The sequence below is a fragment of the Octopus bimaculoides genome, chromosome 2 (genome assembly GCF_046866305.1).
Source record: "Octopus bimaculoides isolate indiv1 chromosome 2, ASM4686630v1, whole genome shotgun sequence".
Classification (NCBI taxonomy): Eukaryota; Metazoa; Mollusca; class Cephalopoda; order Octopoda; family Octopodidae; genus Octopus; species Octopus bimaculoides.
This window is the reverse complement of record NC_142929.1, coordinates 65,713,986-65,783,985: the sequence shown is the minus strand read 5'-3', so window position 1 is coordinate 65,783,985 and position 70,000 is coordinate 65,713,986. Positions and strand designations below refer to the sequence as shown.

The 70,000-nt window shown below is 38.4% G+C and overlaps 1 protein-coding gene across 2 annotated transcripts; it reads right to left on the bottom strand.

Annotated features, from left to right (window-relative positions):
• Nucleotides 1–17,312: 17,312 nt before the first annotated feature.
• LOC149137097 (uncharacterized) lies at nucleotides 17,313–63,440 on the bottom strand. Of its 2 annotated transcripts, XM_089346583.1 has the most exons (3): nucleotides 61,306–63,440; nucleotides 58,271–58,331; nucleotides 54,199–57,477 (listed from the first exon to the last, which is right to left on the bottom strand). In XM_089346583.1, exons 1-3 carry the CDS (start codon nucleotides 61,434–61,436, stop codon nucleotides 57,217–57,219), a joined length of 453 nt encoding a protein of 150 aa, XP_089202709.1. In that variant the 5' UTR covers nucleotides 61,437–63,440; the 3' UTR covers nucleotides 54,199–57,216. The 2 variants fall into 2 exon arrangements, 1 of the variants encoding a protein (XP_089202709.1); XR_016239824.1 differs by lacking the exons at nucleotides 54,199–57,477; nucleotides 58,271–58,331 and adding an exon at nucleotides 17,313–17,425.
• Nucleotides 63,441–70,000: the final 6,560 nt, after the last annotated feature.

Sequence of the window (70,000 nt, the reverse complement as noted above, 5' to 3'; positions counted from 1 at the left end):
TGGAAATTGTAGTTGTGGCCAATGCCAGTGTCGCCTGACTGGCTCCCATGCTGGTGGCATGTAAAAAGCACCATCCGAACGTGGTTGATGTCAATCCCTCGCCAACTGGCTCTTGTGCCAGTGGCACGTAAAAAGCACCCACTACATACTCGGAGTGGTTGGCATTAGGAAAAAACAGTTTGATTGCAAGGCAACAAGACAGTAACATTGATGTGTTTCTGTCTCAATAAGCATCATCAGCACAGTAGTTGTCCAATTTATCTCCAGCTGACGGGACACATATATAAAAACAAAAAGAATTCATCATCATCATCATCATCGTTTAACGTCCGCTTTCCATGCTAGCATGGGTTGGACGATTTGACTGAGGACTGGTGAAACCGGATGGCAACACCAGGCTCCAGTCTGATTTGGCAGAGTTTCTACAGCTGGATGCCCTTCCTAACGCCAACCACTCAGAGAGTGTAGTGGGTGCTTTTACGTGTCACCCGCACGAAAACGGCCACGCTCGAAATGGTGTCTTTTATGTGCCACCCGCACAAGCCAGTCCAGGGGCACTGGCAACGATCTCGCTCGAAAATCCTACAGGAGCCAGTCAGGCGGTACTGGCAACGGCCACGCTCAAAATGGTGCATCTCATGTGCCACCCGCACAAGAACCAGTCCAGGGGCACTGGCAACGATCTTACTTGGCTTGCCGGGTCTTCTCACGCACAGCCCATTTCCAAAGGTCTCGGTCCGTAGTCATCGCCTCGGTGAGGCCCAATGTACGAAGGTCTTGCCTCACCACCTCAGCCCAGGTCTTCCTGGGCCTACCTCTTCCACGGGTTCCCTCAACTGTTAGGGTGTGGCACTTTTTCACGCAGCTATCCTCCTCCATTCTCACCACATGTCCATACCAGCGCAATCGTCTCTCTTGCACGCCACAACTGATGCTTCTAATGTTCAGCTTTTCTCTCAAGATACTTACACTCTGACGGGTATTCACATTGACATTACACATCCAACGGAGCATACTGGCTTCATTCCTTGCGAGCTTACGTATGTCCTCAGCAGTTACAGCCCATGTTTCACTGCCATGTAGCATGGTTGTTCGTACGCATGCGTCATACAGTCTGCCTTTTACTCTGAGTGAGAGTCCCTTTGTCGCCAGCAGGGGTAAGAGCTCTCTAAACTTTGCCCAGGCTATTCTTATTCTAGCAGCTACACTTTCAGCGCACCCACCCCCACTACTAACTTGGTCGCCCAGATAGCGGAAGCTATCGACTACCTCTAGTTTTTCACCCTGGAATGAGATAGAAGTTGTTTCCTGTTTGTTTGCAGTCTTTATTGCACCTGAACATCTGCCACAAACAAAAACTAACTTGCTAGTTAACCTGCCTTTGATGTTGCTGCACCTCTTATGTGTCCATAGCTTGCACCGGGTACATCTTATAGAGTTACTACCTACTCCTTTTCTACATACTGAGCAGGGCCATCTACCTGAAGGGGTTTGTGTTTTATCTACCTTCCTACTTATTAGGATTTTGGTTTTAGCTAGGTTGACTCTAAGGCCCTTCAATTCTAGACCTTGCTTCCACACCTGAAACTTCTCCTCTAGTTCTGATAGTGACTCCGCAATTAGGGCAAGGTCATCAGCATAGAGGAGCTCCCAGGGGCAACCTGTCTTGAACTCCTCTGTGATTGCCTGGAGGACTATGGTAAATAATAGGGGGCTGAGGACGGAACCTTGGTGGACCCCTACCTCTACCCGGAATTCATTGCTGTACTCATTTCCAACCCTCACCTTACTGGCCGCATCTCTGTACATGGCTCGCACAGCTCTCACTAGCCATTCTTCTATCCCAAGTTTCCTCATTGACCACCAGATAAGGGATCGGGGGACCCTGTCAAAGGCTTTCTCCATGTCAACGAAAGCCAGGTACAGAGGTTTATCCTTGGCTAGGTATTTCTCTTGCAACTGTCTCACTAGAAATAAGGCATCAGTAGTGCTTTTACCTGGCACGAACCCAAACTGCATCTCATCTAAATTGATTCGCTCCCTAATTAGTTGGGCTATGACCCTCTCTGTAACTTTCATAACCTGATCTAACAGCTTACATATATGGCCTCTGTAATTTTTTATAAATGAAATGAAATGAAAATGAGTTATATTGCATGTGTGTGTGCATGTGTGTGAGTGAGTGAAAGAGAGATAGATTGTGTATTGTTTGCTTATTGATAGGATCAGTCTAAATGTACTTGATCCAATGAAAGGTAAATATCATGTAATGAATGCAGGATCCATCTGTGAGCTACTTTGAGTTTCATGCTGAAATAGTGCAGTAATCAGAGCTTGCATAGTGTATTACTCTTTTACTTGTTTCAGTCAACTGACTGCAGCCATGCTGGAGCAGTGCCTTAAAGGGGGTTTTGGTTGAAGAAATCAACCCCAGGACTTATTCTTCGTAAGCTTAGTACTTATTCTATTGGTCTCTTTTGTTGAACTGCTATGTTATGAGGACGTAAACACACCAACATCAGTTGTCAAGTGATGGTGGGGTTGGGGGGGATAAACACGAACATGAAGACACATACATGAACATATACATGTATATATACGATGGGCTTCTTTCAGTTTCCGTCTACCAAATCCTCTCACAAGGCTTTGGTTATCCTGAGGCTATAGTAGAAGACACTTGCCCAAATTACCACACAGTGGGACTGAACCCAGAACCATATGGTTGGGAAGCAAGCTTCTTACCACTCAGTCACACTTGTGCCTGTGTACAATCAGCTGTCATTCAGGTACCTGAACAATTGTTAGATTGTGCATGATATGCTATACAAGCCTGTCTGATCACTGCACTATGTGAGCATGAAACTTGAAGCAGCTTATGTATAACTCCTGTATTCATTTACTGAATACACTTATAACAAATTTAAGATTAGATTATTATTCAGTCTGTATTTCACTTCTTTAAGACAGTAGAATATGATTCTTTTAAGATTTAACTATTTCTAGCAGGATGAGTGACCACAAAGAAGCTCTCTCCTAATTTAGTGATGCTGTATCTCATCATTGACCCATCATCAATGTCCCATCACTACATCAACTATTTAATATGTCATCAATGACTCTTTGTATCAATGATAAATTATATCAACTATGTAATATATCATCACTGATCCATCATTTAACACAGGGGTTCTCAACTGCTTTTTACTTATGAACCCATTTGATTTCTATACAGCCATTCATGTTTAAAAACTAGTTTTATAGAAACTTCTTTCAAAATACCTGCTTTGTGTAGGTTGGACTATGTAAAACATTAGAGAAAGAAACCTAGCTGTTTCTTGCAATACATAACCAATACATACAGCTAAAGCAAAATTTTTTCAGGGCCCCGTAAAATACTATTGTGGATCCCCAAAGATCTTATATGGACCTTCGGGGGCCAAATGGATCCTATTTGAGAAGCACTGATTTAACATCTGGTTTCCATGCTAGCATGGGTTGGATGATTTGACAAGATCTGATAATCAAAGGACTGCGAAATACACCAATGTCTACTTTGGCATGACTTATACAACCAGATGCCCTTCCTAATGCCAACCACTTTACAGAGTGTATTGGCTGCTTTTCTCATGGTACCAGCACTAATGATGATTTCCTCATAACTTGCAAGGAAAGGGACTAAAGTGGGCTCTATGCATCATAAATGACTCCCTATATCAGCTATACAGTATACCATCGACGACCCACTATATCAAATACATATAAAGTGAGAATCATTTAAAGTTTACTCAACCTACAAGAAATAGCAGTTAAATCTCCCTCAAATCATGCTCTACCAGCTAAAATGATACTACATAAGACAATGTAGTTGTACATACAGCATGAATAAAAAGAGATGTATTCGTCTATGACAAAACACCTTTGATCAAAACTCCACATGAGTATAGTAGACTTGGAGCTAAGCAATAACCACTACGTTGTCAGTTGCATATGACTCATCACATCGATCCAATATATTCTAATGCAATCATACACGCTAGACTTAGTTTGCTGCAATACCAATTGTTATTGTCCAAAGATCAATAATATATTGGTATCTTGATCCCGAGAAGAAAATAAGCAATTACTACGCACAAGCTGGATTTGAACTCCTGCCTCCAATTCTGGCACCAAGACAAAATTAAACTGTATAAAGTGGTATTATGTAACGGGAACATATAAAGAGTGAGTATTAATCTCAAAGAAGACACGTACATGTACATAAAATACATCCTGCACATACATACATACAAACACAGTTATACATTCAGATACACACACATGTGCACGTGCGTTTACTCTTGTTCATAAACATATCCATGCATACACATTAACACATACATACACACTTAATCACATACACACTTAATCACATACATACACTCCAAGGGCAATCTTGAATCATTGAACTTTTTCCACAATGTTCAACTCCCCTTCCCTCTTTAATAGTCTTTGATCCTTAGAACTCAGAACAGCTTCCAACCAAATCTCCCTTTAAATATCCTGTTGCATTCTCAAACTTCTGATATGTCTTGTGATTGATGATGATGATGATGATGATGATGAAGGTAGTGATGAGATGGGGACAGTGGAGGTTGTGGCTATGCTGGATGAGGATGTGATGCTGATAAAGAAGATGACTGACAAAAATGATGATGGTCCTTTTGATGACAAAGATGATCATGATGGCAATAAAATGGACAAATTTGATAATGATGAAGGTGGTGCTGGTGGTAGTGGTGTCACAAAGATTGAGATGATGGGGATGCTGGTTGTAGAGGCATTATGAAGATGATAGTGATCATGATGCTTATCATGATGGTGACATTAATAGTGACAATACCATTGCTACCATTATTGAAGATGATGGTTGTGTTGGTGGTGATGATGATAAAACACTTATATTGCTACATTTTCCTACCATAAACACTTTTCCATCATAAAATGCAGCAACAGTTTTTATAGTTTTTAATTCTCTCTTCATTGAAGAAGTTTTTTTTTTATCATTTTTTTTTTTTCACAACAAACTAAATATTTTAATTCTTCAAATTATTTTTTTCCTGTGATTTCCTTCCTACAAATATCTTTCTTAACTTCCAACAAAAATCCAATGCTTCAACAAACCCCCCCCCTCCCCTCAAAAACATAAAAAATGCCACCATTAACCACTCACCACCATATACACTATTAACACTTAAGGCATCACCCAAACACATCACCACCCACTCATCATCACATTCACCTTTCAGAGTGGCACACACCACCATCAACACATACATCACTATCACCAGTAGCTTCACTATCAGCATCTCCACTTCACACCACTTTCTAACTCTACATCTACACACCACCATCCCCCCTCCCCGCCGCCACCGCCACCACCACCAGTCTCGTTATCACCACCTGTATCTTTCACCACACACCATTTGGTACACCCCACCATCACAACCATCATTTTCTCTTGTATTCGTTCATCCTTACACTTTCCAGGAGAGCCACAACACTTCGTGGCTACAAAAACAATAAAATATGGAACATGAAATATAAGACCTTTCTACCCCCCTCTCTTTCTCTCATGCCGTATCTATCACTGCATGTCTTAATTAATCCGCACTTAGTTTATATTAGAGAAGCTTACCCAGTTAAAGGACCATGCTGAAGATTGGGTTATTCAACCAGAACAGGGAGAGAGTTGAAATAGAGATATGAGAAAGGGAGAGAGAGAGAGAGAGAGAGAGAGAGAGAGAGAGAGAGAGAGAGAGAGAGAGAGAGAGAGAGGCAAGAGAGAGAGAGGCAATAGAGAGTGAGGAGGGAGTAGAGAGGAGAGGTTGAAAGATAAAGAGAGGGGGAGATGAGAGTAGAGAAAGGGATAAAAAGGATAAAGAGAGTGACACAAACACACACAGAAACAGTGTGTGTATGTGTGTGTGTATGAAACAGGGTGACTCATGATTTTCAAATAACCTGGTTCTACATCATAAATAACAATGCACTAAACTTCAAAGTGCATGTGTGAATGTGTGTGTATGAATAATATATATATATATATACATGCATATATATATATGTATATAAATTTATGTATGTGTAAATGTATTGCATGCAATGAAAATAATCATGAACATTATATTAATATAAACATACATATACCAGCTCTTTAGATATATATATGTTGACACATGCATGTATGTATAAGCATTATATAGAGTAAATTATATAGTAAAAATATAAAAAAACATAATTTTATATATGGCAAAAACATAATGTAATATACCTTTGTGTGTGTGTGTGTGTGTGTGTGTGTATGTGTGTAATGAAAACATAAGTTAATGTTTCTTCCATTAGTTTCACTCATACATATTCCAGTTGTTCAATCAACTAAACTCTACTAGCTCATTCTATGAGGATGTTAAGTGACAAGTAATACAAATATTTATATTTTTAATGAAATCCTTAGGTAGAGTCAACAGTAGACATGTGTGAAAAGGCTGAACCCTTATGAACTACAGTTACAGTCTAGCTGACAGATTTCCTGAGTTTCCATCTACCAAATTTCACTCATGAAGTTAGGTTGACAATTGATGGAAGGAAGATATCTGTCCAAGATATCATGCAGTAGGATCAAATTTGGGACCCCCAGCAAATTCTTAGCCACTCTAACACACACGTGTCCAGATTGAAAGAGAATACAGATGGATAGATAAATGGACATAGCATACATACTATGATGCATTTCAAAATAAACTCAAATTTTAACCAAAATTGCATAAATTTAACTTCACTTCTGGCTTTCATTGCTGTCCTTTACTAGACTCATATGTCTGCTTTCTGTCTCCTCTTTTAACCTTTTTCTGACAAGTTGCAAAGCAGCTGAGTTGTTGACACTCCATCGCTTACGACGTCGAGGGTTCCAGTTGATCCGATCAACGGAACAGCCTGCTTGTGAAATTAACGTGCAAGTAGCTGAGCACTCCACAGACACGTGTACCCTTAACGTAGTTCTCGGGGATATTCAGCGTGACACATTGTGACAAGGCTGACTCTTTGAATTACAGGCACAACAAAAACAGGAAGTAAGAGTGAGAGACAGTTGTGGTGAAAGAGTACAGCAGGGTTCACCACCATCCCCTGCCGGAGCCTTTTGGAGCTTTAGGTGTTTTCACTCAATAAACACTCACAACGCCCAGTCTGGGAATCGAAACTGCGATCCTATGACTGCGAGTCCGCTGCCCTAACCACTGAGCCATTGCGCCTCCCAAAGCAGCTGAGTACTGCATACAATAAGCTCATAGTTATTAAGGTAGTGAGCTGGTAGAATTGTTAGCCTAAAACAAGATGCTTTGTGGCATTTCCTATGACTTTACATTCCAAGTTCAAATTCCGCCAAAGTCAACTATGCCTTTCATCTTTTCAGGATTGATAAAGTAAATACTGGTTGAGCAGCATGGAGTCAGTGTAATCAACTAGACCCTTTCTCCAAAATTTCAAGTCATGTGCCAGAGCTAGCAGAATCATTAGTACACCAGGCAAAATGCCTAGCAGTATTTTGTCTGTCTTCGCATTCAGAGTTCAAATTCCACTTTGCCTTTCATCCTTTCAGGGTCGGTAAAATAAGTGCCAGATGAAGACTGGGGTTGATACAATCGACTTAACCCCTCCCCCAAATTGCTGGCCTTGTGCCAAAATTTGAAACCATTATTATTAAATATACTGAATAGTCATACATAACTGCTGTTTTAATAAATTTCATTGTAGACAGAAAAAGAGAGTTCAGCTGAACCAGTTCTAATCAGGCAAAATAACATTTTCTGTATAGCTTCTGCCTACCAATTTTATTCAGGCAAGAGTTGGTGACAGGAAAGGCATCCAGCCATAGAATATCTGTCTTAATGACTTGGAAGCATGTACTAATTCTTTTAGGTGCCTACATAGTCATGAGGAGACATAGACACTCTCACAACCTGCCCACTATTGACCCAGTAAAACACTGAAGATGTGACACGCGGAGGGAGAGGGGGGCTTGGCTGGTACTCATTTTCAGCTGAGTTGATTGGAGCAGTATGTCATATGAAATACTTTACTCAAAGGCATAACCTGCCTCCCTTTCCAGGAATTGAACCCACAACCTCTATAATTGTGAGCTCATCACCTTAACCCTAGACTCTCTCTCTCTCTCTCTTTACTCTTTTACTTGTTTCAGTCATTTGACTGTGGCCATGCTGGAGCACTGCCTTTAGTCGAGAAAATCGACCCCAGGACTTATTCTTTGTAAGCCTAGTACTTATTCTATCGGTCTCTTTTTGCCAAACCACTAAGTTACGGGGACGTAAGCACACCAGCATCGGTTGTCAAGCGATGGTGGGGGGACAAACACAAAGACACAAATACACATACATATATATATATGGGAGAATATACAAATAATATATATATATATAATATATATATATATATATATATATATATATATATATATATATATATACGACGGGCTTCTTTCAGTTCCCGTCTACCAAATCCACTCACAAGGCTTTGGTTGGCCCGAGGCTATAGTAGAAGACACTTGCCCAAGGTGCCACACAGTGGGACTGAACCCGGAACCATGTGGTTGGTAAGCAAGCTACTTACCACACAGCCACTCCTGTGCCTATGCACTTTTATCTATATATTTTTTATTACTAGTTAGATGGTGGCCATGCTGGAGGCTGCCTTGAAGGGTTTAGCTCAGTGGTTTTCAAATAGGGTCCATGTAAGTATTTTGGGGTCCATACAACATAATTGTAAACTTGGAATCCACAATAGTATTTTAAGGGCTCCTGAAAAATTTTTGCTACCTAGACAAGTTAATGTGTAAAAAGCAAAATAGGAATTTTGTATGAAGTTTCTATAAAACTAGTTTATAAACATTGAATTGGTCCACCAGAATAAAACTGTAATCAAAGGGGTTTAGCTGAACAATTCGACCGCAGTACTTATTTTTAAGTTTGGTACTTAGTTTATCAGTCTCTTTCATTGAACAGCTAGGTTATGGGGATGTATACAAACCAACACTGGTTGTCAAGCGGTGTGGGAAACAAATACACACACACACACACATATGATGGGCTTCCATACAGTTATCAAATTCACTCACAAGGCATTGATTGCCCCAGCGCTATAGTAGGAGATACCCAAGGTGCCATGCAGTAGGACTGAACCCAAAACTATATGGTTACAAAGTAAACTTCATAACCACACACTCATGTTACATATTTGAAGTAATCATAGAAAAATTATTAATATTTTGAGTTCTTCATTACAATTGTTTCAATGGATATTGAGTCCTAGTTTGCATGGTAACATGTCGTGTGTATATGCTTAATGATGTGAAGCATATCGTAAAGTATTTGTTGTTGGCACTCCGTCGCTTACAACGTCGAGGGTTCCAGTTGATCCGATCAATGGAACAGCCTGCTCATGAAATTAACATGCAAGTGGCTGAGCACTCCAAAGACACGTGTACCCTTAACATAGTTCTCGGGGATATTCAGCATGACACAGTGTGACAAGGCTGACCCTTTGAATTACAGGCACAACAGAAACAGGAAGTAAGAGTGAGAGAAAGTTGTGGTGAAAGAGTACAGCAGGGTTCGCCACCATCCCCTGCCGGAGCCTCGTGGAGCTTTAGGTGTTTTCGCTCAATAAACACTCACAATACCCGGTCTGAGAATCGAAACCGCGATCCTATGACTGCGAGTCCGCTGCCCTAACCACTGGGCCATTGCGCCTCCATCGTAAAGTACACATACACACAAACATGCACAAACACACTGATACACATGCACACATCATACTCACATGCATGTCTGTCTCATATATAATTCAACTAAAAGATTATCTAGCTATTGAAATTTATAAATATACATGTGTATGTGTGTGTGTGTAAGTGTGAATAAAAGAGAAAGAGAGAAGAGTGAGTGAAAAAGAGAGAGCAAGATACTTTAGTTGTATAAGTAAGCATGCAGACATATTTAACCCTTTTATATATGCATGTAAAATATATATAATCAATATTAACCATAGTTTTAGGTTAGCAGTGGTGACTAAGGGGATCAGAAATGGAATTGAATGCATTATAGTATTTACAGTTTTAAATTCAAACCCCCATCAGTATTAGCTTTGCTGGTTAGTTATAACTGTTGACACCTCTTAATTGCAATACCTTCCTTCATTCATATTTTTTGGTGGTAAGGGAGAGGGGCAAAAACAAAAACAGCAAAAACTTATTTTTAATGCATTGGTGCCTAACCCAAATTATAGAAAGGACCAGATATTATTGTCAAGATTGAGATATGACTGAATCCAAAGGCACAATTTCCAGTAATCTGTGTTGACTAGAATATTAAAAAAATGTCTAGAGAGAGATAAAAAAAATTGTTATTGTCAAGACTGAGGAACAATTGAATCCTTAGACTCAATCTTAAATAATGTGACTACACTAAAAAATTTCTTTTTAATGTATACAGTGATGCTGAGGCCCAAAATTGGAGTATATATAACATAATGGACTTTCTGAACAGTAGGTTAGTTCTGCTACACGTATTTTCTAAGTGTTTCCACTGGCCTTACAATTTTTTATACCACTACAGCAGTTTCTAACCCTCAGAACTAACTAGCTGCATACCGCATGTATTTCCGCATTCATCTCTCCTCTAATCAGCTACAGCATCTTTTCCCTGCCACCCCCTCAAAAATCTTCACTATAAATATTTTACCCAATCAATTCTAGTATTCTTTTTCCATTATATGTGTGTATATAGATAACCAGTGGAGGCTCAATGGCCCAGTGGTTAGGGAAGCGGACTCGCGGTCATAGGATCACAGTTTTGATTCCCAGACCAGGTGTTGTGAGTGTTTATTGAACGAAAACACCTAAAGCTCTACGAGGCTCCAGCAGGGGATGGTGGCAAACCCTGCTGTACTCTTCCACCACAACTTTCTCTCACTCTTGCTTCCTGTTCCTGTTTCTGTTGTGCCTGTAATTCAAAGGGTCAGCCTTGTCACACTGAATATCCCCGAGAACTACGTTAAGGGTACACGTGTCTGTGGAGTGCTCAGCCACTTGCACGTTAATTTCACGAGCAGGCTGTTCCGTTGATTGGATCAACTGGAACCCTTGACGTCGTGAGCGACGGAGTGCCAACACAAAAAATACATAACCAAAGGTGCAGAAAGGACATACTTCAAAGGAATTTAAAGGAACATAATCCAAAGATAGAGTAGAAAATCCATGAATCATCTACTCAAAAACAATCAGGACATATATATATAAAATAGGTGCAGGTGTGGAACAAAAATTTGCTCCTAAACACATTTGTGTGACATGTGGCACCTTTGACATTGCCTTACTATAGTTATGGACTGACCAAAGCATTGTGAATGGATTTGTGGGTGGAAACTGAAAGAAGCCTAGCATATAGGTATGTATGATGTGAGAGAGAGAGAGAGAGAGAGAGAGAGAGGAGAGAGAGAGAGAGAGAGAGAGAGAGAGAGAGAGAGAGAGAGAGAGAGAGAGAGAGAGAGACGAGAGAGAGAGAGAGAGGAGAGAGAGAGAGAGAGAGAAGAGAGAGAGGAGAGAAGAGAAAGAGAGAGAGATAGAGAGAGAGATAGAGAGAAAAAGAGAGAGAAAGAAAGAGAGAGAGGAGAGAAAGAGAATAGAGTGTGTGCTTGCTATTGTCTCCTAGTGTAAAAGAGTGTCATTGTTATGCGAGTAGTGACATTCATTTCTAATATTCGGCTGTTGCCAGTACCGCCTGACTGGCTTTCATGCCGGTGGCACATAAATAGCACCCCACCTACACTCTCTGAGTGGTTGGCATTAGCAAAGGCATCCAGGTGTAGAAACTCTGCCAAATCAGATTGGAGCCTGGTGTAGCCATCTGGTTTCACCAGTCCTCAGTCAAATCGTCCAATCCATGCTAGCATGGAAAGCGGACGTTAAAACGACGATGTGAAACATCTGGTCATAGAGATAATATTACCCTAACATGGCCACAGAAAAGCATTCAGTCAGAAAATCTGTCTCAACAAATTCTGTCCCAACTTGCTGATCACAATGGGCTTCCTCATATTCTTGTAACTCTTCAAATGATGCAACCATGCTGGAATTGCTATCTTTCATTTACTAGATATATAATTAAAATAAAATCAAGTTCTGGCTCTATCAATCTCTGAAATCATGAAAAGATTACATGAATATTAGGGGCTATTCACATCTATATATGTTGTCTCCTACAATCATTGGCCTTGTGTCTAATAAAAGGCATCAATACTAAGGGTAGAATAAAGGTGGTGAGGTGGCAGAATAGTTAGCATGCCAGGTGAAATGCTTAGCAGCATTTCATCCATCTTCACATCTGGCAGTCAAATTCTGCTGAGCTTGACTTTGTCTTTCGTCCTTTTGGAATCAATAAAATCCATACCAGTTGAGCACTGGAGTTGATCTAATCAACTTATCCCCTCCCACCAAATTACTGGCCTTGTGCCAAAATTTGAAATCAATACCAAGGATAGAATGTTAGATTGGTAGACTTGTTAAACGCCTTGTAATATGTAATTAAGTATATGTCCTGAGTTCAAATCCCACTGGGGTAAATATAACAAAGGACCAGTCAAAATTCAGGAGTTGACTATTTTTCTCTCACAAGTTTAAGTCTTTGTGTCGGCACTCCGTCGCTTACGACGTCGAGGGTTCCAGTTGATCCGATCAACGGAACAGCCTGCTCGTGAAATTAACATGCAAGTGGCTGAGCACTCCACAGACACGTGTACCCTTAACGTAGTTCTCAGAGATATTCAGCGTGACAGTGTGACAAGGCTGACCCTTTGAATTACAGGCACAACAGAAACAGGAAGTAAGAGTGAGAGTGAGAGAAAGTTGTGGTGAAAGAGTACAGCAGGGTTCGCCACCATCCCCTGCTGAGCCTCGTGGAGATTTAGGTGTTTTCGCTCAATAAACACTCACAACGCCCAGTCTAAGAATTGAAACCGCGGTCCTATGACTGCGAATCCGCTGCCCTAACCACTGGGCTATTGCGCCTCCACTTAAGTCTTTGTACCTATGTTAGAAATCAATAAATGATGTTAAGAATGCTAGGGTTGCAGAAACAGTCAAGTGCAAGACAAAATACTTTGTTGTATTTAGGTGTGACCCTTTATACTTTGAGTGCAAATCATTGCAAAGGTCATTTAGAATTTTCAGCTTGCATGGTCAACAAGATATATATCAATCTAGTACTGGGGTCAATTAACCCTTTGCTTGTCTTCTTTTTATCACATGTAATACACAAAGTATATTTCTCTGGCATCATGGTCATCATCATCAGTTAGCATCTGCTTTCCATGCTGGCATGGGTTAGATGGCTTGACTGAAACTGGCAAGCTGGAGCACCGCACCAGGTTCCAATCTGATATGGCATGGTTTCTATGGTTGGATGCCCTTCCTAATGCTAATCTCTCCAAGAGATTACCATATCAGATTGGAACCTGGTGCAGTGCTCCAGCTTGCCAGTTTCAGTCAAGCCATCTAACCCATGCCAGTATGGAAAGCAGATGCTAAATAGATGCTTTTTACATGCTACCAGCACAAGTGCTAATTACTTGACATGAGCATCAGCCATAACTATGATTTTACTTGGCTTGACATGTCTTCCCAAGCACAGCATCACACCAAAGGTCTTGCTCACTTGTCATTAACTCTGTGAGGTCCAACATTCTAAGATCATGCTTCACCATCTCATCACATGTTTTCCTGTGTTTTCCTGGGTCTACCTCTTTCACAGGTTCCCCACACATCAATTTTTTTCAGCCATCAGTGTAACTTAGGACTTATGAAAGGAAAGCATGATATTACTCAAGATAACTGAAACAAGCACTAAACAAAAATTGGAAAACAAGCAAGGACACTTAATCCTTTAGAATTCAAACTGGCCACATCCAGCCCAAAATGTTCTACCTGTTTTATGTCAAAACTGGCCAGTTCTGGCCTCTCACACCTATCTGATAATGTCATTCAAATCATAAACAATCACATCCTAATTAATTCAAAAGAATGTGAATGAATATGCATAGCATTTGACAAAGTAATCTGAATGGGTTAAGGCAAATTTATGAAAATACTTTGGACAGGCCAAGTGGCCTAATTATCTCTCTCAAAAGTCTGTGACCATGTTATCAATGATTGATAAAGGCATGACTGTCACAACAAACCACATTCTCTCATAAAATTTTATTACTACCATTATAACAAACTTCTGTTTAACTACTGCTATCATTCCTACCTTCATTACCATCACTACTATGACAAGCTGTTTCCACACTCATCACCATCACCACAAGCACTATCACCGCTTTGATGATCATCTTTTATCTTTTATTTGTTTCAGTCATTTGACTGTGGCCATGCTGGAGCACTGTCTCGAAGGGTTTTAGTTGAAAAAAATTAACCGCAGGACATTTATTTTTAAGCCTAGTACGATCGAAAACATTGTAAATAAAGATATAGTATATCTCTCACTTCAACGACCTGTTATATCACCCACATAAAAAAACTGGTGACTTTCTGATGTGATGTCGTAGATAAACCACCACATCATAAAATTGGGGATTTAGTAAAAACTACATAAAATTTTATATAGAATATAAACAGTTTATTATACAAATTTTAATAACAGAAATAAATTCAACAAGTTGAAAGAAATGAGAAGTAAAAGGAATTAAGTTTCTACATTAATTTATTATATACTTTTTTGGCATTTATAGTACATTTAGAAATAAAGTCATTTCATCGTAGAGAATTACCACTTAAATTTTATACTAACAAATCTTTCATTCTAGCTATAAGACTTCACAACAATTCAATATTGTTGGATTTGAGTATTGAACATGGCATAAATATTAGCCAATACTCAAAAGGGTGAGTGTCATGGATTTGAGTGGTATCCAATGATCACTGGAATGTTTACCGAAAATCAGGGTTTATATAACTGTTCATACACGAATCCTTGTAAAAGACTTCTTCAACGAAGTTCAGAATTCGTATATGGGCAGTAATTTTCAATCAATGAGAATTCCATAATTTCTCATGTTCGGGCAAACGAACTTACGTTCTCTCTCCACCTCTTATGAGTTTGCCACACTATCATTATAACAAACTTCTGTTTAACTACTGCTATTATTCCTACCTTCATTACCATCACTACTATGACAAGCTGTTTCCACACTTATCACCATCACCACAAGCACTATCACCGCTTTGATTATCATCTTTTATTTGTTTCAGTCATTTGACTGTGGCCATGCTGGAGCAGTGTCTCGAAGGGTTTTAGTTGAAAAAAAATTAACCGCAGGACATTTATTTTTAAGCCTAGTACTGATTCGATCATTCCTTTTTGCTGAGCTGCCAGGTTATGGGAATGTAAACACACCAATACTAGTAGTCAAGCGGTGGGGCGGGGGGACAAACACAGACACAACGACACACATGCACACACACTCATTCTTTTATTCGTTGACTGGTTTCAGTCATTTGATTGTGGCCATGCTGGAGCACCACCTTGAAGTGATTTTGTTGAACAGTTTGACTCCAGGACTTATTTTTTAAGCCTAGTACTTATTCTATCGGTCTCTTTGCTGAACCGATAAGTTGCAGAGATGTAAACACATTAACACTGGTTGACAAGCCATGATGGGGTTGACAAGTCATGATGGGGTTGACAAGTCATGATGGGGTTGACAAGCCATGATGGGGGGACAAACACAGACACAAAGACACACATAGATATACATACACACACACACACACACACACACACACACATATATATCACACAGCTATGTCTGCACCTATTGTCAATATGATCAGCATCAAACTTTCCATAAATGCTTTTCACCACCACCACCACCTACCATCCACACCATCACCAACATTATTCCACAACCGTCACCACTCCTATACCATTACGAACATCACTTACTACTACTACCACCACCTTCATACCATTGCTACGACCAACACTGTTATACCACCACCACCCACACCATTACCAACATAACTCCACAACCATCACCATTCCTATACCATTACAAATATCACTTACTACTGCTACCACCACCACCCCCATACCATTGCTACGACCAACACTATTATACCATTTCCATTATACCCATCTCCTTACATCATCACCAACATTACTCCACAACCATCTTCCCTCCCACTCTCACCTTATACCATCTCCAACATCACCATTATCATCATCCCCGCTACTATCACCACCACTACAACCCCTCCCCTTTTATTATACCAATGTCACTACCATTACTATTCAAAGCAATGGGTCTTAAACGGAAGCGACCAGACCTACCTTAAATAAAGAATATTAGTGACATTTGTTGTGTTCTCCCCAAATTTTATTACTGGGAAGATCGAGTTTGCTTTGATATAATTCCTCCTCTCTTTGCTATGGTGTTGGAGAAGTTTAAAAAGCCATCTTAATATTATAAAATATAACCGATTGTCCATCCCTTATCTATCCTCACAGCCCTCTTCCTCTCCTACAAGAAACGTTTACTCAAGGAACTTCTATATAGTTACTAGACCTGCTAGAGATAACAGTCAAATCTCACCCAAAACACCCCTACCTCACTATCTCAGAAAAGGACACATTAGATAATGTGATCCTGAGTTCCATGTATATAGAAAAAGATGTGATAGTCATGGCTGGAATGTCTTTGATCACAGATCTGCTCAGTTAGGTCTCAAATGGAGTGAAATACCACTACCAACAACAAGAGAAGAATATATCAGTGTTATGGAGAGTAAACAATTTTAAGATAAAGATACTTTTGATAGTGGTTTATACATCTGTGTGTGTATAAATGTTTGTGTATATAAGAATGCAACTGCATGTGTGTGTATATGTGAGTATGCATAAGTATGTGATTTGCATATATGTAAATATGTGTGTATTTGCATATAAGTATGTATGTTATGTGCACGAGTATACATGCAGGTTTTTGTGTGTGTAGATCTGTACATTCAAGTATGTTTATGTGTGAATGCACATCTAAGTGTATGCACATGTTTGTATATGCTTATCTTATACCAAATTGTTTCTCATTGAAAGTCTTGTGTTTTTAATGCTCTTTTTTTTTTTTTCCTTAGCTTTCATTAAACATTATATTTCTCTATTTCCTCACTCCGTCCGGGTGGCCAGTGGAAACTGTAAATGGATTGTCGTGCGAAACTTGTCCAACAGGTTTCTTTCACTTTTACTTCTATGACTCAGCCAAATGTTTTCCCCTTCGCCAAAGCTGAATGAATTGCTGTGAGAGGTAAGCAGAAGTTTGTCACCTGGTAAAACAATGGTCTTAATATTATATAGTCTGTCATACAGCAATGGAAGACATGTAAACTGTCTCACATAGAATAAATAGACATTTACATTTTCATAATCTTTTTTTTTGTGTCTTTTGTCTTTTTATGAAATTACCAGAGTTGGTTGAATGTTCACTATAATGCCCTCTTGCTGCTTTTCCTGATCATCATTTAACATGTTGCCAACCATCAGTTGTTTTCAAGCAAAGTAATATTTCTCTATGGCCAGGCACATTTTTCACGGAAGCCTGGATATGATCAACAGTAATTGTATTAAGGTGATGTTTATTTACAACCATTATGTGATGTCAAGATGCACAAACATGCACATACACATACAAGGCTTTGGTCAGCCCAGGGCTATAGTAGTAGATACTTACCAGAGGTACCTCGCAGTGGAACTGAAACTGAAACCCGCATAGTTGGGAAGCAAGCTTCTTAACCATTCAGCCATGTGAGTCCTCTAAATCGGTGGTTCCCAAAGTGGGCAGTATTGCACCCACTGGGAGTAGTGGAAAGTTCCAAGGGGGCATTGAAGAAAAGTGGGACAATAATGGGGTAGCAATTCATGTAAAAACAACAAAATAATAGGTTTGTAAGGTTAAGTTTTATTTGTTAAATACAGTTGCTTTGAAGAGGTCTATGTTTGTGATGGTTAGTTGGGGTGGAGACGCTAGGAATGTGGCCTGGGTGTCAAGGGGGTGGCAGCCCAAAAGAGTTTGAGAACCACTGCTCTAAATGGTTGCTTTACCTCCTACTAGGAAAAAAAAAAGAAAATTGCCAAATTTTCTCAGTACCATATCCTACTGTCTTACTAAAAGTAAGGAGACAATGAGTCATATGGTTCTGGATAATTGTGTGAGTTTCAAAATATAAAGGAGAATCAGAGAGGGAGAACCATTGTGCATAAGTCTGTTAGATCAGGATAGATCTTGGGATTAACAAGGTTCAAAGTAAGATGACTGTAATCAGCAATTGAGATGGGTAATGAAAGGATCGTAAGCAGAGTAAGAAGGAGGAGGAGGAGGAGAAAGCTTTTACCTCTGCTGGAAGTAAAAGGTATATTTCTCAGAGTGAAGGGCAGATTGTGTGATGCTTGTGTGTGACATGTTATGCAGTATGGTAAAGAGATGTGGACCTTGAATGCAGGGGATTTATGAAAGACCTGAGGGAGGATGGCTTATAGTACAGGAGAGAGAGAGAGAGAGAGAGAGAGAGAGAGAAAGAGAGAGAGAGAGAGAGACAGAGACAGAGAGAGAGAGAGACAGACAGACAGACAGACAGACAGAGACAGACAGACAGAACATGGGAGAGAGCAAGCAAATGGTAATCATAGATTAGCTGGGCAATAGAAATGGGCTGGGAATTGGTACAAGAGAGCGAGAGTGATGGGTAGTTGTACAGATGGGCTGGTGACAATAAAAGAGAATGATGGGTGTTGCTAACCAAGTAACCTGGGCGAGAAGGACTGATGACAGAAGATAGATGGCAATGAAGTGTATTGGACACTAACAGTTCCTCATTAAACAAGCATCATGAAGGCAATGAGAGAGAGAAAGAGAGAGGTAATGGTAATACAGATGGTGACTGAGACAGTTATTGAAGAAGGGCAGATTTATTACCAGTCTTTGTCACATAGGTGGAATGGCACAGTGAGTGAGAGGGTGAGTGATAGACATGAAAAGGTATTCAAGAGGCAAGGAGCAGGGAAGTAAATGGAGGCTGAATAGGAAATCACTGGGCCAGAGACCCAAATGTGGATATACAACCCAGTCTTCATTACTTCTAACATTTTACCTGCTTCTAAGGGTGGGAAGTAACTTCTCCAGCACCACATGTTGACAATCATCAACAGTCCTTTGTTCCGAGTGTCCTTGTAATGAGTCAAGGCAATTTTCACCACTTCATGCTATGTCCTCTTACATCTACCTCTTTCCACAAGTTTCAACCATTTTGAGTGTTTAGCACTCCCTTATACAGTTGTCACCTTTCATATGCATTTCATACTCATAACAGTGCAGTTATCTCTCTTGTACTCCACATCACCATAACAGATTCTTTATATTTAGTTTGTAAAAGTTTGATAGTTGCAATAGAGACATTAGTCTCTCTCTATCACCTTTAAACATAATTATATATTAAGAAAACAGTAGAACAATTAACAACATAATAAAAATAAGTTTTATTTTTGATGATGCTTGGTTTTACAAACCCCGTGTCATTCAGCTTAGCAGCGGCTGATTAACTTGTAATCGGTATTGGAAGGTTAAGAGCTTCCTTGATGCATGCCAGAGGAGCAAGTAGCTATCTCATCGAAAGGCATTGTGGTGAAGAGTGCTTCGTTGAGGAGCAAGGTGTTGTCAAGTCGAAGGTATCGCGCTCAACAGGCTTAGAAAGTGAAACAAACTCTTTAAGTAGTAGTTTTACTACACATGTGCACTCGAGGGGCTTCCGGGAAGGCAAGTCCCTTGCGCATGCGCAGATAGTACTTCCTCAATGGTGGCTATAATTTCGCGCCACTACAAGTTTTTCTCACAGCTTATTTGTGTTCCATCATTCTTGCACACTAATATTGAATACCCAGTGTAGTATGCCAGCTTCATTTCTATCCAGTCTTTAGAAACCCTTGCATTCAAAACCCACATCTCACTACCATGCAGCATAACACTTCGTACACAAGCATAATACAATCAGCCTTTTACTCTGTGTGAGTAATAGAGGTAATAGTTTTCTCTGCCCTGATTACTCTGCTTTCAGTACACCCACCTCTGTTGCTGATTAGGTCACCTAACTTATTTTGAAGCCTCTTAATTCTAGGTTATGCTTCCAGCTCTAACATTTCTTTTCCAAATCTACAGATTTGGCTATAAGGATTAGGTCATCAGCATAGAGAAGTTCCCAGAGACAGGCATGTTTTAAAGTCCTCTCTTATGGGAGGTAGAACTATAATAAACAGGAGAGGGTTTGCAACAGAGGCCTGATGAACCCCTACCTATATGTTAAATTCATAGACCTTATTGCTGACTCACTTTACTGAGTGTGCCTTTGTACATGGTTTGTACTGCCCTCACAGGCTATTTATCTACACCTAGTTTCCTTAGTAATCATTAAATTAAATTTATGGTATTCTGGTAAAGGCCTTCTCCAGAGCAACAAATACTTGATATAGGGGCTTACCCTTAGCTAAATTCTTCTCATATAGTCATCTCATTAGGAATATGACATAAGTTATACTTGTTCTAAGCACAAACTTGGACTATCTTGTCTAGGCTAATTCTGTTTCAAATCAATTGTGCTATGGCAGCTTTCTGTAATCATTACCTAGTTGAACAATTTGATGCCTCTATAATTGCCCCACTCAAGTGCATCTCCTTGTAGTAGTTGATAATGATGCTACTAAACATTAGGCATGACACCTTCCTATACTACCTGATTATAATATATATAAATATACATTAATTAATGTAATTTATTTATGTATTTGCGAGGAGGAGGGGGGAGAGAGAGAAAAGCTGACTAACAAAAAAGTGCTACAGTAGAAGGCTGCAATTTTATTTATTTGCTTCTCAGTACATTTGCTGGCAGTGCATATTAATTAACAAAAGTACTAAGCAGCATGAATGAGATTAATTGTAAGTTTACATATGCACGTTTAGTAAACATACATTTAGCTTCTCTGGGCAAATAGGTGCTGAGGTGAAACCACAGGGAATTTTCTGCAGAATAAACCTAAAAAACAGCTTCACTAGTTTTGTTTGGTTATTGCTGTTTTTTTTTTTAGGGAGTATCTAACACCAAAAGAAATAGACACACCTGATGAACCAACAATATGAGTTGTTCTCCCATTCTTTTAGCAGAAAGATTCCTGGTGTTTTATCCCAGGTCTCACAGTAAGGCTGAATGTTTATTAAACATATGCAGGTACACTTATTTACAGTTCACACACACACACACACACACACACACACACACACACACACACACACACACACACGAGAACATTTTGTAAACAAACTTATAAGTGCCACATGCGTCGCTTCTTTCCATCTTCCAAAGGGTATTTACCTGGTTCTTCAAGCTGTTCTCACAGCCTTCTCGTGTTCATGAATTCCCATGTTTGATACATACTTACACACACACACACACACACACACACACACACACACATGGGCACAGGCATAGGCACATGGTACCTTGGGTAAGTGCTTTCTATAATAGTCCTGGGTGATTAATGTCTTGTGAATGAATATGGTAAATGATGGAAACTGTATGGAAACCCATCATGGAGTGTGCATGTGTGTATGTGTGTGTGCATGCATGACAGCCCAAATAAACTGAGAGGGAAACTGAGTATAAGAGGAATCGGGTGTAGTGTGCAAGAAAGAAGATTGCTTTGATATAGGCATGTGACGTGCATGCCTGTGCTCAAAGTAAATGGAATCTATGGAAGAAGGAAACTGAGGAAGATTTGGCATTAAATGATCAAATCAGATTTGAGTTTGTTACGCCTCACAAAAGAGGTAACAAAGGATTCATTGATTGGTAGTAAGGCTGCTAGGGAGAAGACCTGCTTGCCTTCTCAGGCTAGGCAAAACAACCAGTAAAATTATGTCAGATTATGTTTATACAGGTATGTACCACGTAAGACCTGTTGAGGCAAGTGAATTTGAAATCGAAATCAAACCAAATTTGACGACTGGCACCCATGCCAACCTTTCCTTCATTGGACACTAAACTCTGCTTGCGAAGACCTGTTGGGGCAAGTGAAATCGAAATCGCAATTGAACCATATTCGATGACTGGCACCTGTACCAGAGGAGCACTAAAAGCACTATCCAAGTGTGATCATGCCAGAGCAGCTGTCTGGCTTACATGCTAGTGGCACGTAAATAGCACCATTTGAGTGTGATCATTACCAGCATGGCCTTACTGGCACTTGTGCCAGTGGCATGTTAGAAAATCATTCGAGCGAGGTCGTTGCCAGTGCTGCTGGACTGGCTCCTGTGCAGGTGGCACGTTAAAAACACCATTTTGAGCATGGCTGTTGCCAGTAGTGCATGACTGGCCCTCGTGCTGGTGGTACGTAAAAGCACCCACTACTCGGAGTGGTTGGCGTTAGGAAGGGCATCCAGCTGTAGAAACTGCCAGATCAGATTGGAGCCTGGTACAGCCATCCAGTTCACCAGTCCTCTGTCAAATTGTTCAGCCCATGCTAACATGGAAGGCAGACGTTAAACGATGGTGATGATGATGATAAAATGGTGTACATATATGCATGCATTTCTGCCTATTGTATGGTCAACATCATTGACTTTTTGATAGCCACTCTCTCTTTAACACCTATATCACTCACACCTTTGTCACTTCTGCCTTGTTCCTTGCATCACATGTCTCCATCACTCATTCTGTCTAGTGCCTATACCAGAGTCACCCATGTCTCTTTTGCCTAAGCCTTATCTCTCTCGCTCATACTGCCTGCACCGATGCCCCTATTACTCATCACTCACTCACACCCACTTACCAAAAGCACTGCACCATACTGTCGGTTTGACTAAGGAAGATGGCAGATCTCTCTCTTCTGTCTGCCACACATTGTACTGATTTGTATTCTTTCATCCATACTCATACTCAGTAGATTTCTTCTGGTCACCATACATTGCTTCCAGTCAAGATACCCTACACCTTTTTTGACTCTTTCTTCATTCTTTTATGCAACTCACTGGTACTCAATTCATCTACTTTCCAACTGCCATGCCACCACCTTCATCATACAATCCCTCTGGCCCATCCCTTCGTCTATGTGTATGTGGACATATTGCACCACATGTGTTCAGTTAACTTGGCCTTGTCCTTCCCTTCCTGTAAGCCAATCACCACCTTGTGTCACCTTTTCATATACCTTTTCTCTTGGGCCTCTGTCATTGCTTTATCCCCTGGTCACAGACATAGACACCTGCCAACTCCCCACTGTTTCAGTCGTATTGTCCTCAATATTGGTACCTATCTCAAAATACTGAGCACTCCTTATCACTCATCCTGCCACTACACATCCTTCTCATCACTATCATTCATATTTCTGGCACTCATACTTCTCAATTTGTAAAAAAGTGGATGAGTGAGCAGAGACTTGGAGTTGTGAAATTCCTTTAGTTGTGATGAGGACATGGCTACCTCTCTAGTACTGGTACCACAAAAAATGTGCCCAGTTCACTTTGTAAAATGGTTGATGTTCAGAAGGACATTTTGCTGTAGAAAGCCAAATCAAAATGAAACCTGAGGTAAATGTAATACCTCTGACCTGTCTAGGTGAGCAAGCCTGTTTAACCCATGTAAGGAGATATAAACACACACACACATTTATATATACATACATACATGCATACATATATACATACATTCCAATGCACAAATATATAGATACAAAAACACACACATGGATAGATATATACATACACTTAAACACAAATATATTTATATATACAAACACACGTATATATATATATATATATATATGTATATATATATATATATATATGTACAAACACATAGATATATGTACAAACACATAGATATATATATATATATATATATACATATATATACATATATACATATATATACATATATACATATATATACATATATATACATATATACATATATATACATATATACATATATATACATATATACATATATATATACATATATACATATATATATACATATATATATACATATATACATATATATACATATATACATATATATACATATATACATATATACATATATACATATATATACATATATATACATATATACACATATATACATATATATACATATATACATATATATACATATATACATATATATACATATATATATATATATATATATATATATAGATGACATACACTTGTACTATTTACTATTTCTGTGGCCTCCATTTTAAAGATGGCTGAATAGGTAGTTGAAGGAGATTTTATGTTTATGTTGAACAAAGTCAAGTTACAACAGAATTGCCTTGTAGTTTCAGATGTTTACTCATTGACTTGTGACTCAGTCTATCACACCTGCATTAGATAAGTTAGGTATTGATTGTTTCACTCAAAATATTGACTGACAAGCTTGATGTTGATGGAGGGAGGGATGGAGGGAGTAAGTGCGTAAGAGAGAGAGAGAGATGAAGTGAGGTAATAAGTGTCTGAGAACCTCTTACTATTGCTCTGATTGGTGAAATTATAATGAAAATTGTTTCTTCTATTGCAAAGAGTTACAATGACCAGATGGGTGGATACAATGTTAGAGATTTAGTTCATGAATTATGGCACTATTTTCCAGTATGCAACACACACAATGTTGTGTATTTACAAAATCACTTGACTTCATAATTGCTGAATTATTAAACTAACCATGACACACACATATCTTTATATATATATATATATATATATGTGTATATATATATATATATATATATATATATATATAAAGATAACACAAACACACATACACACACATATCTGACCATCATTATTACTTAATGCCTACTAAAATAATGATGATAATATATGTTATACAACATATATACACACATATACACACACATAACTAAACTCACTCACACATAAATATGTAACATACACACAGTTTTTATGTTTGCATAATGCCATAAAATTATGTAATGTAAGTAGAGTGAACAAAGAGTACTCAACATGTTTAATAAAGTAGATTAATGTTATTGCTTCAGTTGATTACTTTCCCACAGCTTAGAAGCTTGAGTTTCAAATACCCTTCACATGAAGAATGCTTCACCAGTATAAAACTAGTACACACACACACACACACATATAATCTTTTACTTGTTTCAGTCACTTGACTGTGGCCATACTGGGGTGACACTTTGAAGGAGTTTTAATCAAGTGAATCAACCCCAGTCTTTTTTTTTTCTTTGAGCCTGGCATTTATTCTATTGGTCACTTTTGCTGAAACACTAAGTTATGGGGGCATAAATAAACCAACATCGTTTGTTAACCAGTGATGAGAGACAAACACAAACAAATTGACACACACACACATGTATGTATACATACATGTGATGGGCTTCTTTCAGTTTCTGTCTACCAAATCCACTCATACAGTTTTGGTCAGCCCACAACTATAGTAGAATACATGTGCCCAAGGTACCATGCAGTGAGACTGACCTTGGAATCATGTGGTTGAGAAGCAAACTTCTTACCACATGGCCACACCTGCACATATTTATATAAATTGAGATAAAAACATGCACTTGTGCATAAATACATTTATACATATAAACATGTACATCTGTACAATTTCAGTCAAATAAATTTGACTCACAATCTGGGCCTATTGAAGAAGACACTTGTCCAAGGTACCCTATTATGTGATCGAACTCAAAACCATGTGATTCTGAAGCAAATGTAACCTCAGAGCCATGATTGCACACACACACACACACACACACACACACACACACACACACACACACACACACACACACACACACACACACACACGCTAGCAACAAAGAGTCTCTCTCTCTCTCTCTTTCTAAAGGACATACTGTATGATGCTTGTGTATGAAGTATGATGCTGCATGGTAGCAAAATATGAACACTGAATATGGGGGATGTAGGAAGATTAGAAAGAAATTAGGGAGGCATGTTCCACTGGATATGCAATGCTTGTGTCAGTAAACGACAGATCACAAATGAACAGAGGAAAAACTGAGTATGAGAAGAATTACAAATTATGTACAAGACGTGATTTGTTGGGGCATATGATGCATATTCAGGATGAAGGCTCGATAAAGATGTGCCAAACAATCCAAATAGAAGAAGCCATATACGTGTGTGTGTGTGTGTGTGTGTGTGTGTGTGTGTGTGTGTGTGTGTGTGTGTGAGCAATGTAACCAAGAATCTTTTCTATAACACTAAACCTGTTCCTGCTGCCCCTTTATACATTAATCTCTCAGTTGGTGTGGGGTTGAGGGGTTCTTTTAATCTTGCAAGTCTTACAAAGCAGCCTCATTAGAGTTAGTGTCATGAAAAAAAATGAATCCAATACACTCTATAAAGTGGCTGGTATTAAGAAAAGCATCTAGCTGTAGAAACCATATGAAAACTGAGATACTGAAGCAAGACAGGATCCTCTGAACCTATTGAGTCCTGTCAAAATATCTTAACGCATGTCAGCATGAAAAGCATAGATAAAATGTATAATTATGCACACGCACGCATGTATGCACACACACACACACACACACACACACACACACACACACACACACACACACACACACACACACAGAGTTTCTGCCTGCCAAATTCCACACATAAACCAGAGCTATAGAAGACCCTTGTCAAACCAGGGCTATAGAAGACCCTTGCCTAAACTGCTATATAGTCAGATCAAATCTCAAACCAGGCATGGACAACACTTTTCAAGAAGCAGACCACATGAAACATGGTTCATCATTAGGCCAGTTCTGCTACTGAAAATGTCATGGTCATTATAAAATTATAATATTCATGATCCATGCTAGCATGGTTTGGACAGTTTGACAGAATCTAAAAGGCCCAAAGACTGCATCATGTCCCAATGTCTGCTTTGGTGAGATGACTATGGCTGGATGCTCTAATACCAACCACTTTACAGTGTATTATGGGTGCATCTTTTTATGTGACACCAGCACTAGTGAGGTTTCCATGAATCTTGCAAGACTAAGACCTCTTTTGATCAAGTGGGAATATAGTAGAGAGGGAGGTGATTCTAGGTCATCCCTCTGATTCTGTAAACTTATAATTAAAGACATTTGATTTTTTTGTATATGGTTACAACATAATCAAATTTGTCTCTAAGATTTGAAGGTATTTTGGCTGCTATTTCTCTCAGCAGAGTGCTTAGAGAGAGGATTCCTAGTTAGTATGGAAATTATCTTTTAATTAGGCATAAAAATATTTTCAGTTCAAAATCCGCAAAGACTGACTTCTCCATTTATTGACTGGAATCAATTTAAGTGATTCTTTCTTCATCTCTTAAAAAAAAAAATCATTAAGCTCATAAAATATCATTATAGGACATTGACAGAAACATTACAATGGTTGGGAAAAAATACCTTGTAGTATTTGTCCTATCTCTTGATTCTCTTTATTGAAGAAGACACTTGTCCAAGGAATCCTATTGTGTGATCGAATTCAAAACTATGTGGTTCTGAAGCAAATGTAACCTCATACTATGTTTGCACACAACACACACACATGCTAGCAACAAAGGGTCTCTCTCCCTCTCTTTCTCTTTGTAAAGGGTACACTGTATGAACCAACCTTGCCTTCCTTTCATCCTTTTGGAATCAATGTAGTAAAATGCCAGTGAAATACTGAGGTTCAACAAGCTGCACCCCTCCCTACCTCTGCTTCATTAGTTTCCTCAGCATTGCTAAGCTTTGTACCTAAGTTAGGAACAATTATTATTTTATCATTATCATCATTATTTAACATCCACTTTTCCTTGATTACATGGGTCAGAGGGAATTTGTTGAGGTAGATTTTCTAAGGCTGGATGCCCTTTCTTGTGGCCAGCCCTCACCTGTTTCTAAGCAAAGTAATATTTTTCCCATAGCCAGACACTTTCACAAAAAGACTGGAAACAAGCTGCATTGCTTGTATGGTGGTGATGTTTGTATGCAACTATTGCATAATATGCAGACAAGGAGACAAACAAAGATGCACTTACACTCCCCCACACACATACTTTTTCAGTTTCTGCCCACCATATCTACTCACAAGGCTTTAGTTATTATAGAAGATGCTTGCCCAAGGTGCCATGCAGTGAGACTGAACCTGAAACCACATGGTTGGGAAACAAGCTTGACAATTACACAGCCACATCTGCTCCTGTTAAGATGATATAACAGATTGTAGTGAAACTACCTCCCACCATTAGATACAAACTACTATCGCCATTACATACAATCTTTTCATTTAAATATAAATAAATGCGAGCGTAGTAGAGAACCCATTCCTTGTCATCACGTGACTGATTATTATTCGAATCGGCAACTTCTTCGAACCGTTCCCGCCAGAACGCAAACTGACCAATTACAGCCCCTAATAAGGTTACGTGATAGAGTATTAAACTGAAGCCATCGGGAGCCAATAGTTTGTTATAAATAGCTTTAACTCATACCCAACAAATTTGTCTCGGTCCAGTTTCTCTTTGAGAACTGTTCCGTGTACCACACGACAGCAGCAGCAGCCAGCGACCACTTCAGCAGCTTCGTCCAGCCATGATGACCACCGCCGTCGCCACATCAGCAACAAGAGTCTACGACTACTGACCAGCATCATCGTCATGACCAACACGATTACTACCAAGCAGCCTCTATACCACCAGCGTCAACACGACTTACTATGTACACCAAACCACCGCGGCACCTCTCTCTCTTCGATTCTGTTAGGTGACTCAGCTTCACCACAATAAATAAACAGACAAGAGTTCTCAGCCAGCGACGAACATCTGTATAACAAGAATCACGGCCCGGCATCGATGCCACGACATCACAACTAGTGATCAGCTCTGCCACACTCAGCCCCCTCACTTTCACATACAGAACTTTTCCTAGAGTGTACTAAAGAACTGGTATAATTGCTCACGTGTTATTGACTCTTTCTATTTGCTGTAATAACTCACATACACATACATGTATCACTCACATACACACTTTTCTTTGTACGACGGCCTGTCTTTGATTATGTTATTATATGTCGCATTCACACTCACACACAGACATACATCTTTAACGCTACAATAAATATCTCTGTTATTTATCTAATACGGTTGTGGTCTTTCATTACTGGTCACATATGTTATCGTCGCATAACATATCTTGTATATCATCATCATCATTGACATATAATTGTGTGTTCGACCGTGTGACACGTTTAAATAAAAGGAGTCCTCTGTTTTTCCATTCGTCACCATATCTCCTTTTTGAGTTCGCACGGTCGTTCCTTACAAGATACAGACAGTAAATATTTAATATTGCTTTGTAGTGTCCTAGTTCAGTGTTTCACTTTTCTATGTTCAAAACCTAGTAGAATTGACTTCATTTTATTGAAGTTGTTGTTTAGCCCCAGGTCTCAGCCCGAAGTGAGCAGAATTGTGATCAAAGACATCCAAGTGATGCCCAATTTATCTTTTTCATGGGCATTGTATATCTAGGACTACATTATGCAGGGACAGCCGAGTAGCCAAGAAGTTTGCTTTGCAATCATATTGTCCCAAGTTTGATCCTACTCACAGCACTTTGGGCAAATGTCTTCTACCATAATCTCAGGTTGTGAGTGAAATTTGATAGATGGAAACTGCAGAATCCATCATAAGCATAACTAAGAACACTTGCTGAGAATCCTGGTTTGATATTAAACAGGAAAAAACTCCCCACAAAAACCTACATTTCCTAGATTCCCACCTCCCCTCGATCCTTAGGTCTCATATGGCTGGTTACTCAATTTCCATGGCATGTAAGTGACCCAAGTTACAACATGGCCCTGAATGGGATACCAGTCTATTCAAGGCCAACAATTTTGAGGAGAGGGGAAAAGTCAATTACATTGATCCCAGTACTTGGCTGGTACTTTATTTTATCAGACCTGGAAAGATGAATGGCAAAGTTGATTTTGACAGGATTTGAACTCAGAATGTAAAGACCTGCAAGAAATACCACTAAGCATTTTGTCCAATATGCTAATGATTCTATCAGTTCACTGCCTTACATTTCTAAGATTGTGAGGTGTAGTTTGAGAAATATTTGGCTGCTGTTTCTAGTAGGTTGATCAACCTCAAAGAGGTTCCTTCATTAGTCTATTCTCCATTACTCTATAACTAGAATGCAATGCTTGGGGTTGTTTCAATATAACCATCTTCTTTGCAGTATTTTAGTTATTTCTCTTTACATTTAATGTTTAAATCATACCAGATTCAATGTCCCAGATGCCTTTCATCCATCTAGAACTAATAAAATAAGTACCAGTCATAAATTTGGGTTGATATAATCCACTATATCCTTTCTCTTGAACCCAGAAATCAATATTACCATATTCCTATATTCATGTGGATGCTAGTTTTACTTTGCAACTTATTCCAGTATTTTCAATACTTCCATATTAATTATTTAATTTGTTCTCATTGGAGTTTTTAATTCTTCCTGTTGGTACTGTGTGGAGGTAGAGAAGCACTGCCAGACTTACTGCTGCCTCAGTTGGTGGTTTATCTTTGTAAAATTATTACTTTCAGGAAGCAGATTGGCAACATGGGACACATAGGATAGGCCAGCAATTTCTGAAACCAATATTTATTATACTATTATGTGCAATAATGGATAATCATAAAATGTTTCCTGTTGGATATTATTGGCAATCCAAAAGCATTATTAAAACAGCCACACATTAATACAATAACAGAGGACTATTACCAACTGAAAATTGTACTGTACTTTTTTCTTTTTGTTTCATATCACTCATTTTTTTGTTTTCACATTTTTTCAGGCATGTCCTACAACTATTAATTAAATTTAATGAATTATTAATAAATATCATACGGTCGATTTGTTATATTGGTATTGTGTCGAGCTGTTAGGCTTTAATTATGGATTTAAGAATATACATATACATGCATATATACATGAACTGCAAAAAAATTTTGTCAATTCATTAAAAATATAAAACACCTAAGTTGAGTTGTTAAAAGCAAATTGACCAATAAAGAAAGAAATCAATCAATCAATAAAAACAAGAACAAAAAATACAAAAAAAGAAAAAAAATGTTTAGTAACCAATTTTTCATCCATTTCCTTCGGTATTTGAACTTTGATGACAATTATATTAGCAAACATAACTGACGTCTAAAATTCAGAAAAGGCTCTTTGTTCTGACAGCAGTTTAATGTCTGCTGAGGGATTGTAGAGAATTAATCCTTTTAAAACCCACATGGGTCCAGATGGCCATAGCTTCACTATGGCTTCTATAGAATTAAAGATATGATGATGATGATGATGATGATGATGATGATGATGATGATGATGACAGACAAATCTCCCCACAGTATTGGATGCCAACATGTATTGAATGCTAGTAAAGCAACATTCCCAGAAGACCTGACAGCTATACCAGTCAACTAGATGAACTGAAGTATGTATTACCAAGTGCACTGCACGAATACATAATGCAATGCCTGCACTGAATTTGAACTCAAGACCTAAAAACTAATATTGTTGTTGTTGTTTAACTCCAGGTAAGCTTAAATACAGCAGACCTATATAATTAAAACTTTGACCAACCAGTCTTTTCATATGCCCAGTACCACATTGTTAAATATCATCATCATTTAACCCTCTAGCATTTAAATTAGCCATATCCAGCCAAAATATTCTACTTGTTTTATATTCAAACTGGCCAGACCTGGCTCCCTCACACCTATCCTACAATATCATTCTAAAAACTAACAGTTATCTCATAAAAATATATAAGGCTATAAGACAATACATGATTAATTCTAAAAATGTGAATAAATAAGCATTACATTTGACAGAATAATCTGAATGCTAAAGGGTTAATACCCATTTTCCAAGCTGGCATGGGTTGAACAGTTTGACAAAGCTGCATCAGGCCCCAGTGTTTTATGACCGGATGCTCTTCCTAATGATAACCACTTTACAGCATGTACTGTATTCTTTTTCATGACACTGGCACCAGTGAAGTCATAAAGCAACTTGCAAGACAAGAAAAAGCCCCATCAACTAAGTGGGAGTGTATTTGAGAAAGTGGAAGGTGGCTCAATGATATGATAGAGGGACAAGCACAGATGTCTTGCTATAGAGGAGAGATACATGGCTACCCTACATTATATTAGGGTAGGGTGAGAATAGTGGAGGTGCAATGGCCCAGTGGTTAGGGCAGTGGACTCGCGGTCGAGGGATCGCGGTTTCAATTCCCAGACCGGGTGTTGTGTGTGTTTATTGAGCGAAAACACCTAAAGCTCCACGAGGCTCCAGTAGGGGTGGGGTGGCGACTCCTGTTGTACTCTTTTGCCCCAACCTTCTCTCACTCTTTCTTCCTGCTTCTTGAGTAAAGCTGCGATGGACTGGTGTCCCATCCAGCTGGGGGGGGGGGGGGACATACGCCATAGAAACCGGGAAACCGGGCCCATGAGCCTGACTAGGCTTTAAAAGGGTGCATAAAAAAAAAAAAGGGTGAGAATAACTGGAATAGAGATAAAGAGGGTGGTGACAGGGTACTAGAGCACCGTTTTTCAAACTTTTTTATCACAACCCATTTTATTTATCTCACAGCCCATTGAAGGGTCAGGACCCACAGTTTGAAAAACACTGGTTTATATTCTGCATGTTACACCCGCTTGCATTTTTTTTTCTTTCCTTCTTTTTTGTTACAACCCATTTTATTTTTCTCGCAACCCACAGTTTGAAAAACGTTGTACAAGAGCATACTCTCAAGGTACAACAAGGTGAATATGATAAAGAATACTGACTGGATCAGGAGGGAAGGAAAGAGTCAGTAATTTAATAAAAGTGTGGGAGAAGAGTGACAGTTAAAGTTGAGGCTAAATGTAGCCAAAAAATGAGCAAGGGTGGAGATGTGGTTGATGGTGAATTCAGTATGGAGAGGGGAGGTGAGAGAGATAGAAGTGGCCCAGGAAAGAAGAAGTGATAAGCAGTGGTACAGAATGTGTGGAGAGCAGTAGCATCATAAATCTGTAGAGAAATCAGAAAGTAGGGAAATGATGTGTAGGATGTGATCTGAGAGAGATCTGGTGGTCTCTTAAAAACAGATCAAGCAACAATGTAGAAGATTCCCTTATGGGTTATATTTCTTCTATTCATCACAACTTTCTCAGAAAACTTTGGCAGTTATTTTTCCAGTTAGATAAACTGAAATTACATTGAATAGAGTGTGTTGTACAGAGAGACATAATGAAAAGTTTTCAGAGAATTTGAACTTATGACACCTAAGCTGGCATTCAAATATTCCAATATTCTATGCATTTCACTTCTAGATTTTTTATGAGATAGAGGTTAACCAGAAGTCCACACTTTTTAGTTCATTGAGGTAGATTTTCTATAGCTTGATCTCTTCCTATCACCAACCCTTACCTGCTTCCAAGCAAGGTAATATTTCTCCTATGGCCAGACATGTTTGTGCAGAATATTGGAAACGAATGACACTACTCATATGGCAGCGACACTCATTTACAATTATCACACAATGCCAAGACAAGGAGACACAAACATATACACTGATACACACTCAACAGATGTCTTTCATTTTCCACCTAACAAATCCACTTAGAAGGCCTGAGACTGTAATAGAAGACACTTGCCTAAGGAGCCATGCAGTGGGATTGAACTCGAAACCATGTTTAGGGAACAAACTTCTTAACCACACAGCCACATCTGTGTCTCTAGTATGAAGACATAAATATACAATACCCATCAGGTATGTGGACTATAGGCTTGAACAACAGATACATAGGAAAACTTTGAGAATTTAATGGAAGACCTAAAAAACAACTCTACTAAAATCTAACAAGTAGTGTAATACAAATAAAATTCATTGCAATACAAGACTCCTTATCTAGATAAACATTCACATACAAAACGAGAAGCAGGTCATGTCCATTTACAAAGACACAAATAAATGCATATATTTATGTGGGTGTCTGAACAAACGCAAAATATCAGTGACAAAAATCCTAAAATAGAAGAGCATTTGGATTCTCTTCTACAAAGAGAAACAAACTACAAAAATCAAAGAATGAAGCAAACACTTAACAATAAATATTCTAACAAATAAAACCAAGCTAAAGAGCACTATAAAAAAAAATACAATGTAATAAATATATCAGACATCATCATCAATTTGAAATACATAAACCATACATAAAATGTATTATATGGACCAAATGTGTAGTAATTATAGAACAGATGAATGCATTATCAAAAACCTCATAAAAGAGAACATAATATACATTATACCAAACCACAAATTAACTAATGATATACTAGGAAAACACTAAAAGTAAGAATTTTTTTTATCAGAAACAATTCACAAGCACGTAAACCTGTGAACAAACTGTTAATGACCAATGTAATTTGTAAATCTAACTGAAAATGTAGAAGATGTGAACTTTATGATTGAAATGTTATAATGGCCATACAAATCAAGACACCCGCTAGTCAACTCAACAAGGAACAATTGCAATGCTCTTCACCACATGACACAAAACAAAACTAGATAGAAAAACAGTAGATAACACATTTGTACTATCCAGGACTCACTACAAAAATAGAAAAATAGACAATGATGGAAGCAGTACTCATAACATAGCTCAACACTAAAATAGAGACAAGATACTTGAGTGACTAAAATAAAAAAAAAATACAACACAAAAAGAATCACCCCCCAAACCCCACCCATCTGATGATTATATATATATATATTATTAAGACAAGGAAGTAAATTCCCTTAAGGGATGCGAGCATCCTAGTTCTTTGGCTTATACCAGCGTTCAGTGAAAACCAAGTATATTAGTTTATCATTGAAACGTATAGGTATTTAAAAAATTTTATGAATGAGAAAATGGATAAAATTGACTTACAGATGTTATCTTACTTATTAAAACTGAAAGTGTGTGTGCGTATGTGTGTGTGTGTGTCGGTAAATCCCCGTTTTGTACCAAAATGGCTTGGCCGATTTTCTTAAACTTCACACACACATTGCTTATGTGTCTGGGGAGGTTTTAAGTATGAATTGATTTCGAAAAAATGTTCAGGTAAATGGCGGGAGGAATAACATTTGGGCGTGGTTGAACAGCAGGCGTAGTTAGTTTAAGCTTCCAAGGAACCCATTCCATTCTTCGTAAATTAGGGGTTTTAAGCTTCCAAGGGAAATAACCCATTCCCTCCTTCATAAATTATTTGGTAAAAATGAAATTGAATATACTTATTTCTTAGTATTTGAACTATTTTAGTTATTTTCTCAATTTATCCAGTACAAGGCTGAAACAAATTAATAGAATTCTCCTAAACAATAGATCCACTTATTTCGGTTAGTGACTTATTCATGAATATACCAACTCTAGCGCTGCTGAGGGTAATATTCTCTGGGAATGCACAAAAGCTTTTTTCACAGTTAATTATTTTGAATTGTTATTATCTCATATCTGATTAGCCTGTTATTACATAACTGACTTCACAATTTGGGTATTCATAACTTATTGGGAATTTCTAAAATCAAGAGCCTTTGTAAGACAGTTCGGTATTCTCAATAAATACACAAAAACCGTTTTAAGGGCTACATACTTTGTATTGTTGTTACTGGATTAGTGAAACAATTATGAGAATGGAACCAAGGGATAAGCCCGCTTTCCCAGGGATTACCGGGCATGTCACCTGGTATATATATATATATATATATACATATACATATATATAAATATATATATATATATATATATCTATCATCATCATCATCATCGTTTAACGTCCGCTTTCCATGCTAACATGGGTTGGATGATTTGACTGAGGACTGGTGCAACCGGATGGCTACACCAGGCTCCAATCTAATTTGGCAGAGTTTCTACAGCTGGATGCCCTTCCTAACACCAACCACTCAGAGAGTGTAGTGGGTGCTTTTACGTGTCATCCGCACGAAAACGGCCACGCTCGAAATGGTGTCTTTTATGTGCCACCCGCACAAGAGCCAGTCCAGGGGCACTGGCAACGATCTCGCTCGAAAACCCTACAAGGCCAGTCAGGCGGTACTGGCAACGGTTACGCTCAGGATGGTACATCTTATGTACCACCCGCACAAGAGCCAGTCCAGGGGCCCTGGCAACGATCTCACTTGGCTTGCCGGGTCTTCTCACGCACAGCACATTTCCAAAGGTCTCGGTCAGTAGTCATCGCCTCGGTGAGGCCCAATGTTCGAAGGTCTTGCCTCACCACCTCAGCCCAGGTCTTCCTGGGCCTACCTCTTCCACGGGTTCCCTCAACTGTTAGGAAGTGGCACTTTTTCACGCAGCTATCCTCATTCATTCTCACCACATGTCCAAATCAGCGCAATCGTCTCTTTTGCACACCACTACTAATGCTTCTTATGTTCAGCTTTTCTCTCAAGATACTTACACTCTGACGGGTATGCACATTTACATTACACATCCAGCGGAGCATACTGGCTTCATTCCTTGCGAGCTTACGCATGTCCTCAGCAGTCACAGCCCATGTTTCACTGCCATGTAGCATGGCTGTTCGTACACATACGTCATACAGTCTGCCTTTTACTCTGAGTGAGAGTCCCTTTGTCGCCAGCAGAGGTAAGAGCTCTCTAAACTTGGCCCTGGCTATTCTTATTCTAGCAGTTACACTTTCAGCGCACCCACCCCCACTACTAACTTGGTCACCCAGATAGCGGAAGCTATCGACTACCTCTAGTTTTTTCTCCCTGGAATGAGATAGAAGTTGTTTCCTGTTTGTTTACAGTGTTTATTGCACCTGAACATCTGCCACATACAAAAACTAACTTTGTAGTTAATCTGCCTTTGATATTGCTGCACCTCTTATGTGTCCATAGCTTGCACCGGGTACATCTTATAGAGTTACTACCTACTCCTTTACTGCGTACTGAGCAAGGCCATCTACCTGAAGGGGTTTGTGTTTTATCTACCTTCCTACTTATTAGGATTTTGGTTTTTGCTAGGTTGACTCTAAGGCCCTTCGATTCTAGTCCTTGCTTCCACACCTTAAACTTCTCTAGTTCTGATAGTGACTGCGCAATTAGTGCAAGGTCATCAGTATAGAGGAGCTCCCAGGGGCAACCTGTCTTGAATTCCTCTGTGATCGCCTGGAGGACTATGATAAATAGGAGGGGGCTGAGGACGGAACCTTGGTGGACCCCTACCTCTACCCGGAATTCATTACTGTACTCATTTCCAACCTTCACCTTACTGACAGCATCTCTGTACATGGCTCGCACAGCTCTCACTAACCATTCTTCTATCTCAAGTTTCCTCATTGACCACCAGATAAGGGATCGGGGGACCCTGTCAAAGGCTTTCTCCATGTCAACGAAGGCCAGGTACAGAGGTTTATCCTTGGCTAGATATTTCTCCTGCAGCTGTCTCACTAGAAATATGGCATCAGTGGTGCTTTTACCTGGCACGAACCCAAACTGCATCTCATCTAAATTGATTCGCTCCCTAATTAGTTGGGCTATGACCCTCTCCGTAACTTCCATAACCTGATCTAACAGCTTGATGCCTCTGTAATTATTAGTATCTAAAGCATCACCTTTACCTTTGTAGCAGTTTACTATGGTGCTGCTACACCAGTCATTGGGTATGACTCCTTCGTGTATCACCTGGTTCGTAATACGGGTGACTAGGCTGTAGCCAACACTGCCAGATATTTTGAGCATCTCTGCAGTGATTCAATATATATATATATATATATATATATATATATATATATATTACACACATACATACATATATACATTACTCACTTCCTTATCTGTTTCTGGTGTGTCAGCATCAAGATAAATGTGTTGCTAGGGTTAGTTAACAAAAACTGGTGGTACTCTGACCAATCAGCTAAATTGGAAGTGCTAGAGTGTTGCACAGTGTATAGATGTGTGATGGGTAGTTACACAAAGGCATTGATAAGTTAACCTGACAGTTGTAGAGATGGTGAGAATTTTGAAGGTGAGAATGTGGGGAATAAAGTGTGTGCATTGGTCATGGGTGGGTGTAGGGATTGAAACCAGTTGATGCGGAGAGTTGAGGATTGCAAAAGGTTTGGTTTCAGCACCAATGGCAGCAGTATGCGATAAGTGAGAGCTAAGTAATAACCATAAGCACTGAAGTCACCGAAAATGATGTCTTCAAAGTGAGGTGAAGAGGTAAGACATATGTTCAGTACAGGAAAAAATATATGGTTCAATAGTTGTTGTTGTTGTTGTTGGTAGTGGTGGCTGGAAGAGTATGGTAAGCAGTAGAGAAAGCAGATGTTAGAGCAGCGAGGAAGAGAAATATTGAACCAGAGTAACTTGAAATCATTGTTGCTGATATCTAGAAGGAAGAGGTGAGTGGCTGTGAATGTGTAATCTATTTGTGTAGCCACCATTTTTCAAAGTGAAGTTTGAGTACAGAGTGTAACCTGGGCAGCAGAGATGGGCTAACAGATAAGGGATCAAGATTTGTCTTGAAGACAGACAAGATGTGTGGTTTACATGTATATGTATGGTGTCGGGTTATATATTCACACATATGCTCAAGATCTCACACACACACACACCACTGACTGATGTATCTACACATGGATAAGCATGTATATTCATGTATATGTACTAAGTTTCAAAGAGACAAATACTACAAAGGTATGCTGTACCTTTATGTACACACTGATAAAGCATATACAAAATATATATATGCAGAGAGAGAGAGAGAGAGAGAGAGAGAGAGAGAGAGAGAGAGAGAGAGAGAGAGAGAGAGAAGAGAGAGAGAGAGAGACAAAAGGAACATTTAGTCACATACACAAGATATACACAAACACTATGCATCACACACAGCATAGACATCCTACTATGAGTCTATGCAGTTGCTCAGTCTGCCAGAAATCACAGCCAAATGTCTCTCAAATCACATACCCTGGTCTTTAAAGAGGAAGGATACATTGGACACTGTAGTCATATACATATATATATACATGCATACATATGTACATACCTACATGCATGCATATATATATATATATATATATATATACATGCATACATACATATACTGTGTCTGAAAAAAAAGGCTAAGACAGTCACAACCAGAATGTCTTTGGTCATAATCTTCCTGATCTCTTTGACCCAAGTTTGTCTATCAAGTAGATGCAATGAAAGGCTTTCCCAGCCACAACTATTCCATCCTTTTTTAGTTCTACATTATCCAGTGCTTCCTTTTATAAAAAAAAGTGGTGGTGACTGAGACATGATCTGATGAAGATTTTACAACTATTTCTAGCAAGTTCAGCGATTAGCTAGTGGATCTTTCTATGTCTCAAGAAGCTGAAAATTGTTGTTGTTGAGTCCCAAGGGCAAAAGTTTCATATGCGACCCTGATGGAGACACTGACATATTTGCATTAACACAGGTGCTCTCCAAGGGGGAACCTCAGCTCCTTTCCTTTTCATTATATCCTCAAACTATGTACCACAACACACTTTGCCATCTGAACTAAGCATAAATTTATGTCCCTGCCAAGATTCACATCATCTATTATCGTACCTCACAGACCTTGACTTCATAAAAGACACTGCACTTGTCTCACATTCAATCACAAATGCTCAAACTTGCCATACAAACCTAGAGTTGGCTGCCATTGGAGGTGGTCCCTCAAAAAATTGCTTGAAGACAAAGACCATTATCATTGATGAAAATGCTGATGTGGATGATCTTACACTTTCATCAGAGCCTTTTGTGCCAGTTGCTGTTTTCTGCTACCTGGGTTCTCACACTTGCTCTACTATCTACAGATGTTAACATTGTAAAGCGATAACATGGTCAGCATCGGATAAGCTATGGATAAATTTGGAAAGTACCACAACTGTTATGTGACCTGAAACTATACTTGTTTCATTCTACAGTAGAATCTATTTTGCTCTATGGATCTGAATGCTGGTCTCTTATGGTGGCCCAACAGTGATCACAAAACACCATGTACACTCAACTTCTGTGCAAGGCCTTCAACATCTCTTATGTCTACCATATATCAAACAAGTTGCTGTATGGATCTTTACCACATGTCAGCCAGACAGTCAAATAAAGACAGCTAAAATTTGCAGGCCACTGTCTTTGTCAAACAGACCAACTTGTCACTGTGCTTCTTTTCTATAACCCCCACAGGTCAGATCTGCAAGACAAATGTCCATGCACTTATGCAGAACAAGGACTGTGCACTGTTTCAGAGTTGGCATGCACAATGTCATCTCACACAGTCTGGAAGGAAATTTGTTCTTGAGTTGAAGTTGATGTCCATAAGTGATGTAACATAGACAAAAGACTTGTTGAGTCTCAGATCAGTTCCGATCTAGCTGAACTATGACCAAAAGAAATTTCAGCTTTGATTATCACCTGTTTTGTTTTTTCAGACACAGTATATCTAGGAGTACATTATTTAATGTGTCTTTCTATTCTTTTAAATAATAGGATGCGTAATTTGCAGGGTTTTTCGTTGCTATTTCTAGCAGTTTGAATAACAACATAGAGGCACACCCTTTGACTTGACAAGCTGAAAGTTAGTGTCTTAGAGAATACCTGTGGAATCTACAGTTACAATTTCTTTCTTTTCTTCCCTCTCTCTCTCTCTCTCTCTCACCTTACTGCAAGCTTTGCATCTACTGCTGATGCTAGGTGCATCTAGTACTTGCAGATATGCACATCTAAAAAGGTGCAGTAAATGAATTACAATAGTCAATAGTGCAATTATACTCTTGTATGAAATTCTTTGGTGTCAATCATTCACACAACAGCATTGCATATTTTAAGAAATGGTCTTTATTGTTTTATTTGTGCATTGTGGGTGTGCGTATATAAGTATGCAGATATTTTTGTATATCTGTGTATGTGTGTGTGTGTGTGTGTTTAGGGATATTCTTCTTTCTTCTGACTGGTTTCAGTTATTGAAGTACAACCTTGCTGCAGCTTAGCTTCTCCAATAATAAAATGTGTATTTATAAGTGTGTGTATGTGTGTGTGTGTGTGTGTGTGTGTGTGTGTGTGTGTGCCTGCATGTGTTTATGCATGTGCACTTACGTGAGTTGTGTAGATATGACTATGCAGGGCAGGTTACATGTGAGTATGTGGTGTATTTGTGTTTTGGAGTGTGGCTCTGTATGCATGCATGGGTGCTCTGTGTGTGCACAAGACTATATACAAGTAGCCATACACATATGTACACACACACACTCAACCCAAAAGGCGGCGAGCTGGCAGAAACGTTAGCACACAGGGCGAAATGCTTAGCCGTATTTCGTCTGCCGCTACGTTCTGAGTTCAAATTCCACCGAGGTCGACTTTGCCTTTCATCCTTTCAGGGTCGATTAAATAAGTATCAGTTATGTACTGGGGTCGATATAATCAACTTAATCCGTTTGTCTGTCCTTGTTTGTCCCCTCTGTGTGTAACCTCTTGTGGGTAGTAAAGAAATAACACACTCAACCCATCCTAGCATGGAAAATGGATGTTAAATGATGACATATATACATACACACATGCATACATATATACACCCCCCCCACACACACACACACATATATAAAAAGGAGAATGTGTGTGTGTCTGTCTGTATGTGTGCATCACTAAAACTTGAGAGTTACCCAACTGATTTCATTCAAATTTTACACATGCCTTACTTAAGGTCCATGAAGTGTCATGGGCCAAAAAAATTTTGAACTTTTTGCCTAATGGGAGCCTGGAGCAATCTTTTATCACTTACACTGTTTTGGTATTACGTGTCAAAAGTGTGTAATGTGATATAATAGTTTCACCATTATATGGTTTCAATATCAATTACTTTCACTATGTATATATTACATTTATTTCATTTCTGTAAGTTTCACTATGTATTTATATATATATTTGTATATGTCTGTGTGTAATATATATATATATATATATGATTTACTTTCCATAATGAGATAAAAGACCAAGGGTGTGTATAATATAGAACATTTATAAATAGAATGTCTTACAGCTGTTTCCAAGATATTTATTATATCCATTCATCGGAGAAAGTATGAGTGGATGATTAAGCAATAGTTAGTTTAGTTAAGAAAGGATAGAGAGTGAATGTAGAGATATTGTATTTTCAAATCCAATGTTTAGGCAGAATGGTATGCATATAAGATTCCAATACCTTGTGATTAAGATCCAATTGATTTTAAGATTGGCCGTTGCCTTTGTAAATCCATTATTAAGATTCCAATATCCAAAGTTCATACATACATATATATATATATATATATATATATATATATATATATATATATATATACCCACCACATACAATCACCAAACATCTCCACTACTTAACACCGTCCAAATTAACCCTCTGAAAAACTACTAATTAAACAAAAAAGAGAAAAAATTGATTGCTATTAAAACGCGTAAAATTTTGGGGTTAATAATCTTAATCTTCAGTTACAGTTTCTCATTCAATCTACATGATAGGCAGAATTGTCGGATTAAGACAATAGTGTGTTTTGAGGGAGATTTGGCTGCTATTTCTACCAGGTCTAGCTACCATGTAGAGGTCTCTCTCATTAGCTCATACATACATACATATATACATAAAATCGAAATAAAATACTTAAAGCAACAGCCGTCAAATACAAAAGCCAAGGTCCATGCAGTGTCATGGGCCAAAGCGAGCCCAGAGCAATCTCTTATCTCTTACACTATTGTAATGTGAGATAATACTTTCAGTTTAAAAGAAGTCTGTCCTCTCTCTCTCTCTCTGTATATATATATATATATATATATATATATATATATATATATTCTTTATGCATTCCAAAACCGAGTTACAGATTTTGACGTATGGGGTATCAAAAGAGTCAGTACTATTTCGGCTACAAATTAAACTTAATTTCCATTCACATATTTGCATTTCAAAAATTTAACATTATAATCTTTTCCATAAATCCACAATCGTAAACATTTTCTGTGTGTGTACCTTAAAAGACATCAATCATCACGACACACACGCACATACACGTCCAATTCATATGAACGTACATACATCTTTCACTTTCTTTCTCTGTCCTTTTCGCTTATTGTGTTATTAAGGTTCGTTATCCATCAATTATCCTCATTGAGAAGAAACAGTCCAGGTCTGGCTACCATACAGACGTCTCCCTCATTGGCTCATCTAATATAGTTTAAATATCACTTGCAATTTTCATTTAGGAGATAAAACAGCGTTCCGTCTGACGTGCAGGTGTCAACATGAGGTATGCTTGAGTGCAAAAAGTTTAAGGTTAATTATGATGTCCGATTCCACTTGAAGTTGTATATATATTGTCTTATTAAGGTTCGTTATCAATCAATTATCCTTATTGAGAAGAAACAGTCAAAAGTAACCACCACATACAATCACCAAACATCTCCACTACTTAACACGGTCCAAGTTAACCCTCTTCACCTTTACAGCTGACATGAAAAACTACGAGGAAAAGGCAACCATTTTAATTAAGCAAAAAAAGAGAAAACTTGATTGCTATTAAAACTTATTAAATTTTGAGGTTAATTTTCTCGATATACTTTTTGTCCACACGTACTTCTAAATGTTACTGCTCATCCACAATTACGTTTATTTTTGTGCTGACAATATCGTGCCAAAATTTCTTTTTAAACGTTCTGGGGTTTTTGTTGAGATACCATATTGAGAGCTTGCAAAAACCATTGAGGTAATTTTTTGATTTCATTTGGTTAGGTTTTATTGAATTTCAGATTTCTTGATAAGATGCCTCGAGGAAGAAAGAGTAACCTTGGCAAAAAAACAAGACATGCTTTTGCTATGCATTCACTGCGTGCAAGCGAGACAGCTGAACAAGCTGACCATCGGCATGCACGCGCCGCTGCCTCTACATCGAGCTCTCAACCGTTCGGTGGCGCTGCTTTGTTTCTTGTTGGGAACTTTCGTCAAACTTTTCCCATCGTCCCAAAAAGCCACCCAGATGATGAAATAGAAGCTTGCATTAAACATTCTCATCTTTGGCATTTCGTTCAGACGAGAACGTTAACCATCAACATGTGCTCGATTCTTCACCAACAAGAGGGTGATGATGACTATGCTACAAAGTTATTGAATGTTGGTAATGGGAACTTACCGATGGACGCAAACGGTTTGGCTGACATAAGTTCCATCGGTAACTACGTCTCCGGCCGTGAGGATCTTTGCAGAACAGTTTACCCTGACCTTTCAACACCTACGTCAGTCACCAATGGATGTGTAAAAGGGCCATTTTAGCTCCAACAAACGTCACCGCCCAAGCTCTTAACACGTGCCTCCTTCGTCAACTTCCAGCCCATGAGTGAATCTATGCGTCCACCGATTCAATAACAGATCCAAAGCAAGTAATGGTTTACCCGACAGAATTTTTTAACTTCCAAGAACCGTCGGGAATGCCACCTCACAAACTCTGCCTCAGACTTGGAGGTTCAATTATTCTACTGAGAAACTTGGAACCTCCTCGGCTTTGCAATAGCACTCGGTTGTGACGCAATTGTTGGATGATGTTATCGAGGCTAAAATCATAATGGGTCAAGGGGCTGGTGACAGTTTTCATTTCCCGAATACCACTAATTCAAACTGACTGTGTATTCGCAATGAAAAGAGTACAGTTCCTCGTATGTCTAAGCTTTGTCATGACCATCAACAAAGCCCAGGAGCAGTCACTCAAAGTGGTCGAGTTGGACCTCAGCACTCCATGTTTTTCATACAGGCAGCTGTATGTAGGCTGTTCCAGAGTTGGAAACTTGGCCAATCTATTTTACTACGCTCCCGGAGGATTGACAAGGAATGTGGTTTACGAGGCAGCCCGTCAATAGTTATTTCCATGGATTTGAAAGCCCTTTAAGGTTAGTCCTTTCTGTGATTACTTACTTTTCCGATTAGGTTACCGTTACTCTTTCAAAAATGCCCTACTTTGAAACCGACCATTTTTGATTTTTATTAGATAGTCTGCCACTTGCCCCAGGTAATCTCACATCAATGTCACACGTAGGTTCATGTAAATTGCCTTCCGAGATAAAATTGATTTGCAAAGAACATGCCTTATGTTATTTTATTGCACATTGTGTTATTTCACCCCCGAGTTTCAACTCTTTTTGTGTTGGTTTCTGAGAGAAGAGAGACTTCCCTAAGCATTGTTGCACCTTTATTGATGGACAGGCAGTTTCTGTTTGCCTGTCCATCGAATGATTAAAACTTCCATTTATATTTTTATTCGAAACTAATGTTACTTATCCTGTAGTTCTCATCACTACGCCAGTGAAAATCGAAATAAAATACGTAAGGCAACAGTCGTCAAATGCAAAAGCCAAAGAACTGTTTAATGCTTAAATATTACTTGCAATATTCACTTTGGGGATAAAACAGCGTTCAGTCTGACGTATAGGTGTCAACATGAGGTATGTACTATGGAAGAGTACATTGTGCTTATCCTAATGTGAAAGTGCTTGAGTACAAAAAGTTTGAGGTTAATTATAATGTCCAATTCCACTGGAAGTTGTATATATTGTGGGCTGAACAGCTTTCCTTCATTTTATTGGCCTCGTGACAATTTTGAAAAGGTTCACTGTGTTAAAATTCACTATCAATCAGTTTTCCTTATTTAGAAGAAACAGTCAAGTTTTAACGTCTCAGGAATCTTTAATGCCCTAACCAAAAGTAACAGCTCCATACAAAACATCTCCACAACTTAACACCGTCCAAGTTAACCCTCTTCACCTATACAAACTGTCCAATGGATGGGGTGTGGGTGGGGCGTTTGCTAGTATATAAGGTATATACGTATATGTATATATATATGGAGACAGGCGTGGGTGTGTGCTAGGAAACTTGCTTCCCAACTGGGTTCAGGCATGTCAAACCATCCAACGCATGCCAGCATGGAAAACAGATGTTAAATTATGCTAAGTATTCATTTCCTTTGGTCGTTATGTAAAAGTTACATCTCCATGTTTACACACACACACACACACACACACGTTTCTGTGTGTGCATCCTAACATCTCTGCCTGGCCTGCATGCAGAATTCACATTGTAACACATGCTTTCAGGTTCTATGTCACCATGGGGAAGAGTCTTCTTGTATAGCCTTGGGTCATGGAATTGGGAGACAGAAGTGTGAGCGTTTCAAATTGCAAAGCAGTGAGTTAAAACAAACCAAGTTCTCAGAGAAAAAGGTGTTTGAAATGTTTGTGTTGAAAAGAAAAAAAAGGTCTGGAGATATCACTATAAGGGATGGTCGAAAGTGGAAAGTGTATGGATGAGGATCCTCCAGAAGTTTATCCAACTGAGGGACCAGCTATAGAAGTAGATAACTATATAGTCAAAATGGCTATTAAGAATATCAGTTTGGGGAAAGCAGCTGGTCCACCTATTTTATAATCACTGAGATGTTGAAAATATCAGGTAATACCAATGAAGTGGATGGCATTTAAAATATTAAATAGCCACTAAATTATCTTTTACTATATCAGGGTTTGTATCAGTTGTCATTATGGCTTGATCTGCAGAACAGATGTACTTTGAAGCATGTAAAGTACAATTATTTTAAGCTTTGTATGAACTTAAGAAAGATTTAACAGATGACCATCAAGAGTGTTGTCCAACAGAAAAACAGCTTTGATTAATAAGTTATTCTCAATGCAGAAGAGTGATATAGAACAGTGTAAAAATGGTGTGAGTACTGACCCAAGATTAATTTCTGTGTGATCGATGCTTTATTATTAAATTTCTAATAAGGAGGCATGTGGGCAGAATCATTAGCACACCAGGCAAAATTCTGAGTGGCGTTTCATCTGTTTTTACATTCTGAGTTCAAATTCACTTTGCGTTTCATCCTTTTGGAATCAATAAAATAAGTACCAGTTGAGTACTAGGGTCGATGCAATCGACTTACCCCTTCCCCCAAAATTTGAAATCATTACTAAATTTCTAATAGATAGACAAACGTGTTTTTTTCTTTTCAATTCCTTTTAATGAATGCTTGTAGTGTTTCTGTGTGGTAAGCCGACAACAGTTTCAATTTCAGAGTTCTAGGAATACAATAAGCAAGCATCTATGTTTGAAAACTTTAAAATCCTAGTGCAAACTCCTCTTCAATAGCAATAAAGCTCCATGAAGGTATTCTCTTCCAATATAACCTAGTCTCATTTCTGTTGAAAATAATATCCTCAAGAATTCTGGGAATGCTTTAGCTGTTCTGGTATCTGCATTTGCTGCCTCACAACTTAACACTATAGCACTTGGAGCCAGAAAACCAGCCCTTATTACCTGCTAATGTTTCACCTCCATCCTCTTTCTCCTTCATATTATCAAAAATAGACAATATCTTATCACAAATGACAGCTTGACTCAAGGGAGTGTTTCTGTGTTTCAAGTTTTCCACCCAATATGTTAATAACTTCTCCATTTGTTTCACTAATTTTACTCTGAGAATAATTTACTCATGCATTCCTTGTCTGGCAGCTTGCTGCATTGAACTTTTATTTTCCTTGCATATATAATTGTTTTAGGTGTCTATGTTGTCATAAATAGACACAGATACACTCTTGGCTCTCCCACACTTGTCCCAGTGGAATGTTGATGATGTGACAGCTGGAAGAAGTGTGAGGTATTCATTTGCAGGTGAATAGACTTTGGCAATGTGAAATAATGTGTCTGATGCAATGATAGAACACACTGCTTGGTCTAGGAATTGAACCCGCAACCTATGCTTGTGAACCCAGTACTCTTAACATTCAGCCATACACTATGTATGCATGTGTGTGTGTGTGTGTGTGTGTGTGTGTGTGTGTGTGAGTGATAGAGAAAGAGAGAGAGAGAGGGGGGGAGAGAGAGGGAGAAAGAGACTGAGTATATTCAATTATCCTTTTACTTGCTTCAGTCATTTGACTGTGGCCATGCTGGAGCACTGCCTTGAAGGGTTTTTTAGTCAAATAAATCAACCCCAGGACTTATTTCTTAAACCTAGTACTTATTTGTTACAGGGATGTAAACATACCAACACCAGTTGTCAAGCAGTGATGCAAGGGACAAACACAGACACAAACACAGATATATACATACATACATACATACCTACACACACACACACACATATATACATACATATATATATATATATATATATATATTTGCACATATATATACACACACACACACACACACACACACACACACACACACACACACACACTGGGTTCCTTTCAGTTTCTGTCTACCAAATCCACTCACAAGACTTTGGTTGGCCTGAGGTTATAGTAAAAGACTCTTGCCCAAGGTGCCATACAGTGGGACTGAACTCAGAACAATGTGGTTGGGAAGCAGGCTTCTTACCACACAGTCATGCCTCTGCCTATATGTATATAATTTAGTCAAAACTAAGTTTGTGTGAATTGTTACAGACTTCTCTTTCCTTATTTTCAAGCAAAAACACGAAACTTTTAAGTAACAATTCTAGGCAGGCTCAACTTTGGATGAATAATGTTATTCCACTTTATCTAAGAGCATTGAGTACTTACTTTTCACTTATTTGTAATTCATTTTACTGTGAAACCACCACTGCTACACACATATTCTTTATTACTTTACTTGTTTCAGCTTTGCAGGGGTTTTCGTAGACCAAATCAACCCTGGTACTTATTTTAAATATGTCACTTATTCCATCAATCTCTTTTTGCTGAATTACTAAGTTAGGGGGGATATAATCGAAGCTATACTGGTTGCCAAGCACGTGTAGGTGTGTACATGAGGGTCTTCTGACACTTTCCGTCTACCATGTTCACTCACAAGGTATTGGTTGGCCCAGGACTATATAGTACCAGAGTATCATACAATAGTACTGAACCCTGAAACCTAATAGCTGCAAAGCGAACTTTTTAACCACACAGTCTGTGTGTGTGTGTGTATGTGTGCATGAGTGGGCATCCATGTGAGAGTGTATTTATATATAGGTTTATAAGTACATAAATATGTGTATGTGTGTATATAGATATTTATGCACATAAATATTTGTGTAAAGTAATATACATACATCTCATATATGTACATATATATATATATATATATATACACACACACACACGCATGCATATATACATACATGTATATACATACATGTATACACATACACACATGCATGCACTTGTGTGTGTGTGTGTGTGTGTTATATGCATACATACATACACATGCAAATATATACATACAGACACAAACACACTGTGTGTTCTACATGCATATATACATACACACGCAAATATATACATATGTATAAAGGGAAAGAAAGAAATCCATTATTAATGCATTTGTGTCACTGGCAAAAAAAAAAAAAGCCAAATGAATAAAATTGTCATCAGCAAACAATAAAAAAATAAATCTAATAAAAGGGAATTATGGGATATTTAAGAGATGTGGAAAATGGAGCTGTATGTGACCCCATCACTTTTTTCTTCTTTCTTTTTTTGTACAAAATATCAACTATCTCTTTTAGACTCTCAGTCCCTCAGCTGAATAAATTAAGGCTGATGAAATCCTTCAACCTTTTACTACTAGTGTAGGCTTTAGTATACATGGATTGACTGGAGAACTACAACTACTGCCACCACCACTATTACTACTAGTATTGCCACTACCACCACAATTACTACTACTATTGCCACTACCACCACAACTATTACAGCCACCACCACCACTGCTATTACTATTACTGCTACAGTAACTACCAGTATTATCAATATTGCCACCGACTACAACCATCACCACCACCACTACCAGCAACTACAACTACTATCATTGTCATCACCAATTTCACTCATCCTTATGTTCTGAGTTCAATTCCGCCAAGGTTGACTTTGCCTTTCAGAGTTGATAAATTAAGTACCAGTTATGTACTGGAGTCGATCTAATCGCCTGCCCCACTCCCCCACAAAATTTCAGGCCTTGTGCCTGGAGTAGAAAAGAAGATTATTATTATTATTACTACTCCTATTATTATTACTCTTATAACTACTAGAATTACTTTTACCAATACTTCCACCATCATAATCACCACCACTTATACTACCACCAACATTGCAACCCCCCCCATCTACATCACCATTATACCCATTACTACCACCGAGACTACTACCATTAACATCTTCGCCCCTGTTACACCAAACCACTACCACAACCATTATTACCATCATCACCACCACCACCACCACCACCACCACCAAAACACTCACCATCATTCAACCCTCAATTACCACCATAACCGTCACCATTAATACAACCCCTATTATCAACGGCACTACCACCAACGCCGCCGTCACCACCATCACCGCCATTTCTACCATTACTTCCACCGCCGTCACCACCGCCGCCGATACCACCTGTGGCAATAAGAGAAATATTTATTGTAGTTGCGTAAGGATCATTAATGGTGACGGTAGTAGTAGTGGTGATGGTGGTGGTTGTAGTGGTGTTGGTGAACCCTACTGGATATACACACACGCATGTTATCTTTGTGCCTAACATTTCTCATCGAATCCAGATGGCATGGGTGGATTGGCGGTGGTGACAGAATCACTTTGGCTCCTTTCCTCACATCCCAACCTCATTTTCTTTCTCCATAGTCTAAAAAATAAAAGGGATTTATGTTTACTGCCTAGTACCAGTATGCAATTAGGCAACAAGTCAATTATCTATCCACTACATACATACATACATACATACATACATACATACATATATACTTGTTCCCTAATTGCATACTGGTACTAGGCAGTTAACATAAAACAACCCCTCGACGGAAAAAAAGTGGGTATTAGTAAATCAGGTTAGCTCTGTTGCTGCCGCTGCTGTATTTTACTACCACTGTTGCTGTTGCTTCAAATTTTTTTTCGCGGGGTCGCAAAGGCATCGTTCGGATTTAAAAGCGGGGGTTAGGGATATAATACAAAACTAGGCTCGAAACCTGGGTTCTGAGAGTGGATCGTCTATATAGAACCCATGCTTTCTGAAATGATAATTATGATTTTTGATTTTGCAAGAGGGAAAAGAAATGAGATGTGATCGTGCTTTTTTTCTTTTTATCTCTCTTTTTTTAAATTTTTTTTTTTTTAGCGATACCAAGGGACATTAAGTAATTGGATTGGAACCTCTCGCACATTTAGAAAAGGGGTTCAGAATATTAACAGTTCATAGATTTCCCAGAATGCATTAAGCAACAGGTGGGTGCCTGTTAAGTTTTTAGAGAAATCGGTATTAAAACATGCGTTGTGGCTTTCAAGGTTTAACAAAAGGGTTTTAGACGAGTCATCAACACAATGTGGATTACACAACAAGTATAGTCATATTTTGAGAGAAAAATAACTTAAGTGTAGAATTAGTCTCAATTGAAAGTGTATATCTGCTGTTTCTAGACGTATAAAAACATTTATTTTTAAGTAATACAAGTGTACACTTTCTTCCAATGGAAGCGAGCCGTATCTTATGTTAATTTATTCTCTCTCTCTCTCTCTCACACACACACACACACACACACACTCACGCGCGCATATCTTCGTAGTGCATGTTTACGTGTGTATGAGAGTTGTGTTCGCGTGTGTGACGAAATGATTGTTTGAACGCATGTTCGTGCCTGTGTGTGCAAAAGTGGAAACGTATCGCGCGCTTGTGAGAGTGCGCGCGTATTACGGGCTTGCTGTACGCGACATGCGATTGCGGCGATATGCTCATAAAAGTGTGTGTGTGCGCGCGCGCGCGTTACGGGCTTGCTTGTGTGTACGCGAGATGCTGATCGATACAGACCAATAACTTACTCCACTGACAGTTTTCACTTGCCTTTGTTTATGATTTCACTGTAAACACATAGTGAGTTCGTTCAGTGAGTTTCTGCATCCTTACAACTGTTTTCTTTTTTGTTTTCGGCCAATTAAGCAGCATCAACGTAGGGTATTGCAGGACTAATAGGGTTTCGCACCAGTAGGCTTTTTTTCCTTTCCCCATTACATATACATGTGAACCGCTACATGGTCGCTCGACTTGTTAGAAATAACAGCCAAATTCCCTCAAATAACATACTACCATCTTAGAAAAAGATGTATTGAATTATGGGTAAATTTTCAGATTTACCGAATTATGTGGTCATGAGACCATTATGTCTTTAAAAAAGGGTGGGGTTATTACAGCTGGAATGTCTGATCATAGGCCTGCTCGAGTAGAAGTAACCTAAGGCTACAGAGGCGGACTCGGGGCTGGGGGATACGTCCCCACCCCTATCAAGAAAAGAGGTGCGCCCTTCTAAATAATGTTATTATGCCCTTTTCTCCTAGAATTGTATTCCCTTCTGACCTTGTGCCCTCCCTTAGAAAGATTCCTGTGACCGCGCCTAGGCTAAACAACATTAACTTGTACCAACAAGAGTGACTTTATGGTCGTTTGACCTGCTAGAAACAACAGCTAAATGTCTCAAATTACATCTTACCTCTTCGAAATATATTTAACAATAGTGGAAAATGTAGCACTAAGAGTGGGTGCTGAAAAGTTCCTGGCTTTAAGGGTGTCGCGAAAGGCCCAACCTTCCGAGTTCTTTTACAGGGCTTAGAAAAACTGAAGGGCTGCTGCAATAAGTGTGTGAATCTGAGAGGGAAATATGTTGCATAAAATCAAGATCAAAGCCAGGAATTTTTCAAAACCTCCTCGTAGATGCATCTTGTTTCAGTCATTGGACTGCGGCCATGTTGGTCATTGGACTGCACCACCTTTAAGAATTTTAGTCAAGCGAATCGAGCCCAGTACTTTTTTCTTTTTGAAGCCCAATGCTTATTCTATCGTTCTGTTACGCCGAACCGTTAAGTAACGGGGACGTAAACACACCAACACTGGTTGTCAAGCGGTAGTAGGGGACACACGCACACATCTATTAAGTAACAGAGTGATTCAAGGTCCGACAGTTTCGTGCGTTGTGCCAATGCACAAAACTCTTGGACCTTCAGTCACTGTTATTTCTGTTAAATATTAATAAAGATACACATACACTCATATTTTGAGTTCTATTTTTCCTGTTCGCATCAACATACATACATACATACATACATACATACATACATATATATATATATGTATATATATATATATATATATATATATAGCTGAAATTTATGGTAAAACAAAAGACGAAGACAGGTATATGAACAACAAGCAAGTGTATTAGTTTGACGCTCGGGAAAAATAAAAAAATTATTTTACGTTTCGAGCCGACGCTCTTCATCAGAAAGGAATAAGAGAAAATAAACAGAGAGACAATGAAAAGAACCTGTAGATTTTAGCGGTCCATCATGCGACGAGCTTTCAGTTTCCGTCTACCAAATCCACTCACAAGGTTAAAGAAGAAGACACTTGCCCAAAGTGTCACGCAGTGGGATTGAATCCGGAACCATGAAGCTGGGAATGAATTATATTACCACACATATGGTTGGAACACTTTTGATTATAAGTCTACTCAATCAGAGCCTGAGCTCACAGCAAGCTAACATCGCAATCATATTGACGCGCGCGCGCGCACTCTCTCTCACACACACACACACACACACAGCAGCAGCACCACCACCACCACCACCACCACGGCAACAACGTTTAGTACTCATGCCCCTCACTTGTACGTGGTAACAGAAGGAACTAAATTCCTACGAAAGGAACAGGTTCAGACGGTCCATACCAAAGTTTTATTGTTAGCACAGTAGCATCACAAAGACTGGATCTTTTGATAAACTCTTTCCCAACTAATAACGTCTGTTATTAACTCCCGACCAGGCCTTTACTTAACTGAAGTTTAGGCTTTTAAGGCGTCATGAAATTAAAAAAAACAAATCGAAACAAAAAAAAAAAAAAAAGTTTTTGTTTATTTACAAGTGCCAGAATACTGCAAAAGACAATGTAAGTGAAAGCTGATTGGTGTCTCAGCTAAACAATAAATTTGGCAATATAAGATGTTAGCATATACAAATAATAGCAGGGCCTTGAAGCATAGACTAAACATTGACTATTTGGATATTCGCACTTGAAGTCGTTTTGTTTTTCGTTTTTGTCACTAAATGCGAGACCCTGTCCTATTTATATACATAGAATGCTCCCGAGGTATTTCCTTCCTCTCGCCATATTGTTGACATAATTAGCATCACTGCATTCCATTTATCTCTCTCTCTCTCTCTCTCATATATATATATATGTGTGTGTGAATGTATGTATGTATATATATATATATATATGAGACTCCCTTCATTCATGATCGATCATCCTTGATGTATTCTATCATTTAGAAGCAGGGAAGTTTGTGGCTGGAAAGATCAATGCTGTCAGTCGTTCTCAACCGGGGTCCATATGGTCCCTGAGGGTCTATATAAGATTTTGTGGGGTTGAATAGTAAATTCAGGATTCATAATAGTATTTTAAGAGCCCATGAAAAAGTTTTGCTATAGATATATGTATAGATATGTTTTGCAAGAAACAGCGAGAGTTCTTTCTCTAACATTTTATATAGTTCAACCTCTACGAGTTAATATGTGAAAAACAAAATAAGAATTATGAAAGAAGTTTCTATAAAACTAGTTTTTAAGCAACGAATGGCTATGAAGATCCACTAGAATAAAATAGTAATCAAAGGAGTCCATAGATAAAAAGTGGTTGAGAATCCCTGTTCAACGTCGCGGAGGTCACATCTGTATGAATTAGTATTGCTGGTTTCCTTTCTGCGTGCCTGCTTTCCTGTCACAGTATCCACCAACATCATCTCTCACAACTTCACGTAGCAGCTCGGGATACCACTCCACCTCATTCGGTCTCCCAGGATTTTGAACTAATACCTCTCAGGCAGACATCTCTGTAGCGGATATTGGCGCGGCTAGTGGAACTCATCTTGGCTGTCAGCTCTCTATAGAGGTTATCTCTTGAGATGTGGCCGTTCTTCATACAGTGGACGTGACTCATTTAGCAGTCTTCACTGTCAGAACTGAGTGTTCATGTTGGGAAGTCTAGTGTAGAACAAAACCACTGCATCGGTCACTATCTTTCCAGTATGTAATTAGGATACTTAAGATGGATCTCATGTAGATCTTCAGTCTTTATTCCTGTCTAGCATATGTGGTCCATGTCTCCTGCTCGATCAACTGTTATACCCGCATATTTTCTATCGGCCAATCACACTTGTACAAGTGTGATTAGCATACGAGTGTGTAGGAGTGACGTGGGTTTTTGAGACCAACGGCAAAAAAGGACGATATTATGCGAAAAATTGAAAGTCTTGAAATTTTAAAACTTAACAGTCTCAAGCCACCCCATTTTCACGATACTTCAGTATCCCTTCGCGGACCCCCTAAAATCGCTTCGCGGTCCCCTAGGGGACCGCGGACTCCAGTTTGAGAACTACTGGTATAGAGTACCAGTGGTTACTGCACTATACTATTCCAAATACAGCCTTATAATATACTATATTACTCCAAGCATTGGCACATTGTATTATTAAAGAGATTTTAGTTTTTTATCTGGGTGGTTTAAAGTCTCCCTTGGTTTACTATAGACTCTTGTATACCATTATACAATATATGTTGCGTGTTCACTCGTGGAAATAATACCAGAAACGAACTCTAAAAACAACAGGGAGCTATATTCCTCCGTTAAACAGTACAGTGTACCAAATAAAACATCACGAATTCTGTTGGTTGTATAGTTCATCCATCGTTTGGATAATTCAACTTCGGTCGTCGTTGGTTACATGTGCTCCGTTATATTAATTTTGCTCAGGTGAATAACGGCATGAAAATAACAAGACACGCCTTCATGAAAATCGCTCACCCCCTCCCCACCTGATCATAGACGATTTGTTATACCAATTTATAGAAAAAGGGTAGGCTACAGAACACCTACAGATTAGCTGTTTGTGAATATATTAAATATATTACGCGTACTGTGATTGGCTCCTCGATCCAAACCCTGCGCAATACTCAACCAATGTTCAAAACTCACATCTTAGTTAAGACGACCAATCATTATAGATTAACGCGCTTAGCCTCTATCAATTTAATGAATTCAATGTACCGTAATAGAAAATGGTCTCGTTACAATCTCACTAAAAGCACACGCACACGCACACATAAAATACAATTACGATTCAGTTGAATTAGGTATTTAAATTGAGGCACCTTGTTAGGTCGTAATAACATGCTCATCCAAACAATATTAAGTGAATATCAAACTCGGTGCAGAAGTGTCTGCACCAACGAAATAGCATCAGAATCAGTGTAAATATTTTGGCTCTGTGGGGTTGTGACTATGTTTAATCAGTCGAATTGTCCTTTACATTTGAAGTTCATGCAGTCACCTGACGAAAACGGTTCCTTTGCAATGATGTAATGTTTTCATTAACCAATTAAAAGAGTCTCTTGAAACGGCCGTAATGAATTGACACCTGTACCTCTATGTTACTGAACCCGGAACCATGTGGTTGGTAAGCAAGCTACTTATCACACATTACGATGGGCTTCTTTCAGTTTCCTTCTACCAATTCCACTCACAAGGCTTTGATCGGCCTGAGGCTATAGAAGAAGACACTTATCCAAGGTGTCATGCAGTGAGACTGAACCCGGAACCGTGTGTTTGGGAAGCAAGCTTCTTATTACACTAGAAGCTTCTTGCCACACAAATTATATTATACACTGCACTTCCTTATACCACTCCAGCCACTGTACTTTACCACCCCAAGCACTACCGTTATACTATATCGCTCTAAACACAACACTATGCAACACTGTACCGAACATTGCATTATACTCCAAGCTATACCACTTCAAGTACTGTACTACATTACTCCAAACATTATATCACATCAAAGAGAACGATAGATAGGATTACCTTCCACACTTAAAGACAGCAGCATAGTGCAGGTACTGGCCACCTGTATGATGACCAAAATTGGTCGCCACCTTTCTGGGATGTATCATACCTTTGATAAGAAGTACATGTTTATAAAGTGACTTCTCTGTGTGGTCCGCATACCACACGCTATATCGCTGCTTGAAGTTATCGATGTCATTCCCCTTTAAAATGGTCTTCAATTTGGTATTTGAATAGCTTCTTTTGGTCCACAGTATAATTGCCCGAAGAGGATCCTACAATGGAAACGCGAGTCAGACATTTACACATTTGTCCAAGCTTCTTCGTTGATGTCTGTGTAGGGTGGATTTGATACTGTTGTTGGTTCGAGTGAATAATATGTATTCTAGCTGGTGTGTTACTTTACTTATGATTGCAGCTCTGCGGGTGGATGATCATAAGTGGAGAATTTGGTCCTATGCTAACCCACTGCATGTTGGACGCAGAAGTGCAGCTAATTATATCGACTGTGCCAAGCTCCAAAAAAGCGATCTTATTAAAAGAATAACACGAAAGAAAAAGATCAATAACCGACAGCCCCATTATTATATTTACTAATTATACAAAACTAATTTATCTAATGAGTCGAACGCTGCAATCGAATAAATTCGGTTTATATATTTCTGGTACTTTTACAGAGACATCAATGCAGAAGAATGAAAAGTAGAATAAAGGTTGTTGCGGCAGCTGAACTTGAAATAATGAAGTACAAAACGAAATAGAAACTAATTTATTTCTTTAACACTTATGATAAAACACTCTTGGCCATCGACCTTTTCAAAGAATCCGTTGTACGGTATGGCGATGAGGTATCAGGGATTCAAAGGAGGAATACTTCGACACAAGGCACGTGAAAAACCTCAATAATATTAATAATAATGGAAAAAAAAAACCCCTCTCGTATATTAATATCGGTAACGTTAAACACATTAAAATAAATTAGCATACCTTTTAATTGAATTAATTGACTTGTGCATTAGCAAGAGCATTGATTAGAGATTAATGAGTTTTAGTAATAAAGTCACCTACCTCTTCCAGGTTCAATCCGTTTTTCTTCGTTACAATTTCATTTGCTCGAACATTGTATGAACTTGAGTGTATAAATAAATATAGTTCAACCACTGCACTAAGCTTGGAATATTTGGTAACATTTTTTTTTCTTGATAATTAGGTAGTACTTTATTTTGTGAGAAAAGCTGGGAAGACGCAATTGTATAGAAACTCGCCGAGTGGATTGTACTTGTAATTTGAATTGTTGAGTCTTGTCCCACAGATTCAGCTACTTAAACGCTAATTCAGGAACACTTGATTCAGTAGATATCGAACAACTGGAAATCCACCATCATCACAACTCTTCACAGTTATGGTTTTATATCAGCAAGAAAACAGAGACATGTCGGCATTGAATCTCATTTACAAGTCACAAAGTAATAAAGCCTTTGCAAACTATGACCTCTTTTCATCATTTTCTCTTAACATTCCAAACAGTCGCAAATTGAGCGGATCTACCTTAATTTTACTCATTAACCGGCTTTCTTATAGAATAGGGTCGGAAGTTATCTAGTGAGAAAAAAAAACATCAACTAATTTCTTTAGATCTGCGTGTTTTAAACATGGAAAACTATAAATCTCCCTGAGAGAAAATGACCTCCAGTACATATCGGAAGAGACCGCACAAAAGCGACATGCTACGTTCATCTAATTTACAAATAAATTATTGTTTTTACATTAGTGACTATTAAGATTAATTATACCGAGTTAATATTTTCATAGACATGAGGGCGGACGAACTGGCAGAATCGTTAGCACGCCGAGCAAAAATGCTTAGCGGTGTTTCATCTGTCTTTACGTGTTGAGCTCAGATTTCGCCGAGGTCGACTCTGACTTTCATCCCTTTCGACGTTCATAAAATAAGTACCAGGTGAACACTGAGGTCGTTGTAAATGACTAGTCCCCTCCCTAGAAATTACCGGTTTAGTGCCAAAATTTGAAACCAATATTTCACAGTACACCTCAGAAATTTTGTTGACATTTGGGAATTGCACCACATGTGTGGTGTAAGTAATACTTTATGAGCTAGTGATTACTAAGATAGAAAAGATCCCTAAGACTAATTAAATTGATTTAGTTACCTTTTATAGTATATTTTATATTTAATCTTTAACCCACCCACCAAAAAATTTATTATTTCATTTTTTATATGACGGGGGCGGAGATCCCATTTTTCATGATTATTTTTACTTTTGACTCTTTAATTTTTTTTTTCAGTTAATGTCTTAAACATCTGAGATTTTTTTTTTAACTATGCTTCACATAAACCCGAAGAAAAAAAAAAATTCGGAAAGAGGTAAAACTTGAAATTTACAGAAAGGTAAAAATTTCCCGCCGCCTCTTTTTTTTTTTTTAACATATTCATAATCTATGATACGGAAAACATGCAGATCCTAAGAAATTACGGTTTTTTGGCGCCCTAGATAATTTCCGATTGTATTATATAAGAACGCCAGTTAACCTGATACACATTTGTGAAGCTTCTAAGTTGGGTATGGAAGGAAAATCTTTTATCACGGCCAACCATCGCAGCTCACCGACAGTGAACCTTGCCTTCAGATATTTCTTTAAACTTTGAAAAAGTTGTCTTACCTTTTTCATCATCATTTTTTAAAATCTTTTAATCAGGAGGAAAGGGCAGTGTCCATGATCCTTCACAGGGCCTCCGAGATTGGTGGAAGGGAGAGAGGAAAGTATCCTCAAAAAGGAATCCTGGCTCGAATGGACCCCACTAAAAGCGTCAGGTGCCAGGTAGTGATGTTAAACAGAGTGAAATCTACTATCTATGTGGGCTATGGCGGGATTTGAACTCAGAACTCAAAAGAGTCGGAACAAAATATACCGCCTAGGATTAGTCCAATTTGTTTTTATCGATCCCAAAGGAAACAGCATTTGAACTCAAGAATAACCATCAAAAAGCATTCTGTCCGTCCCTCTAACGAGTAGGTCAACTTGCCTCCCTGATACATGGTAAGTAAAAGTTCGTTATTAATGCTAATAGCTTGGCCATAAGAAAATTTATTTAAATTGCTGAATATAATGAATGAGTTAGATAGAAACTTGCAACGCTGAAGCTCAGATTCCAAAGTTTTCTCCACATCATCGGCCATTTGCATTTTAGAACAGTTTAAAGGTCTTTCTTTATAACAATTTTAACCACTTCTTTAATTATTAGTATTATAATCTCACTAATGGCATACGCCTAGCCTTTCTTTGTTATATTATGTTATATTAAGATAAAAAGTGGTATCTTAAATCAATTTATTAGCTCAACTGATTTTAAAATGTCTTTAAATTTAGACGATTACTAATTTTTTCAATGCCCGAAAAATATTTAAAAAAGTGAAAATTAAGGTTCTTATTTCGTTTATCGGAGTGGAACCGTTTGGTGATTTTTCGTTTTCAGGTTTCCTGGCATTATTAATGAAAGTACACAGGGATTGTATTAAAACGAATCCCAAATCTGCAGTTCTTATTAAAAATTTTTGCTCAATTTCCACAATTAATGCACAGTTATCAACTCAGAGGCACCAGATAAGAGTGTTTAGATTTCACTGGTTACTGCGAGACTTTTTGGCTTGAACAAAGCGACATAAAGTAGAAAATAACGCGGTTGGGACACTCAGCCTCGTATTTTCACAAGCTAACTTTTCGCCATGTATTTGCAAATTAAGCTAAGCCAAAGCCAAGCTATTGTAAAATCTTACAAGACAGCATCACTAAATTGTCCATTGAATTAGTAAAAAAAAAAAAAAAAAAAAAATATATATATATATATATATAACATGTAGCAAGTAAGAGAAGGAGCTTGTTTTATGTTTGCGAACATATTTATTTCTACACTAGCAGCTGAGCCCGGTTTCACCCGGTCAGAGAACGACGCGAAGAGAGAAACGAAGACATAAAAAAGAGGAAGAAGTGGATACGAAGTGGTGTTTGGGCGACGGATCTTGGTAGAAAAAAAATAATGTCATGGTGAGTTAGTAAGGAGAGCAAAGCAAGATTGGACTTACGTGGGCTGGCAGGACGATGAAAAAATTGCGGAGTTGAAATTGGAGCAGTTGAAGTTGCCGTTATCATTGGAGTGCCTCTTGGTAGACAACATTCTTCGTCCTTCCCTCGGGTGCACAAATAGAAAGACCATGGGGACAGCCAACGTACAGTTGTGCGTGTGAGAATACTTGCTCTGTCAGATTCAAACCAACCGCTTGCACGATTGTCCCTGCGCCTTGTTGATTGTCACGAGAAAGCAGAGTTTGATGGGAAATTGCATCTGTTTAAACTTGTAGGTCGTATCGGAGTGGGTAAGGGACATTAGAGTTATAAGTATGTCTTAGCCAGCGGCCGGTTCATTCAAGATTGTTGCCTACAGAACTCGGGAGCACAATTTTTTGATAATCATCCGCGTACCATTGTACATTATTGGAGCATCTAAATTCCTTAGCAGCATGATTGGGCCGGCCGGTCTATCTCAGATACATGGGAAGCTGGATTAGATTTTTCATCAACACAGGGGAGCCGAAATAAATTTTTTCAATGTCCAACGGAAGCCAAATCGCGAAAAAGGTTGAGAAATGCTGATCTATAACGATGCTTTTTATTTAGGCACATCGTAAAAGTAATTATAATGAATTGCTTAATATAAAGAAAAGTATGTTTTTTCAAGCAAATACAGTTAGAAAAAAGATTTACCATTTCAAGTCATCACTAAAAACAAAGCTCATCAATTTTTGAATGAAATAGTAATTGTATTCTTTTATTCTAAGTTGTAAATTTTGCCCGAGAAATAAAGCAAATAATCACCAAGTGCATTGTTAAAAATCTGCAACTCGATAGCAAATATCTCCAAATTGATTAGAAATGCATAAATTTAATAATAACAATGTCTTTGAGATTCCGGTTCGAATGACAAGAGTGTTTTTGTTTCACTTTTGACACTTAATACTTAAACAGTGGAGGAGATATGATGTTGCTGTGGGCTGGAAGTATGCAAGAAGTTAAAAGTTTTTTTTACTAAAACACAACCTTAAGTAAGGCATGTGTAAAATTTGAATGAAATTGGTTGTGGAGTTCTGGAGTTTTAGGGATTCACACAGACACACACACACACAAATATACATTCTCAATTATATACATATATATATATATATATATATATATATATTGTTCATGCAATATTAAAAAAAAAAAAAAAAAAAAAAAAAAAAAAAAGGAATATTCAGATGTAACAACGTGTATGTCAAGTGCAGAAACTAATCGTTAGAAATTCAACATTCGGGCTAGTTTTTACACATTAATATATATTCTTGTTGCCGTGGAGTGTTTTCTTCTTCAATCGTTCCAGGTTGCTTATGTAGCTGCAAAGACTGCCATATGTGGAGAGTGAACGCCACAATGAATAGAATTATTCTGTATTTATAGGTTCTAGTCATGCCACCAGACTATTACGTGAGCAAAAACCGTTGATTGGACAACAATTGGGTTTGTGCACACGATCTCATTGTGATTTCGATGTGGCAAAACGTGGGATCGAATTCATCCATGTTAAAATAGATGATGATGGATCTCCATTGTTGGATTATGAGGATTCAGTTGTTCGATCAATTGAATAGCTTGCTCTTGAATTAACATATAAGAGGCTGAGCAGTCCACATACGCATGTACCCATCTCGAAATCCCCAGGCAGTCCGAGCATGACAACAGAGTGTGTGACAATGCTGTATCTGTGAATTACAGGTACAATCCACCCGACGAGCTTCTTTACACTTTCTGTCAATCCAATTTCACTTACAACGTATTGATCAACTCGCGGCCATGACATTTGCCCAAAATGCCATGCAGTTGGGAATGAACCCGAGACAACTGGGTGGCAAAGTTACCTTTTTTTTTTAACCATTCAGCCATACTGCAATAGGTATTATGTAACTTTCAATGTCTTATAATTACAACCAACGATAACTTATCATGACTACTACTACTCGTATTTTTAATATTTTAACCGGAGTTCAACACTGACAAAGTAAATATATGCTCTCTTTCTTCTAGCAATGACCATGACCTGTGATGGTTTTTATAATGTGTCTACTTTTTTTAAGATGGTAAATTGTGATTTGAAAGAATTTGGCTGCTATTTCTAACAGGTCCAGTAACCAGACAGACACACCATCGTTGGTTCGTGGAGCTAGCAGAAAATATTCCAGTGCTTTCGGTGAAGGCATGAACATTACAACCGCACATTTAATTTCCTGAACGCCAACCCTAGTAACAACAGCGAGTTGTATTGGCACAAAGATGTTCTTTATGTGGTTCAAAAGTGTACAAAAAAAAAGATAGAGACAGGTGAGGAAACAGCAAACAAGGTGTATTAGTTTGATGCTCAAGAAAAATGGAAGTTTTTGATGTTTCGAGCCTACGCTCCTCTAAAAAAAGGAATGAGAAGAGAAAACAGATGGAGAGAGGGAAATAAATCGTTATCTGGGTTAACAGTTGCAGATGTTGATCCAGGTAAGCTCTGACTGAAAAAGTCACGTGATCAAAGGCGTTTTTTGTAATGAACATCCTACATTTCTGTCGAACCTTGCATATTAAGATAATATTTTGTACTGCGTCCATTGCTTTTCAAGACGGTAGGGTGAAATTTCAGGGAGTATGGCAGCTACTTCTGGCAGGCTGGGCAACCAGGTTGAGGCTCCCTCGTTGGTTTGCTTTACGTGGTGGTTTTTAATCTAGATGGTTGTCCCTTCATGGGGGCGTCTTGAATTGACAAGAGGTACTTAGAGGTGCTAGGTGTTCAGCAGTTTCGTTATTTTTGGGTGCTCAGAAAAAGTTTCAGAGAAAATTCACATTTTATGAACAATTAAATAAATCAAAAAAATATCTTAAATCAGTTTCTAACTGATAGTAGATGACTTGTACACAGTTTATATATGATGGCATTACACATGTAGGAAAAAACCTTTTATTCTATTTCTTAAGCAAAGACAATGAAACAAAAGATTTAAGTCAGATATTTATTGATAAATCGAAAATGCCTTCTATGATATTTTTCTTGTGATTCTTTTTTTCTGTAACTTTTTTTTCTTGGATTCAATTTTTCTTAGAAATAAAATGTTTTAAACTAGGCATGGCCAACTCGAATTACATTGTGTGCCACTTTAATTACAGGAAGTTTGAGGGGCCGCTTGTATACTGACAGCATTTTGCTTTCTCATGCTATTATTACAATAATGAATGAATGATCGTTGATTCAACACGAAATATTATCGTTGCAAAAAAGGGTAGTATCTTTCTTTTTTTACTTTTCATTACAATCTTTAATTTTTGATAAAAAATTTTAAAATGTTTATTTAAATAAACTCATTTCAAGAAAGTATCAAGCGGGCTGCAAGATAAAGTTAGCAGAAACATGAGTGAGGGGGCGCCAATGTACAATATTCTATTCTAAAAGTCCTCGCCTACTTTTAGTAATTTTCATACAAATTTAATAGAAGGAGGCTCTTGTCCATGCAAATAGCAAAAGAAGTACATGTCGGGTGGGATATGATAAGAAAATATGAGTAATATTTTCGGCACTGTCATGGTCACTTCTGACAGCTAATATCATGACAGTGCCATATTTTCTAATACTAGCCCATCAAACGCAAAGTTAGTTGTCGGATCAAAATAATCTGTTTTTCTCTTGCATTTTTGCTTTTTCAAAACATGAGGAAGGGATATTTGTGAAAGACGTTTGGTGAAATGGATTTGTCGCGCTGGTTAGAAGGATCTCAATTAATTGGTAAGAGGTTTGGCTGCGTGCTGTCCCATAATAAAACCAACTACGAACGTTGCTTAAATGACATTTATCTTTACAGAAGTAAATCACATTATTACATAATCATATCGTGGCTTGCCAGTAGTGCATTGTGTGTGCAAGGAGCAAATGTAGTTCATAATTACACTAATAACTGAAAAGCTTAGCTTCGCGTGAGAGGCGAAAATAATACTGTCTATCATTGTTGAATATTTCTTTAACTTTAGGTTAAGCTACAACCAAGGAAACTTGCTTATTTAAAAAGCTTGTTCATTGAGCACCGAAAGTGCGCCTCTGGCTTGCTTTTGACTAACAATTGGCTGGCTATTTATTTGTGTAGTGAGAGGTGAGGATATAGCGTTCATGGTACGTGATTTGGAGAAGTGCACCGAAGATGAAGTAATTCTTTTAAACACAGGTTGAACAGAGATCAAGAATCCTGTGTTCGTCTATATTCTCTGAAATTTTCTCTAACCTCTGCCGTGCGTGCTGCACGCATCGGGTCCTTTGCCATTTCTGGCAATGCTTGCCCGCCTTGTTGCTTATATAACCCTTTTTTGTGCGGGAACTACTGGAACATAATTGAACACTCTACAATATCGGGTGATATTTCTGCAAGTTGATTGGTTAATATTCAGGGTACGGCGCTTAATCAAAGTGTAGTCTGATCCTAGTTGCTAAAGATGTAAAGTTTCTATCCTAGGCTTCGCCACAGACCTTTAGCTTCAAACAGTTGAGGACTGCTGACTTAATGGATAAGGCGATCTGACAACGAATTAGAAAACTGGAGCAAAATTATACACAAATGTTTGAAGATAAAACAAAGTACAGTATTTGCCTAGGACATATTTCACTCTTATTTTTTCACTGTAGGATGAAAAGAAAATCTGCTGAGATGGAATTGATCTCTGAATGCAAAAGAAGATAATTAGATCCTGTATCTCCGTCTCCTTATTTCCCAGTATTGCACTCAACGAGATCTCTACGCGTTCGTTTGATCTGTTAGAAAAAGCGTCCATATTTCCCTCTAATAACATTTCACCATGTTAAAAGGTTATGATACTTTAGATTATGTTAATATAGTCTCCATATAAAGTGGCGAGCAAGCAGAATCGTTAAGCACGCCGGGCGAAATGCTTAACGGCATTTCGTCTGTCTTTACGTTCAAATTCCGCCGAGGTCGATTTTTCTTTTCATCTTTTCGGGGTCGATAAAATAAGTACCAATTGATCACTGAGGATCATTGTAATCGACTTACCCCCTCCCGCAAAATTGCTGGCCTTGTATCAAAATATTAAATCAATATAGTTTCCCTATATATGAAAATAAGATGGAATAGTCATGGTTAGCTTGATCAGAGCCGATCTGGTACTAAACAATAAGAACAACAATTGCTCATAATACATAATGATCTCTTTATTAATAGGGATTTCTTACATGAGCATTAGGCCACAAAACTGAGGGGAAGAGTTAAGTTAAATCGATTCCAATATATTATCGACGATGAGGCTGTTGTTTAGCTACAGAGCATTCTTTGAATGAGAGGACTTATGATTCCACCTCGTCGTTTATATTTAGGTTACATTATGCAATGTGTCTTCTTTTTTCTTCGGGGTAAATTTTGAGAGGGATTTGATTGCTAATTCTTGCAGGTCGAACGAGGTTTTCTTATTAGTTCGATAAATAATAGATTTCTAGCATGGGCTCAAAGCCATAAATTTTTTGGAGAGGGTACACGATTAACTCAATTACTGGTATTTGTTTTATCGAACATTTGAGGAATGAAAGGCAAAGTCAACCCCAAGAGTATTTGAACTTATGATGTAAAAGGAGGCAATTAATTACTGTAGAACATGATGTTACTCATTACCCTATTCCAAAAATATTTATTGGTGTTCATTTTAACAACTCCAGACGGATGAAAGCAATGTTTGACTCCATCGGGACGGAACACTGCAAATAATTTAGTTCAATGTTTCATCATTATTGTAATTTCATATTCATGAAGGCGCAAAACCATGCCACAAATTTTGAAAGAGTGGGCTTGTTGTAGCTGATTTGATCGATCCAGCAAGAGCCGGTACTTATTTCAGAAACCCCAGAAAGATGAGACAAACACGATTCCAGTGGGATTCGAACATGCATTGGAATGTAAAGAAACGTAACTAAATACCTGAAGTCAATTTGTCAGCCGCACGACTGATTCCGTTGTCTACCGAACTTTCTTTGTTTAGAGTGATTTCTAACTTAGGCATAAGGCCACACTTTGTGAGAAAATACAGTCAATTAATTCGAAACCGGCATTTAATCGATATTATATCTTATCGACTAGGGCGGCGAGCTGGCAGAAACGTTAGCACGCCGGGCGAAATGCTTAGCGGTTGTTTCCTCTGTCTTTGTGTTCTGAGTTCAAATTCCGCCGAGGTTGACTTTACCTTTCATCCTTTCGGGTTCGATAAATTAAGTACCAGTTGTGTACTGGGGTAGCTCTAAATGAGAAGTCCACTCTCCAAAATTTTGGGCCTTGTACCTAGAGTAGAAAAGATTATATCTTATCGACTCCCAGAATGATAAAAGAAAAAGTCAATCTGGGCAGAATTTGAACTCAGTGCCCTTAGTTACTAGAAAATAAAATACTTGTCTCTAATTTAGGCACAAGACTAGCTATTTTGATAGGAGGAAGTTAGTCGATAGCAACGACTTCAGTAGTTTACTGGTATTTTATAGACCCTGAAGGGATGGAAGGCTTGATAGGATTTGAACTCAGAACATTGAGACGCAAGAAATACTGCAAAGTATTTTCCGCCAGCGCTTTAATGATTCTGCCAACCCGCTACATTGACAGAAAATAAAATAATTCTCACAAGACGAAGTTTCCGATAAGTCTTTAGTGGGAGGAGACAGCAGGGCCGGCCCTAAGCGTGATGATGGCCGCAGCAAACTGAATTTCGGATTATGTAGAGATAAAGTGTTTATTACAATTTATTGAATATAAGAATAATTTGTGTATCTTATTCATTTACATTTTCTTCTTTATTTTGAAGATCTCAGACACATGATGTGGTGACCCAAAGCGCATGACACACCCGGTTACTGCCCGAGTTGCCGTTACCATCAGCTGCTCCTAGAAGACAAGAAATTGTGATGTTTGTCGTAACAACAACTTGGGTAGTCACCCAGGATGTCATGTGCTTAAGAGCACGGTACTCTGAGCACCTTATCATGTGTTAGAGATCTTAGAAAAAAAAAAAAAAATTTCTAAAATGGACACTTTATTCGTATATTTAATAATTATAATAAACACTTTATCCGTACTTTATTCTGAAATCTAGCTTGTTCTTCCACTAAAAACTTGAGACTCCGTTTATTATGATTACTATTTTATATTCTGTTAGATTGGTTGGTTGGCAGAAATGTTAGACCGATGGACAAAATGCTTTGCAGTATTTCTTGTGGTGTTTGCTTACGAGGACTATGAAGGCGATAAATGAAATAGTGTTTGCTGAAATTCGGAACTAAGATGCAGTCAATGTCCACTGATCTCTTATCATCGAATCGACATAAAGTTAATTGCTATCGTAATTGTTTAGCTCCAGGTCAGCCCTAATCAAGCCGACCCATGACTTAAGGCATTCCACTCATCACTACGTCCTGCTAAGCTTAAAAACTACATCAAAACAGTAGGATGTGCTATGATTTCGCTGCTATATCTAGCAGATCGAACGACTGCGCTGAGGCTCCGTTGGAAGCCTAACGAAATTGTAATTTTGAATCGAAACCGAATCGAGTTATACTGCCTCATTAATTGTTTAGCTCCAGATCAACTCTGATCGAGATCTGAGCAAAGACATTCCAGCTATGAGACTCTCACCCCTTTTAAGGGTTAGCTGGGATTAGATTGTCAAATATGTCGTTTTTTTTAAGACGCTAGAGGGTGATGCAAGGGGGGATTTGGCTACTATTTCCAGCAGATCGAACAGAGCCCCCCCCCCCTCATTAGCCTGTACCTCACTAGAAATTCCTTGTAATACAAGAACATGGATTACTGAGGGAAAGAAGTCACGACGTTCATACTAATCCAAATGATATTTTCAAAGTAATTTCATATTGCACAGAAAAAAATAATTTAGAGCGAGAATCGAAATCAGATCGCAGTCTCGTCAGCCTGGAGAAGCAGGCGGGATTAGTTCTGATCACTAATCTACAACCATGCTCGCTATTACAGTCGCATCATAATAATAAATAATATAGCGCATACTATTATCAATAGTAGGGGATATATGTGCAGTAGTTAACTACTACTACTACTACTACTACCACTACAACAACAATAGCGTGCAAGTAGTATTAGTAGTAGTAAGAACAATAGCAGATAATAGTATCAGCAGCAACAACAACACATCCCTCTCTTTAAGCTTGTATTTAGTGATTTAAATAGTTTAAGGCTCTGTTGATAATTTCCCTACTTCTTTATTGGATTCGATCTGTTTTCTCTATCTTTGAAACAAACACGCATGCACGCGCACGTATATTCTTTGTCCCCTTCTGTTTACAATGAGTGAGAACTAGCAAGTTTCTCCCAAAAGAGCCAGTTTCGATCCCTGCTGCAATGGTTATCACTTTATAATAGATAAACTCAGCCCTTTCACTTTTCAAGGTTTCCTCGTACAAAAACAGTTTTCTTTCAATGGCCACGTTCCCCATTCAAAGTTGCATTCACGTCCGCCTCTATTTTTAATACTAGTTTCCTCGTCGCTAGATGTATTTTTCAGAATTCATTCAAGGCTAAGTCTTGCTTAGAGATATATCAAGAGATATCAATGCAATGTTACAAAGAATTAAAATCTGAAGGGCTTTAAACACTCACGAGAGAGAGAGAGAAAGAGAGAGAGAGAGGCAGGAAGAAAGAATAGGAG

Coding starts and splice junctions, on each gene's coding strand:
- LOC149137097 (XM_089346583.1), bottom strand. CDS start 61,436: ATGGTCTTTCTATTTGTGCACCCGAGGGAAGGACGAAGAATGTTGTCT. Junction 58,332..61,305: donor TCATCGTCCTGCCAGCCCAC/GTAAGTCCAATC, acceptor TATACACTCAAG/TTCATACAATGTTCGAGCAA. Junction 57,478..58,270: donor ACGGATTGAACCTGGAAGAG/GTAGGTGACTTT, acceptor TTTCCATTGTAG/GATCCTCTTCGGGCAATTAT.